At 45.7% G+C, this 70,824-nt stretch overlaps 1 protein-coding gene across 1 annotated transcript; it reads left to right on the forward strand.

Moving 5' to 3' along the window:
- Positions 1-29,812: 29,812 nt before the first annotated feature.
- On the forward strand, positions 29,813-57,095 carry slc37a2 (solute carrier family 37 member 2). Its single transcript, XM_056284881.1, has 18 exons — positions 29,813-30,390; positions 31,606-31,687; positions 32,167-32,257; positions 32,386-32,464; positions 32,570-32,705; positions 34,360-34,436; positions 36,086-36,252; positions 38,381-38,418; positions 38,639-38,791; positions 42,928-43,018; positions 43,219-43,281; positions 45,381-45,466; positions 49,278-49,326; positions 50,921-50,994; positions 53,611-53,689; positions 54,585-54,682; positions 55,668-55,732; positions 56,798-57,095. The coding sequence occupies exons 1-18, from the start codon at positions 30,332-30,334 to the stop codon at positions 56,805-56,807; spliced, it is 1,497 nt and encodes a 498-aa protein (XP_056140856.1). The 5' UTR covers positions 29,813-30,331; the 3' UTR covers positions 56,808-57,095.
- Positions 57,096-70,824: the final 13,729 nt, after the last annotated feature.

Genomic DNA, 70,824 nt, shown 5'->3' on the forward strand with positions numbered 1-70,824 from the left:
GCTACATTTGCACGTTTTGGTATCCCTGAAATTGTAGTTAGCGATAATGGGCCACAGCTAGTTTCAGAAGAGATGAAGAGGTTCAGTGAGGATTATGATTTCATCCATGTGACTTCAAGCCCACACTACCCCCAGAGTAATGGACAGGCAGAGAGGGCTGTTCAGATAGCCAAAAGCATATTAAGGCAGGAAGACCCTCTCCTCGCCCTGTTGACATACAGAGCTACACCCTCTTCTTCCACTGGAGCCAGTCCAGCGGAATTGCTCATGGGTAGGAGACTCAGAACCACCTTACCCACATTGCAGCATAACCTGAAACCGGCCTGGCCTAAAGAGGAACTGATCAAAACCGCTGACGCCGCAGCCAAATCGAGGCAGGCTTTCTACTACAACCGCAGGAACGGCGTGCGGACACTGCGCCCACTGAACTCGGGTGACGCAGTACTCACCAAACTTGATGGACAGAAAACATGGACAATGCCAGCAGTTGTTCACAGTCAGAGCTCCACTCCCAGATCCTACATAGTGGAGACAGCTCAAGGTGAACATTACAGAAGGAACAGGCGCCACCTGTTGGCCACACCTAAAACACTCACCTTTGTCAGCAGGGATCCTGACCATGTCACTCCAGGGGAGAGTGGAAACACGGATGAGTCCCGAGCAGCAGAAATTCCAACTTCCACACCATATGTTACTCGCTCTGGCAGGGTGAGCAAGCCTGCAATCCGGCTGGATTTGTGAGGCGTATGGACTTGTGTACTGTGGGGGATTTTTTATTTTTTTTGTGAAAAGGGGGGTGGTATACAGGTTAGAAAATCATCTTAGAGGGGGAGATGTAATGAATGAAAGGTCACGTGTTTAACTTGACCCACTCACGGATGTACGTGCAGTGCGTGTGACGTATACAGGAAGTTAGAAGCGCATGTTATGAAGGTTGTATGTCGGATGAACGCTAGTAAAAGCTACGCAGTTAAGAACCTACGAAGTCGGCTCGTTCTTGAATTATTCTTATGTCAGTAAGACAAGGCGTCTACGGACATTACAAGGACCTCGACGCGTCACCCGCTGAGCTGGTGCTTGGTCAGCCGCTCCGCGTCCCTGGGGAATTTTTGCCTGGGAGTTCCGCTCCTCGACCCCGTCCGGCCGTTTATCCTTTTTTGTCCGACAGCACTCGGGTTCCAGGCCCCGTTCACCACTGTTTTCCGCGGTCGTTCGTGCCTGCGGAGCTCATGTCGGCTCGTTTTGTCTTTGTACGGCATGATGCTCACCGCTCGCCCCTCCAACCCCCATACGATGGCCCATTTCGGGTTCTTGAGACGGGTCCTAAGGGTTTTGTGCTGGATATGGGTAGGCCCAGGTTCCCCGTCGGGGTCGTCCTCCTTCCAGGACCCCGGCAGTGTCTTCACGGGTTCAGCGTTCTGCTTCTCCGCCGGCATTGGACTGTGTTTCACCAACTGTTTCGGCTGAGGGACGGCACAGCCGTTATGGCAGGCTGCTTAAGCCTCCAGTGAGAAACTGATTTTCTTTCCAGGAGTCCCTTCTGGGTGTTCGGGGGGGGGGGGGGGGCTGTGTGGCGGACACTAGGGGCCATGCCTCTCACCCAGCAGGGCTGTGAGCTGGGGGCGTGGTTTACGTTCCCGCGCTCTTTGGAGCAAGGTTGTTCCTGTTTCAGTTTGGTTTTGGAGCTGCTGAGGAATAAAGTTCAAACTCGCCTTCGTCTCCTGTGTTTTTCCTCATCCTGCCACAAGTTCATATTTATGCCCCTGACTTTGATGACGGACAACTTTCCAAAAAGAGGTCAAGTTCCGTCCCTAATGTGGACAGTCATGTGATTCTGTCTAGTGAATTCAACCTTGTGATGGATTCTGTTTGGGATCGTTCCTCCCAGTCTGTCAAAGTCATCTAAAATAGACCCATGAAGGTTTAAAAATCCCACTAAAACGGAGTATTCCTTTTTCTCTAATATACACAAGTCATTTTCTAGGATAATTTTTTTCCTGGTCGACCCTTATTTACCAAGTACAGTCGCAGACTGTAAACATAACCCAACTGTGATCTCTGACTATGCCCCTGTAGGTATAAATTAGGGCTTTCAATCTATTGCAAATTTTAATCGAATTAATTTCATGATACGCTCATTAATTAATCGAATTAATCTCAATTAATCGAATATATCAATATTTGCTCCGAAAAGCCCCCAAATTAAGATATTTCAACTCACAAATATTACATTACTGTGCCACGAGTAAAGTGTTGGATAGAAAAGGAGGCATTAGAAATCCATAAATTGTTTTATTCCATCCATCCATCCATTATCCAAACTGCTTATCCTGCTCTCGGGGTCTATCCAGGCAGTCACTGGGCGGCAGGTGGGGAGACACCCTGGACAGGGTGCCAGACCATCATAGGGCACACACACACACACACACACACACACACACACACACACACACACACACACACACACACACACACACAAGCCTAGGTACAATATAGTACGGCCGACCTGACCTATGTGTCTTTGGACTGTGGGAGGAAACCGGAGCACCCGGAGGAAACCCACGCATTTTTCCAAATACGTGTCTTTTTATCATTGATTACAAGCCTATCACTTAGTCTAAAATGTTGTCATAACATTTCTTTTTTAATTATGTAACATAAGCGTATCACTTGAGCACCAATTTAACCATACCCATCTTAACTATTTAACTATTTACACACGCAACTAACGCACTGACCGGCTGGAAGTGTGCGACGCTCAGTGTCAGAAGGGGGCCTTCACGTCAGTGGTGACAGTGGCACCCGAACTGCTCGCTTGTGGTTTAGAAATGAAGGGCGCTGCTCGCAAAGGCTCAGAGCCATACCGACCGCTCCACTGGCTGGCCTGCTTAACTTAGCTAACTTGCTTAACTGGTTGGTCTGCTTAATTTAGCTAACTAGCTTAACTGGTTGGTCTGCTTTACTTAGCTAACTAGCTTACCTGGTTGGTTTGCTTAACTTAGCTAACTAGCTTGACTGGTTGGTCTGCTTAATTTAGCTAACTAGCTTAACTGGTTGGTCCGCTTAACTTAGCTAACTAGCTTACCTGGTTGGTTTGCTTAACTTAGCTAACTAGCTTGACTGGTTGGTCTGCTTAATTTAGCTAACTAACTTAACTGGTTGGTCCGCTTAACTTAGCTAACTAGCTTACCTGGTTGGTTTGCTTAACTTAGCTAGCTGGCTTGGTCTGCTTAACTTAACTAACTGGTTGGTCTGCTTAACTTAGCTAACTAGCTTAACTAGTTGATCTGCTTAACTGGTTGGTTGTCTGAACCCCACGATGGCTGACAGTGTGGCAAAATGCAACAGTTGGGTTATTTGGCAATATAGGTAGGGTTATTCAACACGCAGCAAGTTACAGTAACATCGGTACGTTCATTAATTAACATAAATATTAAATAATATTATGTGTTAATTTGCATTCTTTTTAACATTTTAATTTTTCTATAATTAATTAATTGAAATTAATACATTAATGTGTGTAACCCAGCCGCTGAGGATGCACAAGCCAGTGCATCCTTAGTGCCGGTCCCAAGCCCGGACAAATGGGGAGGGTTGCGTCAGGAAGGGCATCCGGCGTAAAATCTTTGCCAAATCAAATATGCGGATCATAAATAAGACTTACATACCGGATCGGTCGAGGCCCGGGTTAACAACGACCGCCACCGGTACTGATAACCAGCAGGGTGTCGGTGGAAACTATGCTACTGTTGGGCGAAGGAGAAGGAGAGGGGGAAAGCATGTCCAGAGGCAGCTAGAGAGGAGGAAGGGTAGGCATGTGGAGGTGAGAGTTGGAACTTTGAATGTTGGCACTATGACTGGTAAAGGGAGAGAGCTGGCTGACATGATGGAAAGAAGAAAGGTAGGCATACTGTGTGTGCAAGAGACCAGGTGGAAGGGGAGTAAGGCCAGGAGTATCGGAGGTGGCTTCAAACTCTTCTACCATGGTGTGAATGGGAGGAGTAAAGGGGTAGGGGTAATTCTGAAGGAAGAGTATGTCAAGAGCGTGCTGGAGGTGAAGAGAGTGTCAGACAGAGTGATGAGTATGAAGCTGGAAATTGAAGGTTTATTGCTGAATGTTATCAGCGCATATGCCCCGCAAGTTGGGTGTGAGATGGATGAAAAAGAAGAATTCTGGAATGAGTTGGACGACATGGTGGAGAGGGTACCCAAGGAGGAGAGAGTGGTGATTGGAGCCGACTTCAATGGACATGTTGGTGAAGGGAACAGAGGTGATGAGGAGGTGATGGGAAGGTATGGAGTCAAGAAGAGAAATGTGGAAGGACAGATGGTGGTGGATTTTGCGAAAAGGATGGAAATGGCTGTGGTGAATACATATTTCAAGAAGATGGAGGAACACAGGGTGACGTACAAGAGTGGAGGAAAGTGCACACAGGTGGACTATATCTTATGTAGAAGGCGCCATCTAAAAGGGATTGGAGACTGCAAGGTGGTGACAGGGGAGAACGTAGCTAGGCAGCATCGGATGGTGGTCTGTAGGATGACTTTAGAGACCAAGAAGAGAAAGCGAGTGAAGACACAGCCGAAGATCAAATGGTGGAAGTTGAAGAAGGAAGACTGTTGTGTGGAGTTCAGGCAGGAGTTAAGACAGGCACTGGGTGGTAGTGAAGAGTTGCCAGATGGCTGGAAAACCACTGCAGAAATAGTGAGGGAGACAGCTAGGAAGGTACTTGGTGTGTCATCAGGACAGAGGAAGGAAGACAAGGAGACTTGGTGGTGGAATGAGGAAGTACAGCAAATTATACAGAGGAAAAGGTTGGCAAAGAAGAAGTGGGATAGTAAGAGAGATGAAGAAAGTAGACAGGAGTACAAGGAGATGCAGCGTAAAGCAAAGAGAGAGGTGGCAAAGGCAAAGGAAAAGGCGTATGGTGAGTTGTATGACAGATTAGACACTAAGGAAGGAGAAAAGGACTTGTACCGATTGGCTAGACAGAGGGACCAAGCTGCAAAGGATGTGCAGCAAGTTAGGGCGATCAAGGATAGAGATGGAAATGTGCTGACAAGCGAGGAGAGTGTGCTAAGAAGGTGGAAGGAATACTTTGAGGGGCTGATGAATGAAGAAAATGAGAGAGAGAGAAGGTTGGATGATGTAGGGATAGTGAATCAGGAAGTTCAGCGGATTAGCAAGGAGGAAGTGAGGGCTGCTATGAAGAGGATGAAGAGTGGAAAGGCAGTTGGTCCTGATGACATACCTGTGGAGGCATGGAGATGTTTAGGAGAGATGGCAGTGGAGTTTTTAACTAGATTGTTTAACACAATCCTGGAAAGTGAGAGGATGCCAGAGGAGTGGAGAAGAAGCATGCTGGTACCGATTTTCAAGAACAAGGGAGATGTGCAGAACTGTAACAACTACAGAGGTATAAAGTTGATCAGCCACAGCATGAAGATTTGGGAAAGAGTAATAGAAGCTAGGTTAAGAGGAGAGGTGACGATCAGCGAGCAGCAGTATGGTTTCATGCCACGAAAGAGCACCACAGATGCGATGTTTGCTTTGAGAATGTTGATTGAGAAGTATAGAGAAGGCCAGAAAGAGTTGCATTGTGTCTTTGTAGATTTAGAGAAAGCTTATGACAGAGTGCCGAGAGAGGAGGTGTGGTATTGTATGAGGAAGTCAGGAGTTGCAGAGAAGTATGTAGGAGTGGTGCAGGATACGTATGAGGGAAGTGTGACAATGGTGAGGTGTGCGGTTGGAATGACAGATGGGTTCAAGGTGGAGGTGGGATTACATCAAGGATCGGCTCTTAGCCCTTTCTTGTTTGCAATGATGATGGACAGGTTGACGGACAAGATCAGGCAGGAGTCTCCATGGACGATGATGTTCGCGGATGACATTGTGATCTGTAGCGAGAGTAGGGTACAGGTTGAGGAGAGCCTGGAGAGGTGGAGGTATGCACTGGAGAGAAGAGGAATGAAAGTCAGTAGGAGCAAGACGGAATACCTATGCGTGAATGAGAGAGAGGACAGTGGAATGGTCATGATGCAAGGAGTGGAGGTGACAAAGACATCTGAGTTTAAATACTTGGGGTCAACTGTCCAAAGTAACGGGGAGTGCAGTAGAGAGGTGAAAAAGAGAGTGCAGGCAGGTTGGAGTGGGTGGAGAAGAGTGTCAGGAGTGATTTGCGACAGAAGGGTATCAGCAAGAGTTAAAGGGAAAGTTTACAAGATGGTTGTGAGACCAGCTATGTTATATGGTTTGGAGACAGTGGCACTGACGAAAAGACAGGAGGCGGAGCTGGAGGTGGCAGAGTTGAAGATGCTAAGATTTTCACTGGGAGTAACGAAGAAGGACAGGATTAGGAACGATTATATTAGAGGGACCGCTCAGGTTGGACGGTTTGGAGACAAAGCAAGAGAGGCAAGATTGAGATGGCTTGGACATGTGTGGAGGAGAGATGCTGAGTATATTGGGAGAAGGATGCTGAATATGGAGCTGCCAGGGAAGAGGAGAAGAGGAAGGCCAAAGAGGAGGTTTATGGATGTAGTGAGGGAAGACATGCAGGTGGCTGGTGTGACAGAGGAAGACGCAGAAGACAGGAAGAAATGGAAAGGGATGATCCGCTGTGGCGACCCCTAACGGGAGCAGCCGAAAGTAGTAGTAGTAGACATTAATGTGTGTGTGAATGGTGTGACTCACATCACACCATTCGCACACAGAGAAGAGGAGGAAGGAGAAGACATCATTCAGAGAGAGAAAAGACGTGAGAGAAGAGAACAGCTTGCAACAGTCAATCTATACGCTATACAAAACTGACATGGTGGCTTGATCCACTCTTGCTTGCTGAGTCTGAGTTTGTGCAGTTTATTTATATGAAGTTTATTTATGACTGATGGCATCTCAGCCGCAACCCTTTGGGAAACACTTAAAGCATATATTAGAGGACAGATTATCACTGGCAATGTGTTTATTAGGAAATATTGACGATATATCTTCAAAAATTAAGGCTTTGGACACACTCATGTCTGCTTCTCTGACTCCCAATTTGATCAAGAAGAGAGTAGGCTTAGAAACTGAAGGTGACCTCTTAACCACCACTCAAGCAGAAAGGCCGATCTTTACATCCTGTAGTGGATTTTACGAAAGGGGGGGGGGATAAACCTTACATATTGTTAGCAAATCAACTTTTTCAAAAAGCGGCATCTCATATTATCCAACTTGTAGAGGCTAAGCCAACACTTAAAGCCACTGAGGTGTTGCACCACAGATAACATCATTGACGCACGTATTCAAGGCTGAATTCTGGGCGAGTGCCCCAGGGCCCCAGACTACGAGGGGCCCCAAAAGGTCAGGGGTTTTTGTGTTCGCGTATAGCAGGGATCCCCAATCATACCCTACAAGGGACATTTATTCCAGCCCTGTGTCGCGATGTAGTGCCCAAGCTAGTCTCTATTGATGCGGGGGCCCCAAGCTACAGTCGCTACTGATACAGGGCCCCAAGCTACAAAGTCTCTATTGATGCTACAACGTCTCTATTGATGCGGGGCCCCAAGTTACAGTCTCTACTGATGCAGGGCTCCAAGCTGCAAAGTCTCTATTGACGTGGGGGCCCCAAGCTACAGTTTCTATTGATGCAGGATCCAAGCTACAAAGTCTCTACTGATGTGGGGCCCAAGCTACAGTCTCTACTGATGCAGGGCCCCAAGCTACAAAGTCTCTATTGATGCTTTAGTGGGTATTTGCATTAGTTTTACATTTAACAATGTTTAGTATTGTTTGTGTAGCCTATCTGATGGGGCGGGGGGGGGTAATGGACGTGTGTGCCCCAGGGCCCCCTGGTGGGTAATCCGGCCATGCAGATATTACCGTGTCTGATGGATCAAAGTCCGAGACAGACTTGCCAGTTGAACACTCCGTCCAATTATTGTTAGTGTCCATTAAACTCGAACGTATTTCCATGCCAAAAAACCCGTAATATCCAGAACCACAAGTAAGCACTGCAGCAACAAGTTGCCTCAGCATGTGTCTCTGGGTGTGTGTGTGTGGTCAAAAACTGTTAACTTTCCGGGCGGAACATCTGACCAAACAAAGACTGGTTCCAATTTATGCAATTGAGCGCCAATTGGCTCCTACACCACTGATTAGATAATCTGATGGCTCCTCAACAGAAGATCATCAAACTATTAACTAGCAGAATGCACTCAGTAGGATGCAAATCTCTGCCAGGCGTACGTATCTGCCCTTCTCCGGTGCTGAGACTTGGCAACAAATCACCCCTTTTTTCACCTAGGGAAAATACACACACACAAAGAAAGAAAAACCAGAGTATTTCCTGCCATTATAAGACTTTTCTGCAGTGCCCAAGTCAATTGAAAGGGAAATATTGAAAAAAGTCAGCAAAAATATCTACCTGATAAAAACGTTTTGCCTGTCAGTCTGTAGATGTACAGCCTCCTTTGCGGACCCTTGCATGAAAGCTACCAAGCCTAACATGAAATGACAGCGACCAGCTTATCATAATTTCAAAGACCTTATTAATAGACTTCAAATGTCTTTGACCATCGCGGTTTTCATGATATAAAATGAATGAAGGCGAGTGGCTGCTCTGCCGATGGACTTTCCTTCATCAAACTGTGACAAAATAGCTCAGCCACGGGAAATGTGTCATTGTAGCTACTAAGGTGATTTCCAGCTGTGACTGTGATTAATCCGACTCTTGAAATTGTATTTTTATAGCGGAGTTTTAGTATTGGAGACTATGTGAGGAACATCCACGTGGCAGAGAGGTGAATAATGTGAGTTACAGTGTTCCTCCTGTGTTCCTTAAACAGGCCCTGGGTTAGTGTGGTTATCCTAACTGAGCATTTGTCAAAGCCAGGTAGATGCCCGAACAGTGCACCAGCCGATCGAAGAGAGAAGGACAACCGCTGTCTAAGCAAAACCAGTGGTGATTACAATTGTGGCGGGAATGTTGGAACAGTTGAGATGCGCATTTTCCAAGCGCCGTGTCTTGGTTGCTTTCAAACACCAAAACACGCTGTGCCTGAACATGGTCCACCCCAGAATCCAGTTTCCGGGCACAAACAGAGCAATTTAGTGTACACTGTTAAGTCCTGGGGGGGATTGCCGTGACTTGTACATCGGGAAACCAAACAGACTCTGGTGAAGAGGATGGCACAACACCGGAGAGCTAACACGTCAGGCCAGGACTCTGCAGTCTACACTCATCTTACAGGCCAGTGGCCACTCTTTAAGGGATGAAGATGTGCACATCCTTGGTAGGGAGGAACGCTGGTTTGAACGGGCAGTCAAAGAGGCCATCTGTGTTAAGAGGGAACGACCATCCCTGAACCAAGGAGGGGGCTTAGAGTACAGCTGTCACCATCTTACAATGGCTTCATTGCAGTTATTTCTCAATCCTTTGTGAATGGTAAACGTGGCCATTGTAACTCAAATTAATGGTCATGGCAATTTGCATATGAAACCTGTGTTAGATTGTTGGTTTCGTTCGTTATGTAACTGTATTGTGTATAAGGGTGGGTATACCTGCAGTCAGCTGAGACAGGCAGGGGTCAATTCACCAGAAGCCAAGGTATGGCAACGTCAGACGACGTCACATCTGACATGACATGACATCAAATCAAGTCCCTCAAATTCTCGTTCCATCTCAACCATCTGGCTCTGTGTCGGTAGTTAGCTACAACCATTTATTTTATTTATACAATCGCGTCACCCTAATACAGTCACAGCCTTGACTGATTCACCTACCCGTGACCTTCAGGCCTTACCCGAACTTAGCCCAACGACTGGTACTGACAAATTTGAAGCCCGACCCGACCCGAACCTGAAATCAGAAACGTTTGGTTAGTTTGTGATAGATGGCTGCTTTGCGGCGCTGCCCCCCCCCTCTCTCTCTCAGCGACGGAGCGCGCATACACGTACACAGATTCTCGCAGTTATGCAATGCGTTGCTAGGCTGCTGTGCGCGTGAGCTGACGGATAGAAATGGTCTTATGCTGCTGAGCTAAACTGGTATATTTTACAAGAATCGGAATGCTTGGTACCAGTATTTGAATACAAGTGAAAAAATTATCAACATAAAAGGCGTAATCGATCTGACTGGAAGGAGATTTTATGTGACACTAACGGCACGAGTTGACTTACATCGTCAGGCAGGCTTAGCTAACAACACCCACAACCAGCATACAGAAATAAAAATAAATCACAGAAAACCAAACCAGCTAACAACACCCACAACCATCACACAGAAATAAAAATAAATCACAGAAAACCAAACCAAGTAATCAGGCTTCAGTATATCAGCTCCCTCACGCCTCTGGGCGCACGTGCTTCCGATGACCTCACGGTCTCACCATCCCAATTCTGATACCAATGTCGCAAATTCGGGGGGCATACACAGGAACTGCCGCGGCCGGGACGCGAACCCGTATCGCCCGCACCGCGGGAGACATCGCTAACCGCTCGACTGGTTGACGTTGTCGTTTTCGGAGTGGGCGATACGGGTTCGCGTCCCGGCTGTGGCGGTTCCCGCACTGCCCCCCGAATTATCTACAGTATCATGAAATGGTAATTCTTCAAGAAATTCAAATAGTTGGGTGTTGGGGTTCAGCCCCCTGCTCGGCCCTCTGGCTCCACCGTGAGGTCACGAAGCACATCTCCATCCTCTGTCTCTGAAACACAAGGCACGTTTGCGCGCGCTCATAGAGTATCGCGTCGCGTAGACACAATCAACAACAACGCACCTGTCTACAATCTACAACCACCACACCTGCGAGTGATCAGCTCATCACCAATCTACAAGACCCCAGCCAACCCGTTGTGTCGTGGCCAGAACGTGCCTAAGCGACAGTCCGTAACGTTGTCTAGCCCAGCGTTTCCCAACTCAGTCCTCAAGGAACACCTGTCCTGCAGATTTCCACTGTAACCCTGCATAGGTAGCCCTGCTTGTACTTACTCAACCAATCATTTCACAGCACTTAATTATGCAAGGTGTGCAACAGCTGACATAATTCATTGCTGATTGGTTGAATAACTACAAACAGGTACCTGTTCAGGGTTGCAAAGAAAATCTGCAGGATAGGTGTTCCTTGAGGACTGGGTTGGGAAACACTGGTCTAACCTACCTAGTTTACTCGTGCCATCTAGTCAAATTTTCAACCCAAGTTTTCCTTCGTGTCTTTTGGTGCCCTGTTTAATCCTGTTTTCCTTGTCTGCTCAAGAACCCCTTGAGCTCTGCCCTCCCCCACTGACCCTAACCACTCACTTGGAACTCCCGGCTTTTGGATTTGGACCTCTCAAGGACCCACTCCCTCTCTTGGATCAAGGACCACGAACACCTGCACGCACATTTCATACATTGGACACGCCATTTACTTGCACATAGCCTGGACACACAACCCGCTGGTCATCATACATAGTTTAGACACACATCCCACAAACAAGACGAACAACGCACCATACACAATACACTTTATTCTTGTGTTTTTTCTTGTTAATAAATCCGCTTTCCCGTCGGCTAAAGATTCCACTGCCCCTGAACGGCCTCTTTTGGTTCCGCTCCGGCCGTTGCCATAACAAAGGGTTTCCTCCTTCATCTTTCGGTGGTAAAAGAGGTTGCTCATATTTCCACCACGCAATGATGAATAACTGTTAATGCTTGAATATTAACACTCCCATTATGAAGCATTTGTATATAAGTATAACGATTATACACTACATATTTAGCATTACAAACTGTCCATAACCTGTTTATTCATGTCTTTTAAACAGTTTAGAAACACGTTGTTGACGACGAATTACTTATTTGTACTAGTATTTATAAGTTGTTTGATAATGGCATGTTAAAATTACGAAGCTTCAACAACTTTAATACATTTACTAACCCATTAATAAAATAGCAACATTGGCCCATAACACCATTTATAAATGATTTGTTAAGGATTAACACGTTATTTGTGTACATGTATTCATAAACATCATTAACTAAGACAGTACCATTGCTGTTGTTTATACCTCTACATGCACTTAGTAATACCATTCTGGGCACTATCAACGTTTATAAACATCATTAGAGGAGCTATTGATGTATATGTCCCAAAGGTTATCAGGAAAATAACTGATCGTCATACAACTTAAAAGCAATGGGATGCAATTTGTACAGCGGTACGGGGGGGGGGGGGGAACTAAAACACAACATGATCTAAGATATCTTAGACATCATTTTATTCCAGAAACACTAAAGGGGAAGTTTACAGTGGTGGAAATGAAATAGCCAAATCTCTAACAGTGCACAACATGTTGACAGTTGTACAGTATATACCGTCATACCACCCAGCCCTATCTGCATCACTAGGCACAGGACAACATGCTGTTGTCATGTCACCCGGCAGTCCGCTTCAGGTGTTTCTTCGGGTGTTTCTTCAGATATTTCTTCGGGTGTTTCTTCAGATATTTCTTCGGGTGTTTCTTCAGGTGTTTCTGGTGTCGTTTGTGCTCCTTCACTTGCTCTCTCAATGTCCATGAAAAAACGATGACACATTCCAAACTTAGATAGGCTCTGTGTAGCTACAAGGTTCTTTAAGACAATTTATTTCACATTATTGTCAATAGTTAAAAAGAAATTAAGTGGCCTTTAGTGTAGTAAGTTTACCCATCCTTTCAGCTCTCTTTGATCAATCTGAGGCCCAATGAACGAGTTGACTCTGGAGACCATCCTGAAGCCAGCATGAAAGCCTGCTACGATAGACTCCTGGCTATCCTGCTCACTCACCTGTAATATTCATTCATTCTTTGGGGTTGTGTTGTGGTGGCAGCAAGCTAAGTCTTGGTTTTTATATTTCAAACTTTTTTTATAGATATTTCAAACTTTGTACAGCTCTTAAAACATATGGGGCGCCCTGGGGCTCGTACCCACTTTCTCATCCACTTATGAATGCATTTTTGTCTGCCAAGTCATCTTGACTTGTTTCATTAACAAAATTATACTCACACAATGTCCAGACCTTGGACAGGCACAATATCCGCTCAAACCAGAGGCAGTAATAGGCATAACACCAGTGTTTAACAGTTTGCTGACAGCAGGAGTCATTATCCCATGTGCCCATTCACCAGTGAGGATACCTAACTTTCATTCATGTATTCATTCATTCATCTTCAGCCGCTTCTCCGGGGTCGGGTCGTGGTGGCAGCAAGCTACGTAGGGCATTCCAGACATCCATCTCCCCAGCAACACCCTCCAGCACCTCCTGCGGGGTCCCAAGGCGTTCCCAGGCCAGATTGGACATGTAGTCCCTCCAGAGAACTCTGGGTCTACCCCGGGGTCTCCTCCCAGTTGGCCATGCCCGGTAAACCTCCGGAGGAAGGCGCCCAGGAGGCACCCTAATCAGATGCCCGAACCACTACAACTGGCTCTTTTCGACGCGAAGGAGCAGTGGCTCTACTCCGAGCTCCCTCCGGATGTCCAAGCTCCTCACCCTATCTCTAAAGGCTGAGCCCAGACACCATGACCTACTCATTTCAGCCACTTGTATCTGCGATCTCACCCTTTTGGTCACTACCCAAAGCTCATGACCATAGGTGAGGGTTGGAACCTGCAATATGGATACACAAATAGAAATACATACAATCAAGAAAGTTGTCAGGAATATAAAGAGTATGCCTGCATGGGATGAGATGAGGCTAATTAACATGGGAATCTTAAGTCAAATTAGTATCTTACAATGAAGGAAACAATGGTTGACTGTGACTGATAGTGTAACTTACAATGACACATCTCGAGAAAAAAACCCACAAAAAACCCCAAAATATAGCATTGAAATGATTGAAACTGCTATTGGTTTCAAAGGAAAAGGGATTGGGCCATATTTCTAAATGTTAAAAAAAATGCTACACTTCACCAGTAAAACTAGCCTTTTTGTGCTCTGGGTATGCATTAACATTCTGCTAAACAAGAGGACAGTCATGTTGACTGTCTTCTCCCTCCTCCCTGTATTCATCTTCGAGGTCCTTCTTTTCTACTCTCACTTCTGCTTTTGGCATGAGCATTACACATTTCTGTTGATCACAGAGGAAAACTAATGACACCCCCCTAAGCAAAGAACTCCAAAGGTTAAACATCTGTTGTTGAAGGTCAAAGCGGACAAAACTCACTCACATCTCTGACTGAGGAAAACATCCATATGCCTCAAGGAAATTCTGATGCTATTTCTCCATCTGGAGCTGTCCATGTGACAGCCATTTGTTGTCTGACCCATCTCATGCCCTCACTGTCCTGGAAAAAAAAAGACTTCCCAATTCAGTGGTGTGACATTCTGTTAGTCATATATTAAAATAGCAGGAAAATAATTTGATAAAAATGATGCTTTAGCCAAGAGTTTTCCACTCACACACAATACTAAAGTAAATAGGTGTCAAATATAAAGGTACATGCATACTGCAAGACATGTTATAAACTGCAAACATTTTGTCCATTTACCCAGCCATAATAAGAGTTCAATGGCCTTTAACTTTTTAGAGCGTGGTGGGTGGTGTAGTGGACTTATACAAAAGTGTCACAACACCTAGGTTCTGGGTTTGAGATATGTGGGAGCCAGACTGGCTCCCCCATATGTATGATATATGAACATCACTGACTGCAGTATGCAAGTCCCTATCTGCTGACTCCTCTGTTGAGAACTACCACTATCCAAATCTTGGCCATCAACATTAGCACACTCTGTCTCTGACACTTGACAGTCACTTAACCCTGTCTCGGCTACCACCGGTGTATCACACAGTTCACTTTCAACAGGTACACTAAGTACTTCCTCTACCACCACAAAATCAGGTTCAAAAGACCCAGGTGTCTCCTCTGCTCTAGGCTGACTATCAGGGTGTAACATTGTTCTTGTCCTTGGTTTGGGAACAGGGTGAGGACAGGGATGCAACTCTGACCTATGGACTCTGTTTGAGCCTCTCCTGGTGCACAGACAACCAGTCATGTTTACCGTCTGACCCATTCTCATGCCCTAGTAGTGCATCTACTGGAAAATGTGGCGGTACTCCAAAGAGAAGGTAATAGGGTGAATACCCCGCGGTGGAATGTGGAGTCACATTATAGGCATGAACTAACTCGGGCAGGTACTCTTGCCACTATCTTTTCTTTTCCAACGGGAGAGTGTATAGTAGGTCATGAAGCATCCTATTATATCTCTCATGCTGTGGATTGCTTTTAGCCCTATAGGGAGTTGCGTGTGTTTTTCTTACACCATAGAGCTTGCACAGTTCAGCAATAACTTCACTCTCAAAGTTTCTACCTTGGTGTGAGTGCAATCTTTCTGGCACACCAAACTTCATAAACCATTCCCTGAGCATGACTTTAGCTGTTGTGTCAGCTTTCTGATCTTTGGTGGGGTAGGCTTGTGTGAATTTAATGAACACATCGGTGACAACTAGGATCACGGCCATCTGAAGCCGGCTCCAACACAGTAAAATCCACCTCTACCACCTCAAGTGGTCTAGATGCTAAAAATGCTTTCACAGGAGCATGGCTTTTTGGCTGAGGCATCTTTGTATGTATGCACCGCTGACACTTCTTGACCCAGTTTTCCACTTCTTCGTACATCCCTACCCAAAAACACCTCTGCCTTAGTAGGTTTACTGTACGTTCGATTCCTTGGTGCCCCATACTGTCATGGACATTTTCCAGGACCTGGTCTCTCAAGCAAACAGGTAAGAGTAACTACCAACACTGGCCATGACGTGGGTCGTCTATGACACGATACAGTAGCCCTTCTCACTGCTTTGTGTAACCCCACTGTTTCAGAAGGCGTTTGACAGAACTAGATAACCCTACTCTCTCTGTGTGACTTGCTTTCTTATCCCTGTCCCAAAACCTCATAAACTCTCTACGAGTTGGGTAATTTTTCTGGAATTCTGCCAACTGCGCTTGGATATACCCTGGAAGAGTATGTGTGTTCCCCTGTGACTCGTTCACTTCAGTGGAGCCTGACTCTAAAGCACGGATTTGCCATAACCTAATGCACTCCACACTGGCAGAGACAAGTTCCGGCTCTAAGACTGTTCCTCTTCTCATTAGGTTGCAAATTGCCACACAGTCATCATATTCTGAGTCAGAGTTTGGTTCAGGCTCCCCTGCAAACTCCTGCTGAAAAAGGGCATCTGCAGCAGCACTACTATGTCCAGGACGATACTAAACCTCAAAATCGAACATTGACTGCTGCGCAACCCACCTCTGCTCTATGGCACAGAGTTTAGCGGTCTTGAGGTGACATAAGGGGTTGTTGTCGGTAAATACGACAAACTTCGATCCAAGTAAGTATCCTCTGAACTTTTCAGCTATCGCTCATTTTAACACAAGTAGCTCCAGCTTCATGCTACTGTAGTTGCGGTCATTCCTCTCAGCCTTACGTAGTCTGCGGCTAGCATACGCTATGACTCTTTTTGTGTCACCTTGCTGCTGGTACAACACAGCCCCTAACCCATGCTGGTTTGCATCCGTCTCGACTATGAATGGCTGTGTGAAGTCAGCAAAATCCAAGATGGGAGCGGAGGTGAGTCTTTCTTTCCGCTGCTCAAAAGCGTTTTGACATTCAGTAGTCTACAGGGAACTAAACATTCGACTCATCTTAGCTGACTTCCCCTCACTTAGACAGTGATTTACCAAGTCATGCAGCGGTCCAGCTATCTGAGAGAAGCCCTGTATGAACGTCCTATAGTAGCTGCAAAATCCAAGAAAAGATCTAAGCTCCTTGACAGTGCTTGGGACCTCCCTTTTCTCACAGCTGAAACCTTGCTAGGATCTGTACCAACACTGTCTGTAGACACTTGATGACCTAGAAACCGTACACTCTCATGCAGAAAGTCACACTTCTGCAACTTCATCTCAAGGCCTGCCTCAGCTAGACGCCTCAACACAGTCTCTAGTCTATCTAGATGATCCTCAAATGTTTGTGAGTAGACCAAGATATCGTCTAGATAAACTAACATAATCTGAAAGATAAGGGCACTCATTGTAGCCTTCACGAGCCTTTGAAATGATGCAGGACCGTTGCAAACCCCGAACGGCATCCATGAGTACTCAAATAAACCAAACGGTGTGGTAAAGGCTGTCTCTGGTCTATCTCTCTCATGCATGGCCACCTGGTGATAGCCACTTGCCAGATCGATTGTCGAGAAGACTTGGCCCCCCTCAGTGCATCAAAGCTCTTGTCTATTCTAGGCAAGGGAAACAAATCGCGTTTTGTCTTAGAATTTAGTCTCCTGTAATCAACACATAACCTTAGACTACCATCAGACTTGCGCACAAGCACCACAGGTGAGGCGTATGCACTTGCACTCTCTTGAATGATACCCTTTTTCAACAGCTTGGCAATGAGCTCCTTAACCTCCTTATACTGCATTGGGGGAATTCGTCTGTAAGGTTGTGTCATTGGTACATCATCATTCAAGTGTATCTTATGTTGCACTTTGTCAGTGTGGCCCACATCCTAATCCTCAGAGGCAAAAACAGTAGAGTACTTCTCAAACAATGCTCTCAACTTGGCCTGCTGTTCTGGGCTACCTCCATCTTGACATTCTCAAAAATGGACTGTGTGTCTATCAGCTGGCCTATGTGGGTGTCAATAGTGACCTCCTCGGTGTCTGCTGAGATTCTCTGAAACTTAACCTCACAGAGCTCATCTGTGTCCACACTCTGTATGTGGGACAGCACACCTAGCCTAGGCCTAGGCTGTAACCAGACACCTTCCTGAGATAGATTCATGACTTGGACTGGGAATATATGACTGTCAGATGTCACCAAAGTAGGCACAACTACCTGGTAAAGAAGTGCTCACAGGCTCTAACAGCAGTAAGGGGCCAGCATCGTTCACAGTCCTCAGTCCCCTAGCCATAACTGTAGCCACAGATGAGGCTGGTACATGGACTACATCTCTCCCAGAGACTCGAGCGAAAGTAGCCTGCTCTGTCACCCTGGCTGATTGTATTTGCTGAAAGGCCTCTCTTCAACCTGAATCAAGCTGGCCACCTAAGGTTGTGTCAAACCCTGAGTGTGCTAGCTGCCTACACCTCTTGACAATGTTCATGCCCACCAGCCCAGGACCAGAGGAGGAGTTCAGTTCATCTTTGACTATGAGGAACCCGCACTCTGATATAGCCATCCCCATGGTCTCCACATCGAATTCTACATAGCCTAAGTAGGGTATATCCAAATTGTTGGCTGCTGTTATCTTTAACCACTCAGATGTGGAGAACATGTCATCATCTTCTCCAGACAGATGGGGTCTAAAGCAGCTCTGTGATTGTGCTGACATTACTACCATGGTCTAATATACACAATGCTGGTACACCTTTGATTTTCAGGTCTACAACTGGACATTTGCCAACTGCGTGTTCAAGTATCTTACTTCTGCTAGCACTGTCTGTATGAGCCACTAATCTCCTCTCGAATTGCTTGGCTCCTCGCATCAGAGGGAGTCAGTTTTCGTGGGCAGGAGATGGCTGGACCATCACCTTTTCCCGGCCACGAGTTTGAGTACACTTCCTGGCTATGTGTCCCACCCTCTTGCACTTGAAACATATGGGCTGCCTATCATCTGTATACTTTGTCTGTGCTCTAGTCCTACGGTCAAATTCTTGGGTTGCCTGCTGTGTCTTATGTACTGTGAGTTCCCTAATAGCTTTAGCTCTGAGATCATTCTGTCTTGCTCGGCTAGCTGTCTATCTTGTTGTGCTACCACCTTTAGGACATCATTTATAGTACCAGGCTGGTCATTGACAGATACAGCTGAACACTGTGGCTCACAGGTTACCTCGGACTGTACTTGTCTGCTCTTCACTACTTGTGGACTGTAAGACCTATTGTCCTCCATTTGACCACACTATTGCTTCATTACGAGCATCAATGTTGTGGTTACACCGCCCCAAGCTGCCTCCCCGGCACGTTCAAGCCACTCCCCCAGCTCGGACGTGCCGGAAACATCCGAGCGCTCGGCTCGCGGTCTGAGGAGACGAGCGCTGCACTGCACCAGGTGTTTGCCATCATCCATCAGGCACACCTGCGGCAATCAGGCAGCCCTCTACAAAAAGTCTCCCAGAACACGTACTGAACCCTGCGGTAAAGCTCTGACAAGCCCTCCAGCGGTCCTTGCCCTCTTGCAATTATGTTTATTCACCAGTGTCTTATATTCGTGTCTCTCTATTTCAGCGGTCGGGAACCTATGGCTCGCGAGCCATATATGGCTCTTCCGGTGACGGCATATGGCTCCCAGACAATTTTGAGTTGAAAAAAAATCAGTTTGGAACTGATTTTAAAATACTTGTGATATTTCTTAATAATACTGTGTCATTTTAAAGTAAACAGAAATTAGTTTTGAAGATAATTTTCACGGGTCACGGGTCACCCGTGGGTCGGGTCGGGAACCAATGGCTCGCGAGCATGTCCGGGTCATTGTAAAGGTGAAGAAATCAATTTTATCAGATAGCCAACTAGTTTATCCGCTTCAACCCTTGTAACGGAAAAGATGGCGAAAAGAAAAAAAGACGATGATTACCGTGCATTCCAGGCTGCGTGGACAGAGGAATTTGCATTTGTGGAGAGAGCAGGATCTGCGGTATGTCTAATATGCAATGATAAAATTGCATCGATGAAACGGTCAAATATAAAGCGGCACTTCGATACGCACCATGCTTCATTTGCGTCGAAATCTCCAGCGGGGGACAGCAGGAAAAGGGCATGCGAGGAGCTACAGCGGAGAGTGCAGACGAGTCAGCAGCAACTACGTGTGTGGACCAAGCAAGGTGACGGGAATTCCGCTAGCTTTGCGGGGGCTTTGGCAATAGTAAGGAATGGAAAGTCATTCACAGATGGCGAGTACGCCAAAACATCCATGCTTGATGTGGCCAATGAACTGTTTGATGACTTCCCAAATAAAGACAAGATAATCAAACGAATAAAAGACATGTCCCTGTCAGCAAGAACTGTGCACGATCGTAGCATCATGATGGCAAATCAAGTCGAGGAAACACAAATTAAGGACATAAACGCCGGGACATACTTTTCTCTCGCGTTAGATGAGTCAACAGACGTTAGCCATCTATCTCAGTGCAGTATCATTGCCAGGTATGCTGCAGGTGACACACTGCGTGAGGAAAGCTTGGCTGTTTTGCCAATGAAAGGGACAACAAGAGGAGAGGATTTATTCACGTCTTTCATGGAGTTTGCTAAAGAAAAAAAACTACCGATGGATAAACTTATTTCTGTCTGTACTGATGGTGCACCCTGTATGTTGGGGAAGAACAAAGGATTTGTAGCGCTTCTCCGTGAACATGAAAAGAGAGGCATCCTGCACCAGGAGGCGCTTTGCGCTCAGACGTGTGGCCAGGAGCTTGGTGAGGTGATGTCGCTGGTCATTCGAGTGGTCAACTTTATTGTTGCCCGAGCTTTAAGTGATCGCCAGTTTAAAGCTCTGTTAGAAGACGTTGGGAATCATTATCCCGGTCTGCTTTTACACAGCATTGTGCGTTGGTTGTCAAGGGGGAAGGTGCTCAGCCGTTTTGCAGCTTGCCTTAGTGAAATCCGGACTTTTCTTGAAATGAAAGGCGTCAAGCATCCTGAGCTAGACAACACTGACTGGCTCCTGCAGTTTCACTATCTCGTGGACATAACTGGCCATCTGAACCAGCTCAATGTGAAAATGCAAGGTATTGGAAATACAATCTCATCCCTTCAACAAGCAGTGTTTGCATTTGAAACCAAGCTGGAAGTCTTTCTCAGGGAGATTGAAACAGGTCGTCTTCTGCACTTTGAAAGACTGCAACAATTTAGAGATGCATGCTTAGCAAGTGACTCCACTCAACATCTGGATCTCCAGCAGCTAGCTGGCTTTACGTCCAATCTCCTGCAGTCATTCAAAGCACGTTTTGGGGAATTCGTGCGCGCACTGGTCTTTTCAAGTTCATCACTCATCCACATGAGTGTGCTGTGGATAAAATCGACCTGACATGCATCCCCGGGGTCTCTATCGCAGACTTTGAGCTGGAAGTTGCTGACCTGAAGGCATCAGACATGTGGATGAGTAAGTTCAAGTCAATTAATGGAGAGTTGGAAAGTCTTGCGCGACAGCGAGCAGAGCTGGCGAGGGAACACAAGTGGACAGAAATGAAAAATCTTCAACCTGAAGACCAGCTGATTCTTAAAACTTGGAACGAGCTTCCTGTGACATACCACACAATGCAGCGTGTGAGTATTGCCGTATTGACCATGTTTGGCTCTACATATGCATGTGAGCAGTCATTCTCGCATATGAGGAACATTAAGACCAACCTAAGCTCACGTTTAACTGATGGAAGCCTCAACGCCTGCATGAAGCTCAACCTCACCACGTATGAACCAGACTACAAGGCCATCAGCAAAACCATGCAGCACCAGAAGTCGCATTAAAAGTAAGACATATTTAATTTATTATACGTTAAAAATACTATATGGCTGTCAATGAAATATATTTAGAAATAGTTGGCTTTTATGGCTCTCCCAGTCAAAAAGGTTCCTGACCCCTGCTCTATTTCCTCCCAAAACTCTCCCTCCGCGACTTCCACGGCTCCCCGCGTCTCCCTCGTCCCCAGCGACCTTCACGTTTTCCCCCGGACCTCTCCAGCGATCTCCCCCCGTGTCCTTCTACCTGGACCCTTCCTTTAGGACTCGACTTCCCGGATCTCGGACCCGGACTTCCTCGGACAACCCCTTCTGGATCACGGACTGGACTTGCTTGCCAGGTGCACGCACATTATTCAACACTTCCTTGTCATTTACATACCGCACCACACATAGGCTAAAAACACTCACACATAGTTATACACGCAAACCACTGGACACCACACATAGTTAATTCACACATCCCACTAACAGAACGTTTTTTGCACCATACATTCCCCCCACTCTATTCCATTTATTATCTGGTGGCAGTATTTGTTATCTCCCCTCGTTGATTTTTCCCCTCCCCCAATAAAACCGCCTTTTTGGATTTTGAAGTCATCCTGTGTCTGTCTGCCTTGGGTTTCGCCACACGGGTCGGGTTCTGGTGCGCGAGCATAACCATCAAGTAGGTTTGACTGGGGCCTGTCCCTGACAAACTTGCGGAGTGCTCGCTTAAGATTTGCACCTCTCAGACCTTCAATGAACTGATCTCTAAGGATTACTTTCTCATTAGGTACGACATGTCTTGACTGTTTGGTTACAGAGCTCAGTATCTGGGACAGAGCATGGGAGTAATTGCGGAGGTTTTCAACCTTCTGCCTGCTTATGTTGGTAAAAGTTTTGCAAGAGCTGAGTAGTGCTGCGCTTCTCCCCAAATGCCTCACGTAAGAAAGTGAAAAGATCAGTGGGTGGACCTGACTGATCGCCCATACACAGCCATACCTCTTCCACAGCAGGTCCTCTTAAGAGAGTATGAAGTCATACTTCTCTTCCCTAAACCTGAGAACTCTTTCCACTTCCTCAATGAATTCCTCCACTGACCTCCCATCCTTATTGAAATCCCCAGTAAAAGCTTGGATCTGCCTTTCTCTTGATATACAGATGTAAGAACATGTGAAGTTATTGCTACTGTTGGCCCTACTAGCCATTGTTTCATCCCTCCATCTGTTACGCTCCTGAATCTGGTTCAGCAGTTCCTCCATAGTGTCCCTATCTATTACCACTAGCACCTCCCTCTGTGACCTGGTCACCCACATTAGCCCCAACCTCTCCTTCCCTTGATTCAACAGACATTCTTACATGTGACTACTAATATATTATACTCCGTCCAATATGTAGCAACAGTCTCAAGGATATTTATGTAGCAACAGTCTCTCAATGATGCAGACTCTGCCAGAACTTGCTTGGAGATGACTGAAGACTCGCCAACAGGAACCACTACCACAGTCAGAAAGAAGATCTCCCTCAACCGGAAAAGGACCAGAATCCCCTGAGCACACGAGGAAATTCGCCAATCTCGCCCTCTAGTGGCATCAGATTGTAACAGCTAAGAGTTAACCCTTTTTATGATCTCTGTTGTTCCCTTAGGTACAATCTTACTTTTTTAAATGGTTGGTACATATGGATTATATTTTAACATAACAATAACTGTAAATACCTCTTCCCTTGTACATAGTTAAATGAAAAAAAATATATTCTCTTTTTTACACTAAACATATTTACACAGGGTACATGGAATTTACTATATATATATATATATATATATATTGTAGCGAAGTTGCTACCACGTCAGAATTGTGCCAATTGTCCTGTTTTACCCATCAGGCACTGCGTGCAGATTGTCAGTTGTTATTAAATGTTTTGTAAGTGTTTTATGTGGTTTTATGTGTTTATGTGATTACTATTTGTTGTGGTGTAATTGCAGTTGTCATTCTGTTGTGCTGTGTAACCTTGTAACTGAAACCCTGAACAACTTTGTTGTTCGAGTTGATGACTGCATTGTGTCACATTTCGGTAAGTTCTTGTTTCTGTGTGAGGTCAATAAAGGGGCTGCAAAGTTACCTTTGTCGTTGCTTCTACGTTCGCCACACTGGTGTCAGAAGTGGGATTGCAGCCAATACCCACAAATCGAAGATGGCAACGTCAAGAAGAAGCTTCGATGTAGAACTCCGGCAGATTGAGGACTTCATCGAGTGTCTGGAAAAAGAGCTTTCCCGGGGACAGAGCATCGCCGCTCGGAAGAAGATGTCCCTCGGAGGAAGGGCGGACGGAGCCAGCGCCCCCAGTCCTTCAGGACCCGACACGGCCGGCCGTTTCAGCGATTCGGAGGCGGCCTACTCTGATTTCAACAGCCGTCATACCGCCGCCGACGGACGCCATCTCATCGCCGGCCACCGCCGCCTCATCGCCGGTGCCGGCCACGGCCCATCCACTATCAACAGCCGCCATGTCGCCGCCGGCCGCCGCCATTACGTCACCGGTCACCGTCACCACTTCGCTGACCAACGTCACTACAACCCCAGCACCCCCTGCTAATGTGATGCTGCCATCCCCAAGCATCTTCAAGCTCCCACGGTATGCGGGCATCACGGCCCTGGAGCCATACCCAGCTCAAGTGAAACTGGTAGCAAGTCACAACCAGTGGAGCACCCAAGACACTGCTGCCCATGTTGCCCTGGCGCTCGAAGGGAATGCGCTGCAGGTATTGCTCGACCTTATGCCGTCAGAACAGCAGGATTACGAGACACTGGCCGCTGCTTTAGACCGACGCTTTGGTCAACGGGTCTCTACTGACAGCATGCGAGACCGACTGGCCCGCCGGCGCCGCCAAGAGGGCGAGACCCTGGGAACCTATGCAGCAGACGTGCACTTCTTTGCACATCGTGGCTACCCCACCTTTGATCCAGCAGCTCGTGACGAGTTAGCCCTGAGTGCCTTCATCCAGGGGCTCACCCCAGAGAGGTCGAAGGAGCACCTCCGCATCACGGCACCTACAGCCTTCAAGACTGCATTGGAAGAGGCAGAGAGGGTGGAGGCTGTGATGGCCCCACACAACCAACCAAGACCCCGAGTGCGTCAGGCTGAGGTCCACGCAGATGAAGGAGACGTCGAAAGAGGGGTCGTCTGCCAGGCTTGTCCGTCACCACGCCGAAAGCAACCAGGACGACGCCAACCACCCTTCAGACCTTGGTCGCCTCGTGATCCATGCTACCGCTGTGGAGAAGCGGGGCACAAGGCCCGTGACTGCCCTGCCCCTGCACCACGACGCCGTAGCACTCCCCAGTCGGAAAACTAGAATGGGGTGGTACCGCGGGGAGACTGCTACCCAGCCAACCGACCATATCCCCCATTAAGAACTCTTCCCAGATCGGCAGAGTGGGCCACGCACACGGTCTCTATCTTTGTTGCTCCATTGGTGGACACCGCTGCTGTGCCCTTGTGGACACAGGGTCCACCATCTCCATTGTGCGTCCAGGGGTGCTGCCAGAGACAGAGTGGAGGCCCACCACCTGTAAAATAAGAACTGTGACTGGGGAACTAACCAGCATGCTGGGGAAGAGAGCACTGCAGGTACGGGCAGGGAAAGTTGCAGTCACCCACGAGTTTTGGTTGGCTGAAATACAAGACCCTTGCACCATCGGGCTAGATTTGCTGACTCGCTGGGGGGCTCTGGTCGATGTGTCGAGTAATGCCATTCACCTTGGCACAGAGACCCTGGCCCTCCGGCGCCGTCCAGAGAGGAAGGTGGGGCGTATCCACATCCAGCCAACTCCACCTGTCACCATGCCGCCGCCGCCGCCCCCACCTCCACTGCCAACCGAGGGGATGACGACACTGCCCAGCCCACCAACAATGACGACGACCCTCATTGAGGCTACCATTCCTCAGACACCCTCGCCGGACACTGTTGCCGCCATCCAGGAGCTGTATCAGCGGAGCAGTGAAGGGCTGGACCCTCAGCAGAGTCAACAGCTGAAAGACCTGCTCCAACAGTTTGCTGACATTTTCGCTGCACGTGAAGAGGAGTGCACCCAGACCAACCTGGTGCAGCACACAATCGACACTGGTACAACCCCACCCATTAGACTGCGACCCTACCGGTTAGCGCTTGCCAAGCGTGAAGCTGCAGAGTGGATGATTCTAGAGATGGCTGCGGCCGGGGTGATAGAGTCATCCAATAGCCCTTGGGCCGCCCCTGCCATCCTGGTCAAAAAGAAAGATGACACCTGGAGGTTCTGTGTGGACTTTCGTCGGCTGAACAATGCAACTCGCAAGGACTCCTACCCCTTGCCCCGCATTGACGACGCTCTGGACCACATCGCAGGGTCACAGTGGTTCAGCTCACTTGACCTACGGAGCGGTTACTGGCAGGTGGAGCTGGCACCAGAAGCCAGACCCAAGACGGCCTTCACCATCGGTCAGGGACTCTGGCAGTTTCGTGTGATGCCCTTTGGTCTCTGCAATGCCCCCGCCACGTTCGAGAGACTAATGGAGAGGGTGCTGGTTCACATTCCCCGCAACCGGTGCGTGGTTTACCTTGATGACCTTCTGGTTCATGCCGCTGACTTCGAGCTGGCCCTAGAGAACCTCTGTCAGGTCTTCCAAGCCATTCGGGGGGCGGGCCTGCGCCTGCACCCCAAGAAATGCAACCTCTTTCGACGTGAGACCAAGTTCTTGGGCCATGTGGTGGGGGCAGAGGGCGTGGCTTCTGATCCTACTAAGGTGGAGGCGGTCGAGAAATGGCCAGTTCCGCGAAACGTCAGCGAGGTGCGCAGCTTCACGGGGCTCGTCTCCTACTACCGACGTTTTGTCCGCAACTTTGCCTCCATTGCCAGTCCCCTACACCGTCTCACCGAGAAGGGACGGGAGTTCCACTGGGACGACAACTGTGCAGCCGCCTTTGCCCGGCTCCGCACTGCCTTGATCACTGCACCCATCCTGGCCCTTCCTGATCCTAAGTGCCGCTTCATCGTGGACACAGACGCCAGCAATGTGGGGCTGGGGGCCGTCCTGTCTCAGGAAGTTGCTGGGCTTACTACAGTCGTGTCTTGAGCCGCCCTGAACGCAATTACTGCGTTACACGACGCGAGCTCCTGGCGGTGGTCGCGGCGTTCAATCATTTTCGCCCCTATCTCTATGGCCAGACCTTTCTCCAACGGACGGATCATGCGGCCCCGATCTGGCTGCTCAGCTTTAAGGAGCCCGAAGGCCAAGTGGCTAGGTGGATTGAGGAGCTGCAGAGCTACGACTTCGAGACCCAGCACCGAGCTGGGCGCCTGCACAGCAATGCAGATGCCCTCTCCCGTCGTCCCTGCAAGGATTGTAGACATTGTGAGCGCCAAGAGGAGCGAGACAGAGCAATCCTCCAAGTGTCCACCACGCGGCAGGTTGAGCCAGAGGAGGCGTGGCTGATGGCAATGGACAAGCAGGAGTGGCTAACAGCGCAGGATAGTGATCCCACCCTGGCCAGGGTGGGACAGTGGGTCGACGCCAAGGCACGCCCCCACTGGCAAGCTGTCTCTGCCATGTCGGTGGAGACCAAGGCCTACTTTTCCCAGTGGGCCACCTTGGCCCGGCGTGATGGACTGTTGTACCGGGTCTGGCAAGCGCCGGGCCGGGGAAGAAGTGTGTGGCAGTTACTGGTGCCCAAGGACTGGCGCCAACGAGTGCTACGGGCAGCCCACGGCTCGGTGGGGGCAGGTCACTATGGGGTGGCAAAGACGTTGAACAAACTGCGCCAACGGTTCTACTGGGCCGGATGCAGGCATGACACTGAACTTTTTGTGCACTGTTGTGATGCCTGCACTGCCAAGAAAGGACCAACCAGACGCTCCCATGCCCCTCTACAACAATATCAGGTGGGGGCCCCCATGGAACGGGTCGGTGTGGACGTTCTTGGCCCATTTCCCACCACAGACAACGGAAACCGGTACGTCCTTGTGGCCATGGACTACTTTACCAAATGGCCTGAGGCGTCTGCGGTCCCAGACCAGAGCGCTGCCACTACAGCCGAGCGGCTGGTGTGTGAGATGTTCTGTCGGTTCGGTGCGCCCGAAGAAATACACAGCGATCAGGGGCGGAACTTCGAGGCACAGGTATTCGCTGAGGTGTGTCAACGCATGGGGGTGAAGAAGACCAGGACAACGCCCCTCCACCCCCAGAGCGACGGACTGGTGGAGAGGTTCAATCGAACGCTCACCACACAACTCGCTATTGTCACCTCACGGCACCAGCGAGACTGGGACTGTCATCTACCCCTGGTCCTGTGGGCGTACCGGTCGGCAGTGCAAGAAAGTACTGGGTGTACACCGGCCGCGCTCATGTTCGGGAGAGAACTGCGGACCCCTGTGGACTTAGCCTTTGGCACGCCCCCGGGTACTGACCTTCCCAAGATACCCGGTTTCGAGTACCTGCGGGACCTCCAACAACGTCTGGCCGAGGCACATGAGTTTGCTCGGCAGCATCAGCAACAGGCAGGTGCGAAACAAAAGCGGGCATATGACACTCGTTGTCAGGGCCGCTCCTTCACCCCAGGAGCAAAGGTGTGGGTCTTCAACCCAACCCGGAAGAAAGGAATCTCCCCCAAGCTCGCCAGCCAGTGGGTGGGGCCCTGTGAGGTGTTGGAGCAGCTTTCGGATGTTGTGTACCGGGTGAAACTGTGTGTCCGGGGGCGGGTGGTAGTTCTGCACCGGGACCGTTTGGCACCTTACCGCCCCTTGGCTGAAGAACCTGTAGATCAGTTTAGCCCACCCGGGACGGCCCCTCCTACACCCACAGGCCCTACCAACCGGACAGACAGTGGGGAACAGGGACCCGTGCCCCCGCGGCGGCGGAGACGGCTTCCCCTTCGCTATAGGGACTTTGTTGTCGGCTGAGGACAGGCGACACGCTGGAGGGGGTACTGTAGCGAAGTCGCTACCACGTCAGAATTGTGCCAATTGTCCTGTTTTATCCATCAGGCACTGCGTACAGATTGTCAGTTGTTATTAAATGTTTTGTAAGTCTTTTATGTGGTTTTATGTGTTTATGTGATTACTATTTGTTTTGGTGTAGTTGCAGTTGTCATTGTGTTGTGTAACCTTAGAACTGAAACCCTGAACAACTTTGTTGTTCGAGTTGATGACCCCCATGTATTGTGTCACATCTCGGTAAGTTCTTGTTTCTGTGCGAGTTCAATAAAGGGGCTGCAAAGTTACCTTTGTCGTTGCTTCTACGCTCGCCACAATATATATATGCCGGGTCAAGGGTTAGTGGGTCGGGACTCGGGTAAAAGAGGCGACCCGTGAGGTGGATTTAATGGCGGTGTGTACGGCGTGGCTCCCGACAACAACCGTGAAAAAAGCAATGCTCAGTTGTAAGTTTCGAAGTGTGTGTGTGTGTGTGTGTGTGTGTGTGTGTGTGTGTGTGTGTGTGTGTGTGTGTGTGTGTGTGTGTGTGTGTGTGTCACTATATTTACCCATTACATATATGACATGGTTACATTTTAATCTTTGTGAATACTGGTGGAACAGATTTATATTTTGAGTATATTCGACATCTGTGAAAATAAACGTGAATATACACACATTTAGAGGGATTACAGAATTCAGAAATTTAAAAAAAAGTTGAAAATTAGAAGACATAGTAAACTTTTTTCTATCAAGGAAGTGAATTCCCCCTCTGCTTTGATATGTAATTTAGCAGAGAGCCGAGGCCAACAAATCTCACATTGGACCATGTAAACAAACAATACAAGTTATTTTTTCCTTCTTTATAGTGTGACAGTATTTGATTGTAGTAATTTTCACAATTATTTGTCACAGATGAGAGCGTGCTAGTTGTACGTTTTTCGATTAAGCGATGGTTAAAGTAAGAACTGCTGTAAAAGGAGTATTTGGGTTCGTATTAAGTGAATACTCGTGTAAGCGCTGCGCAGGTTATAATAAAGATACATTTTTAATAAAGAATGGCTTTACTCACAATGAATTTAAGTTGATTTGCTCAGTCTCGTGCAGGGGAATTCTAATGTGCGTTCGACAGGATCATCAATATTCAGTGGCTTGACATTTATGATAAATTCAGACATGTAGCCAGAACAAAATCCAGCGGCTAACTGACCCCTGTGCGGGAGAATGTGGTTTACATGTCTTGATAATGGCGTCCGTCTAAACATCTGGTTTCGGTCAAAGACGAATCCGTCAGTGGTTATTTAAAGCGAATTAAGTCGGACTTCCCTTTTGCGATAGAGTCGAGGCAATGCTTGTCTGGTGGGTTTATTTTCATAAGGGAACAGACTGGACCGGCGTCTCTCTGCCGTGACGTCATGAAGGAAAGTCACATGGCTGTAGACCCGAGGGACACCGGTCTGGGTCGCCACCTTCAAATCAGAATGGATCCAAATTTACACACGAGCGCTAATAATCATGTGGCGACCGAGACGCGGGTGGGATATTCATAGGATCCGGAACAGCCTCTTAAGGACCGGCTCTCGGTGTCAGCAGTCTAGACTGGAGAGAGCATGGATATCTTCAGGAATTCCCTGTTCACGCACCACTTCCCAACCAGGAAGTTGTAGGACAATACGTACGGCGGCCGCTCTTTTTTTGATGTTGTACACTTTTTAGTGTTATTCTGTAAAGCATATAGATTTTATTTTTTTAATGAATGACTGTGAGAACAGCAGGCCATGTGTTAACCTACAAGTTAACTCTACAGTTTTGACATTTCAAAGTTTGACGTCTGTTTCGGGGAGTATTTGTGTTAATACGCGGTAATCACGTTAAACATGCTTTTGGAGCGGTTTGATCCACCGAGGCCAGGTTTCTGAGATTCCTTATCAAGTTTCCGCGCTCTTCCCGTTCAAGATGAGGTCGTCTTTGGCCCCTGGCATACAAGTTATCACGTCTTTCTCTCGAGACAGTTGGTAAGTTGACATTCATTGACGATTTGCACACTGTTATAAGCAGGGTTATAAGCAGGGTTATAAGCAGGGGTTTGGCAGAAGAGCAGTCAAAGTGAGGCTACATGTGCGGTATGGAGAGCAGACCGCTCCTCCTCCCGGTCTCCTATCACCCCGCTCCCGGTCTCCTCTATCACCCCGCCCGTAATGATCGACCTGCTGCGGCGTATCGCTAAAGAAACACTCGATGAAGTTCGATTAGGCTGATAGATAAGCCGAGGTATGTCCCACTGTTCCCCAAACGTCCTGTCGAGGCGGACCACGCCACGCCAGAGCCGGAGCCGGAGCCGGAGCCGGAGCTCTCCGTGTTTAAACCCGGGGAACCGGCTGCGTCTGAGCGCCGGTGAGTCCGCGGTGGACATACTATATAGTACGTTAGAAGTTGCTGTAGTGAAATGATACTTTTAAGTGTCAGTACTTTCCTGTCCCACCGCGAGCAGAGGCTACATTACACTCCGTCGGTTCGGACCCGTGTCACGAACTTCGGGTCTACAGAAAGCAGGAAACAAAAGCTGGAATTGTGAATTAATAATTAAACCACGGCGGCGTATCAGCAAATCACAGCCTCGCTCGCATGTTGCTTAAGCGCGCAGGTAGCGGCGCCGTTTCCAAGCCCCGCCCCCGCAGCTGTAATGAGCCGCTGTTAATGAGGCGCTGTTAATGAGCCGCTGTTAATGAGCCGCTTTGTCGATGGAAATGTGAACGAGTTCTCTCGTGACGCGACAGCGTGGACGGGGATATTGTGGGTTTGCGGTTTAGAGGGACCAGAACCCTGGAACACAGGGGCTCGGTACCGCTATGGTCGCTGTTTTGCTGCTAATAATTTAAACACGAAGACAGTTTGGATCTTATAATCCATCCTCCCACGTGTCGTCGAATTTCGGCGTACAACAACAGAAGCACCAGGGCATTACACTCTTGTACACACTCTGTTACAACAGACACCTCTGGCCACTGAGCACACGTCAAATGGATATTGTAGCGAATTCGGGGGACGACGCAACCACAGGAACTGCCGCGGCCGGGACGCGAACCCGTGTCGCCCGCACCGCAGGAGGCATCGCTAACCGCTAGACTAAAGGGTCAGACCCGCGAGCCAGCGGCCAGCGTGTCTTCTTATCCATGCACGTTACAATATTAATATGGGCCTGAAAATGTTTATTTAAATCTCATCTACAGGTATAGAAGCTTCACCCTTTTGCTCACCTTCCTCTTCTACACTGCCTACCATCTTTCGCGAAAGCCCATCAGCATCGTGAAGGTAAGACCCCCTCGGCTGACTGGCATCAGATCAGATGATGTTGTGAGGCGGCCAGGAGCGTCACCAGGACTCCCCTCCTGGCTGGCTAGTGTGGTAAAAACAAATCAACACAAGTAAAAGACACGGGAGTGAAAATGTTGCATCTTGAATAAAATCTCCAGTGGGCATTTCAGCTTCCAGTTGAAGTGATCAGCCAAAGCACCAGCGTAGTCAGACAGAGGAGGTCCTGTCCCGCGTTTACATCCCCACAGACAGACAGATGTGGCCGGGCTCCTGTCTGACACTGCAGTAATAAGAAGGTTATATATAGGTCACGCCACGGACAGAGCTGCATTTGATGCTTTGGGAAATAAACAGTAGTTTCTGCAGTAAGTTATCAGGAGCCTGCAGTACATCTATTGCAGGTAGGGCTTTGTTTGGGTTTGTTGGAGTGGAAGATCAACTCATGCATTCGTATGTGGTATGTTCTCTGTTTTCAGAGTCAGCTGCACCGAAATTGTTCGACAGTCATTCGACCGGTACAACTTAACGTGACTGACAATGACACGTGGTGTGACTGGGCGCCTTTCGGTGAGTCCTGTACTTGCTCTGGTTCTTTTCAAAGGGAAGACATGCATGTAACGTTTCTGCATCCGAACTTAGCTATTGAAAAGCTATCAGATTGTAACTGAAATGTGACATATCCCCCCTGGCTGTAGACCAGGACAACTACAAGACACTGTTTGGGGCCTTGGATAACTCCTTCCTGGTGGCTTATGCGATTGGCATGTTCTTCAGGTGTGTGAGTTTGTGTATTTTTGAATGAGCATTTTATGTGCATTTGTATAAATGACTTTTGATTTTAAACTTTATGCATTTACGTACCTATGTGTGCACTTCCAGTGGGATATTCGGTGAGCGTCTGCCACTGCGGTACTACCTGAGCGTTGGTATGATCCTGAGCGGTCTGTTCACGTCTCTATTTGGACTAGGTTATTACTGGAACATCCACTCAATATGGTACTATGTCTTCGTTCAGGTAAACACACTTCTACCAACAGGCCACGCCTCAGTCTGTATACACTGTATAACCCTCAGCTTGCACTCCTTTTGACAGATTTGAACAGACTTGAAATTATAGATACTGAACTTCACATGATGAGTTCCCTTTCCCTATATGATATGATATGATATGATATGATATGATATGATATGATATGATATGATATGATATGATATGATATGGTATGGTATTGTATTGTATTGTATTCTGGGCTAGGCTCCAGCATCCCCGCGACCCTGAGAGCAGGTTAAGCAGTTCGGAATATATTATATTATATTATATTATATTATATTATATTATATTATATTATATTATATATCATATCATATCATATCATATCATATCATATCATATCATATCATATTGTATTATCCATCCATCCATTATCCGAACCGCTTATCCTGCTCTCAGGGTCGCGGGGATGCTGGAGCCTAGCCCAGCAGTCAATGGGCGGCAGGGGATGAGACACCCTGGACAGGCCGCCAGTTATTAAATTGTATTATGTTATGTTATATTATACTATATTATGTTATATCACATCATGCTATGTTATATTATATTACATTATATTGTTATATTATAGATTATATTATATTGTTATATTATAGATTATATTATATTGTGTTATATTATATTATATTGTTATATTATAGATTATATTATATTGTGTTATATTATATTATATTATTTGAGACCCTAAAGTAGATCATTTTGCAGCAGGTTAGTGCAGACAATGGCCATTCATGCAGCACGTTCTCAAATTGTGTGCAATGAATAAAGTAATTATAAACTTTTACAGTGCATGTTGAAATAATACACTGCAGTGTTTTGAATGCTGACAATGAGTGAACTTGACTAATGTGGTGGCAAAAGGTCATTGTTTATATGCTGAAATACGCCAGTAAAGAGGACTGCAGCTGAGTTCATTTAGTGTATCATACTATGTGATGGAGAAGATTCAGTTTTAGTCTCATCCCAATAAGAAGGAATTGGGCATGAATAGGGTACTCGTGGCGATCCCGTGTCTTCTTACCGACTCGGTCTTGATTCTCTTTTGATTCCAACATTTCCTAATCTAATAGAGGGACTGCTGAGCATTCTGCAGCCCAGCGGACAGAAGATAGAGCTGAAGGATGGATGCTAACAGGTAGCGTTCAGCTCAGGGTGACGTGTTCTCCAAAAGAAAACTTGACTGGCTGCATTATTCAAAAAGCAACAGATTGAGAAAAAAGGTTCCTGAGAGAACCAAGGTCACATGGTTCTGTAACACCACAGTCACAGCTTCAATTACAGGCTGTACGTAGGACTGCTGAAGATGCAGGTTGGTAAATGCCGCTGAGGGAAAACACGGAGGTGTAGTGAGGCCCCGCGGGTGTGTATCAGCTGACAGCAGTCACATCACATGGCTGCAGGAATGCTCTTGTTGTTCCACAGCTCACTCATGGCTGGGTGTGATAATTACAGCAGAACTCGTACCCTCTTGTCACCACCATCCCACCCTGATACGGTCCTCAGTGCTTGGTGTTAGTTCCATGGAATTATACTCCTGGTTCTACTGGCTTCTAATTAAGATGATAACTTCTTTCTTCTCACACAACTCTCCTCTCTGTCTTCTCCTTTTGTTCCACAGGCCATGAATGGACTGGCTCAGACCACCGGCTGGCCTGCAGTGGTGGCCTGTGTGGGAAACTGGTTTGGAAAGGGGAAGTGAGTGATGCAGCGCCCTTGCATGAGGCTTATTATTCGTGACTAAGCAGTATCAGTTACTTATTTTTTCAGCTGACGTACACAAAACATGGCCACCTGCTGCATGCAAAAGTGAATACACGAATCTATGATTGATTAGGTTTTACTACTCTTATATGTAGGTTTTACTACTCATTTGTAGGTTTCACTACTCTTATATGTAGATTTTACTATTATATGTAGGTTTTACTACTCTTATATGTAGGTTTTACTACTCTTATATGTAGGTTTTACTACTCTTATATGTAGATTTTACTATTATATGTAGGTTTTACTACTCTAATATGTAGGTTTTGCTACTCATTTTTAGGTTTCACTACTCTTATATGTAGGTTTTGCTACTCATTTGTAGGTTTTACTACTCTTATATGTAGGTTTTACTACTCTAATATGTAGGGGTACAGTGTAGACATGTGACAAGTCTTGGTTGTGCAGGTAAAACATGTATGAAGAACCTGCTGACAGTAGACTTGATGACACCTTGTGTTAAGTTGAGACTTACTGACTGGATAACTGGTTAAACAGTTGTGCAAAAATGCAACATTTGGGAATGTAAAGCCTTGTTCAAAGAAAACATCAAGGTTCTCTCTATCTCTGTCTGACAAACTCAGAAATGCACAAGTGCAAACATACGCTTGGATTAATTGGTCAAAGTTAAAAGCTGCAGCAACCAAGTGCATTTTGACCCATTTAGCTGAGGTTGTTCAAGATAGAAATGGAAAACTAGTACAACACAAATCACACTTTTGTGTGTCTGTGTTAACATACAGTTATGCAGGAAGCATTATAACTGCAAAGCCCCTTGTTCCTCTTTTTACATATAGTAGTTTTACATAAACGCTGTGCTTAGAAACACACGTCATGTGATTCATGTCCTAACTGGCTGTGATTTTAAACTGTTTTTCAAGCCTCATATTTTGAGAAATGCTCCTAGCAAACACTGATATGAGGTTACTTCATGTTAAGACAGCACAGTGGCCCAGTGGTTAGCACTGTTGCTTCACAGCAAGGAGGTCCTGGGTTCGACCCCCAGGCCATCCCAGGTCCTTTCTGTGTGGAGTTTGCATGTTCCCCCCGTGTCTGCGTGGGTTTCCTCCGGGTGCTCCGGTTTCCTCTCACCATCAAAACGACCTGCATGTTAGGGTTAAAACTCCTGCCTGTGGCCCTGAGCAAGACAATGTAAAGAAGAACTGGAGTTAGTCCCCGGGCGCTGGCTGCAGCTGCCCACTGCTCCTATACAATAGGATGGGTAACATGCAGAGAACACATTCATTGTAACAATACAAGGACAAAATGAAGTGGCTTCCTTTCTTTCCACTTCTTGCTATCTTAGCTTAGCATTTAAACAGTAAGCAGGCTTTTATTGAGTAAACTATTACATCCATTGGAGTATGTAACAATATAGGTTAAGTAGACTCGCTAGCCCTTGGCTAATGGGGCGGACCCTTCAGTCGACGGGTTAATGCAGTCGCCCGTGGTGCGGGAGACCCGGGTTTGCGTCCCGGCTGTGGAACAAAACCAGTGAATCTATGTTGTGATGATAAAAATATGTAGCTCTGTAATTTGATGGATTGTTGTTATTCTAATTTGCTGTTGTGTGTCCATCACAGGCGTGGGTTCATCATGGGCATCTGGAACTCCCACACCTCAGTGGGGAACATTTTGGGCTCCCTCATAGCGGGGGTCTTTGTCTCCACGTCCTGGGGAATGTCTTTCATCGTCCCGGGGCTCATCATCACCTCCACTGGGATCCTGTGCTTCTTCTTCCTCGTTGAAAGTCAGTTTCTTTTTATTGTGGCTCGATTCAATGAATGCACATCTTCACACTGGCACAATCTTTAAAGTAAGCTCTTCCACCTCAGCATGAATATTTATAAGATGCTGGTACTATATGATGATGGTGGCCTTCAGGTTGCGGTGGGAATTTGGTGTTAAGTCAGAATGTTCTCTGGAGTGTGGCACAAAGATGTTCTTCTTGCACTGACTCAGACAAATATATATATAAAATACAAACCCCTATTCCAATGAAGTTGGGGCGTTGTGTAAAACGTAAATAAAAACAACACAATGATTTGCAAATCCTTTTCCACCTATATTCAAGTGAATACACTACATAGACAAGATATTTAATGTTCAAACTGATAAACTTTATTGTTTTTTTGCAAATATTCCCTCATTTTGAATTTGATGCCTGCAACGCGTTCCAAAGAAGCTGGGACAGGGTCATGTTCACCACTGTGTTACATCACCTTTCCTTTTAACAACCCTCATTTAGCGTTTGGGAACTGAGGACACTACTTGTTGAAGCTTTGTAGGTGGAATTCTTTCCCATTCTTGCTGATGTGCGACTTCAGTTGCTCAACAGTCCGGGGTCTCCAGGTTGTCGTATTCTGCGCTTCATAATGCGCCACACATTTTCAATGGGAGACAGGTCTGGACTGCAGGCAGGTCTGGACTGCAGGCAGGCCAGTCCAGTACCTGCACTCTTTTACTACGAAGCCCTGCTGTTGTAACACGTGCAGAATGTGGCTTGGCATTGTCTTGCTGAAATAAGCAGGGACGTCCCTGAAAAAGACGTCGCTTGGATGGCAGCATATGTTGCTCCAAAACCTGTATGTACCTTTCAGCATTAATGGTGCCTTCACAGATGTGCAAGTTACCCATGATGCCATGGGCACTAACACCCCCCCATACCATCACAGATGCTGGCTTTTGGACTTTGCTCTGATAACAATCTGGATGGTCCTTTTCCTCTTTAGCCCGGAGGACACGACGTCCATGATTTCCAAAAACAATGTGAAATGTGGACTCGTCAGACCACAGCACACTTTTCCACTTTGGGTCAGTCCATCTCAGATGAGCTCGGGCCAGAGAAGCCGGCGGCGTTTCTGGGTGGTGTTGATATCTGGCTTTGGCTTTGCATGGTAGAGTTTTAACTTGCACTTGTAGATGTAGCGACCAACTGTGTTAACTGACCATGGTTTTCCCAAGTGCTCCTGAGCCCAGGTGGTAATATCCTTTACACTATGATGTCGGTTTTTAATGCAGTGCTGCCTGAGGGGTCGAAGGTCACGGGCATTCAATGTTGGTTTTCGGCCTTGCCGCTTACGTGCAGAGATTTCTCCGGATTCTCTGGATCTTGTGATGATATTATGGAGTGTAGATGATGAAATCCCTAAATTCCTTGCAGTTGTACGTTGAGAAACGTTGTTCTTAAACTGTTGGACTATTTGCTCACGCAGTTGTTCACAAAGTGGTGAACCTCGCCCCATCCTTGCTTGTGAACGACTGAGCCTTTCAGGGATGCTCCTTTTATACCCAATCATGACACTCACCTGTTTCCAGTTCACCTGTGGAATGTTCCAGACAGGTGTTTTTTGAGCATTCCTCAACTTTCCCAGTCTTTTGTTGCCCCTGTCCCAGCTTCTTTGGAACCTGTTGCAGGCATCAAATTCAAAATGAGTGAATATTTGCAAAAGACAGTAAAGTTTATCCGTTTGAACATTAAATATCTTGTCTTTGTAGTGTCACTTGAATACAGGTCGAAAAGGATTTGCAAATCATTGTATTCTGTTTTTATTCACGTTTTACACAACGTCCCAACTTCATTGGAATTAGGGTTTGTATATTGAGGAGAGTCTGGACTGACCAGTACTCACACCCTGCCCTACACACAGGACTTGGATGTGTGGCTAGTACTGGCTACACAAGCTGTATAATCAAAACAGACCATGACAGTTCAGCTTTAGTGTGCAAGAATGAGCACATTCAATCACTGCCTGTTGTTGCTTGAGCTGTTGATGTCCACTTTTGTTCCTGTCGGTCCACTTTCTGCTCCAGGTCAGTCCTGCTAGTTCTGACTTGTACATATGTAAGCCTTACCTTTACCTTGTTCCCCTCTACAGAACCCGAGGACGTAAAATGTACCTCACCTCAGCACCATGTGAGTTAACATTACAACAACAACAATAATAACAACAACAACAGACCACCACTCACACTTTGTGCACATGGTTCTATGTCTGCACACATATGATTTATATGACGTGTGTGTGTGTGTGTGTGTGTGTGTGTGTGTGTGTGTGTGTGTGTGTGTGTGTGTGTGTGTGTGTGTGTGTGTGTGTGTGTGTGTGTGTGTGTGTGTTATTGGTTATTGTGATCAGGGGAGTCAGAACCCTGAGAGGGAACCTCTCTTGCAGAACTCCTGCAGCAGTGCAGGAGTCCTCGGCAGTCCTGCAGCTGTCCCCAGTCTACCTGCAGAGGAGTCCGAGGAGCCCACGGAGGCCATCAGTTTTGTTGGAGCACTTTGTATACCTGTGAGTGGATAAACTTTCAGTTCTATTAAGACTGTGCAAATGTATCCCTGATTAACCCTAAATACAATCTCAGTGTGATTTGTTTAACAGATAAATGTGCATGATAACGACAGAACTGTAAAGTCCATTTTCTGGAGGAAACATGTGGGCTAGTGGACGTTACTGGCAAGCTTTACATTCTGCCATTCAGTTCTATGGCAATAAATGAAACACAATAAATAGTTAAACATCATAAAAAAGTATTGAAAACAATCTTAATGTTTAATATATACCTACATCATCTAATGTAGGAATATATTCAGGAATATATAGCTTTACGGTTTAAAGTTTAAATGACATTTCTTGCTTAAAGTGTAGACTACAGCAGGGATGTGAGTTTTGCCGTATGTATGAGTTCTGCAGTATGACTACCTAAAATTAGACCTAACTGCTCAGTCCAGTCCCTCATTAAGCTGCTGCGGGCCTCGTGCCTCCACGGCAGCATGCACACATTCATCCCCGTCACCCGCGAGACCTCCTGTACCTGTAACTTGACTGTTTCTCTTCATCGCTAGCAGCGCCGGGTAACATGAACCTGCGTTCAGCAGACATAAGATAAGATAAGATAAGATAAGATAAGATAAGATACTTTATTGTTATTGTGTGCACACAATGAAATTTCGTTTGGTGACTCTCAGACCAGCAACACTAGACAAGGTAGATGATTAAAAAACACAAGATAAAAACAAGAACAAACAACATTTAGTATAACAAGTGAGGTAGTAAAATAAGTGAGCTAGCAAAAATGATAATGAGACAATAAAAGATAGCAGCAGCGTTTAAAACTCAAAATAGTGCATGAGATTATTGCACATAGTTGTTTCTATTGCAGGAACAACTATGTATTGCACGTAGTTGTTCCTTTAGTAGTAGTTAGCAGGGCTGGATTAAATGGATAGGTTACACTAGACAGAGCTTTTTTTTTTGGCCACTTTTTTTTTTCATGTCACACGTAGAGGAGGCTGCACCGCTTAAAAACTACAATAACGTTGTAGATTGATTTTTTTTTAATCCGAAATTACTTTAAAATATTTTATATAAGATATTTTTAATGTAGACCTAAAGTTGATGTTTTTATCCGTCTGTCTGGGCCCCCCTGTGGCAATTAGACCCTAGGCAGCTGCCTAGTTTGCCTATGCCTAGAACCGGCCCTGCCACTTAGCCCTCAGCAGCTATAGGCAGATGTGTGTGTGTGTGTGTGTGTGGGGGCGGGGTGGGGGTGGGGGTGGGGGTGGTGGAGGCTACAGCTCCGGGGAAAAAGCTGTTTCTCAGCCTGTTAGTCCGGGTTTTGATGGTGCGGTATTTTTTCCCCGATGGCAAGGGAACACACAGGCAGTGACCTGGGCGTGTTGTGTCTTTGCTGATGTTGCTGGCTTTGCTCTGTAGGCGGCCAGCATACACAGCATCCAGGTCCGGGAGCACAGCTCCCACAATCCTCTGTGCTGTCTTTACCACCCGGGCCAAGTCCTTCCTGTTGTCTGCTGTGCAGCTGGCGTACCACACTGTGACACGTTGACAGAGGAGGCTTTCTATTGTGCTTCTGTAAAAGTTGGCCAGCAGCTGAGAGGGGAGACCGGCTTGTTTAAGTTTCCTGAGGAAGAAACGCCTCTGTTGTGCTTTCTTCCCCAGGTGGGAGGTGTTGAGTGACCATGTGAGTTCTTTGGTTATGTGGATTCCCAAGAATTTGATGTTATCCACAATATGCACCTCTTCACCATTTATGTGCGGGGGGGTGTCTTCCTGGATCTCCTAAAGTCCGCATGATCTCCTTTGTTTTACTGGTGTTCAGGACCAGGTTATTGTCTGAACACCACCCGGCCAGATGTTGGACCTCCTCTCTGTAGTGTGTCTCCTCGTTGTTGGTTATGAGTCCCACTATAGTGGTGTCATCAGCAAACTTCACTATAGTGTTGGAGGAGTGAATGGAGGTTCAATCGTGGGTGAAGAGGGCTGGACTGAGCACACAGCCCTGCGGCACACCTGTGTTCAGGATGAGGGTTGAAGATGTATGGTTGCCCATCCTGACATTTTGTGGTCTGTGAGTGAGAAAGTCCATGATCCATGAACAGAGTGAGGTGGTTAATCCTAGGTTGCTGAGTTTGTGTACCAGTTTATGGGGGATTATCGTATTGAAAGCAGAGCTGAAGTCAATTAAAAGCATCCTGACATATGTGCTTGGATGCTCCAGGTGGGACAGGGCTGTATGAAGTGTAATTAAGACTGCGTCCTCCATAGATCTGTTCCCCCGGTAGGCAAATTGGTGGCTGTCCAGATCTGTGGGGATGATGTCCTTGATGTGAGAGAGTATAATCCTCTCAAAGCACTTCATAATAATTGGGGTCAGGGCAACTGGGCGATAGCCATTGAGGGAGTTGGTTGCTGTCTTCTTGGGTATAGGTACAGTCGTGGTGGATTTAAGGCAGGTGGTCACTACAGCCTGTAGTAAGGAGAGGTTGAAGATGTCGGTGAACCCCCTGTTAGTTTGTCAACGCACTTCTTCAGTGTGCGGCCCAACACTGTCTTGTCCTGCCGCTTTGGAGATATTGATTCTGCTCAGAGTGGATTTCACCTGATGGTGCTGTAGGACGAGCGCATGCTCCTCCTTGGGCGGGGTCGGTTGGGCCCTCACCCCGCTGTTCTGTGTTTCAAAGTGTGCAAAGAACTGGTTAAGTGTGTCGGAGAGTGCGCTGTCACAGGTGATGTGTGGGGTGCTGCATTTGTAATCTGTTATGTTTTTAATACCTCTGCACATACGACAGGGTTGTTGTTGGGTGTGAAGTGCCCCTCAATGTGCTGCTTGTACCTGCGGTTAGCCTCTCTAATGCCCCTTTTCAAGTTCCTCCAGGCATTTTTGTAGGCCAGCATGTCACCTGTCCCAAAGGCAGCATCTCGAGCCCTGAGCAGAGACCACGCATTCCTGTCCAGCCATGGCTTCTGGTTCAGAAATACCTTGATGGTTTTTGGTGGTTAGTACTGTCTCAGTACAGAAGTGAATGTAGGCCAGGACGGCTGAAGTGTATTCCTCCAAGTCTGCTCCCTGTGCAAGCACTTCCCAGTCTGTGCTTCCAAATCAGTCCTGCAGTTGTGAGGTGGCTTCCTCACTCCAGACTTGGGCAGTTTTAACAGCTGGTCTTGTTCTGCAGATTAGAAGTTTGTAGGATGGAGTCATTTCCAGCTCATTATTGTAAAGTATTTTAAACTTCTTAAGCATAATGACATTCTTCAGTAAGTGAGCACTGCTATGACTGCTGTTTGTTTCCTTCCCCTACAGCTACAGTCAGGGTCGTAGCCACAAATTGTTCAGGAAGTGATTATATGGTACAGCTATATGATAGGGCATCTGCATATGGATATGATGATTCTGCAGGGCGGTGGTGAGGGTGTTCATGTTTCCCTGCAGTGGAAGCTGATTCATTATTTACGCTGACATGACCACTCAGCTCAGTGTTGTGTGCCAGTTTGGTGAATCAAACCTGTGGTTGTTTCTACCGAAGATGGATGAATAATTTTAATGGCAGATTGTCGGTCAACATTTTTATCTGTTCGGGGTGCAAAATGTGCACGCGGTTGAAATAACATTTCTGTGTTAAGTGGCCTTTCAGCTAGTCAACATTCCCACTCCCTCCATGTTTTTCCAGTGGAAAAGTCACTGTTGAATTTGCTTTACAGTGAAATGTGCACATAAACCTGCTAGCTCCACGATTCGGTAAGAGAAAATGTCACCATCCTATCCGATTTCCACTGTAAGAAAACGTGAACTAGTGGTTTCACTAACAGTTGATGAGGGAGTGTTGGTTCGTCCATGTGCGGCGTCACAGAATGGACTGCTGGAGACTTGACATGTGCAGCTGCCGAGCACTAACACGCCCAAGCAGGAGGACGCCTGCAGAGACATTTTGATTCAGACAGACGTTGTTTTCACTTTCCTCTTCCAAAAGTCGTACATGACCGCTGCTGTTGAGTATTTTATTATATTCAGATGCTGTCAGACAGACACCACCTGTACTCATCACAAGAAACCTGTCCTGCACCTGCTGCAACATGCTACGCTGATGACACCGCTCCCTTAACAACACTTACATGTGTGTCATGTGCAGGGCGTGGTGGAGTTCTCCCTCTGTTTGCTGTTTGCCAAGCTGGTCAGCTACACCTTTCTGTACTGGCTTCCCCTCTACATCTCCAACGTTGGTGAGTATCTACACATGTTATCTGCTCCACTTATTTTGGGAACCCAAATTAGTGTATCTGTCCATCGCTCTCTCTCTCTTGTGTGTGTGTGTGTGTGTGTGTGTGTGTGTGTGTGTGTTTGTGTGTGGCTATACATAGATAAATAGATGGATATTGATATTTAATTATATAAACTGATAATGAATACTTTTTATGAACAGCTCATTTTGAAGCGAAGGAAGCCGGGGACATGTCAACACTGTTTGATGTAGGAGGAATCGTGGGTAAGGCTCAACACTTTCTTTTCCCACCATTATCTTTATGGGTTTTGTAACATAATAGCTGAATAATGAGCTGAATAATGCAACAATGTACAAAGCTATAATTGCATAAATGCCAGATCATTGCACCCTCCCACCACCACCCTCCCCTCACCCCCCAACACCCACACACCCAACCGCCCGTCAGGTCCGACCACTAATTTATTCACAGCATGCACCTATACAAAGGAAAAGGAATAGATCAAAACATTACAGAAATTATCCAAAGGAGTTGAATCAAGTGCAACTGGACTTGGTATATATCCGTGAAGACGTTTCGCCTCTCATCCAAGAGGCTTCCTCAGTTCGTGCCTTTCTGACTAGACCAAGCTAGTCCAGTGGCACTTGATTCAACTCCGTTGGATAACCATGACCTGGATGAATGAGACCATTCACAGACATTACACAAATTACATTAAGACAAGATAGTTGCAGAGAGGTCTGTTCCCTCTCTGCAACTATCTTGTTGAGACAAAAGGCAACAGGCCTGTCTGGTGCGGCTTGATAGAATGAACCTGGCCGAGATGTCCTTATCAGTTTGTATTTGTGCCGTAGGTTGTCTACAGAGTAATTTGACCTAGTTGGAACATTTTGGGCGGCACGGTGGCACAGTGGTTAGCGCGGTCACCTCACAGCAAGAAGGTCCTGGGTTCGAGCCACATAAACAAATCAGTTCTATCTTCTACCATTTCAAAATTGATTCACCAATTCCAAAAATCGATTCATGTTCAAGTTTTTTTTTTCTGACCTGAGAACTATAAATAGTTTAGCTCGCTAAATCGTACAGATGGCTATGTCACCATGCCAGGCCGGTTTCCACCCAGATAAACCTCATTGGTGTGAGCAAGAAGTGCAGCAACAGTGGAGTATCTGCGAGCAATGGAGGAGGGAAAACAAATTCAATCATACATTAACAATCAATATCTGTTAATGTATTTGAAGTGAGAAATTATGCACAAAACGCTGCCATCAGTTTTATCTTTGCAAAAGTTTTTAATATCGTATGAACAACTTTTACCATTTATCAGGGCTGCCTTGCTTTATTATTGCAGATTGCAGAAGACTGTCAGTAACATGTTTCAAATTATTCCAGTCAGCTTAACTGACATTTATGTTTCATGTTATTGAGTGAACTAAACTGGGAAGCAATGCGACAGGCTTGGTCCATGAATACTGGGCTGGCATCCAGCGTTTTACCTGTACCCCCGTCCATTGGGTTAGTGGGTGGTGTCAAGGAAGGGTATCCGACATAAAACTTTGCTAAATCAGTATGCGGATTGACAAGACCATACCGGATCGGTCGATGCCCGGGTTAACAACGGCCGCCATAGGTGCTGTGCCCTCACATGGTACCAATGGAAACTATAAATTCCACTGTGGGCGACCCCTGAAAAACAGGGAGCAAGCCGAAAGAAGAAAACAAGACTAAACTGGGAAGCATAAGCAAATAAATGTCACTCAAGGTTTACATTTGATTAGGTGTGATTTCTCTCTTTGAGACCTATTAAAGTAACTCAGAACAGCAATCTAGAATCAAATCGATGCATCTATTGAACCGGGAATTGTTATGAATCGAGAATAGATTTTGAATCGTGAACCCAAGAACCGAAATCGAATTGAATTGTGAGATTCCCAAATATTCCCACCCCTAATGCCAGCGGATTTGTAAACTGTGCCTTCGGATTTGCAATCTGCTGCGCTGTGGGCCCTGGGACAGCCTGCACCCGAGGAGGTGACACCAAGGGCGGTCGGAAGCGGGGCAGGCTAAGCTGATTGCTAGCCCATGCAGACCGGCGGTTCCGACAGTCATCCTGGCTGGCGTTTGTTCCCTTGGACAGTGACTTTTTTGTTTGGTTTGGATATATGTGTAGTTTGAATATGTGTGTTGTTGTAGTTCTTGGATGTGTTTTTGTCTGTATGTTGCACTGCTGTGGGCTGGGGGAAACAGCATTTCGTTTCACTTCATGTGCACAAGTACATGAGGTGAAACGACAAATAAAGTGTGTATTCCTGATTCCTGGTCTTGTTAAAGGAAACCTTGTTGCTGTGTTGTGCGTCTGCAGGAGGCATCGTGGCAGGGTTGGTGTCTGACTACTCAGGAGGCCGAGCCACCACCTGCTGCTTCATGTTACTGGCTGCTGCCCCCATGGTAAGAACACCTCCAACACTGTCACTACATAATGGAGATAGCCACAACATCAACCTCTCACATATTATTAATGACCAGCTTAGTAAAGTGCTAAATTAATGAGTGCATCAACACCGAAACCAATACCCCAGTTAGAATAATGAGTTAAAGGCAATATTTTGATTCAAGAGTTTACATGGTTTGAAATAACATGAATTTTCTAAACCCCAGGCACAGATTAACTTGTTTAACAGTTGATCTAATGTGTCCTGACAGTCTGGTCAGAGTTTTGACAGCCCACAAGGTAGTGTGTTGATCTGATTCCTGTTTGTAGTAACAGTGAAAATAAGGTCCTTCACTTGTTGACTGTTTGGATTGCTGACACTGCCAGCATACACGGCATACACTGATGTACAGCATTTAATTATTTTAATGTAATTAAATATATTTAAGATTTAATTTAATATTTCATTACAACTGTTTCACACAGTATGCCCTCTTCTTGAACGTACACTGAACTAACTGCTAATTGCAGTTTCCTGTTTCACATGTGAAACAGGAATACATCAACCAGGAATACAACAAACAATACAAACCTCACAAAACAATAACACAGTGTTTTGTGAGGTTTGTATTGTTCATACAATTTCCCATCTGCTGCTTCTGCTGACCTTCCACTTTCCGCTGACCTTTCACCTGCCCAGTTTCAACCAGCTGAGAGAAGCTGAATTAGCTGTACATGTGCTAATTGATCAGAAGATTTAGTAAATATCTCACACTGCGGTGTTGACTTTCCCTGATAAAGATGTCACTATAATGTTATTGTGTTCAGATATACATGACCGTTTCCACATGTAGTGTAGTGGCATCGTGGTGTATGACCATAGGATGATGATGACTATTCGACTGGTGAACATGTTGTCTGGCAATGTACATTAAAGTCATGGTCCTGCATGACTAGACAGAGTAGATAGATAGATAGACTAGACAGACTAGACAGACTACATAGAGTAGACAGACTAGACAGACTAGACTAGACAGAGTAGACAGACTAGACAGAAGTAGACAGACTAGACAGACTACACAGAGTAGACAGACTAGACTAGACAGACTAGACAGGCTAGACAGAGTAGATAGACTAGACAGACTAGACAGGATGGACAGAGTAGACAGACTAGACAGAGTAGATAGACTAGACAGAGTAGATAGCGTAGACAGGCTAGACAGAGTAGATATACTAGACAGAGCAGATAGATGAGACAGAGTAGATAGACTAGACAGGCTAAACTGACTAGGCAGACTACACAGAGTAGACAGACTAGACTAGACAGAGTAGACAGACTAGACAGAGTAGTCAGAGTAGATAGTCTAGACAGAGTAGACAGACTAGACCAAAGTTGACAGACTAGACAGACTTCACAGAGTAGAAAGACTAGACTAGACAGACTAAACAGGCTAGACAGACTAGACTAGACAGACTAGACAGAGTAGATAGACTAGATAGAGTAGACAGACTAGACAGAGTAGTTAGACAGACTAGACAGAGTAGATAGACTAGACAGACTAGACAGAGTAGATAGACAGACTAGACAGAGTAGTTAGACAGACTAGACAGAGTAGATAGAGTAGACAGACTAGACAGATGAGACTAGACAGACTAGACAGGCTAGACAGACTAGACAGGAAGAAAATCATCAGTTTCAGTGTTATCGTATTCCACCACATGCACACCTGCTATCAACAGCTTGGCAATTTCCCTCCTTAACATTCTTTTAACTTAACACAAACAAAAACAAACATGCTCTTCACAGGTTAATAGTGCTACTGATACAGTTCACTCACAGCACTGTGCCGCTAGAGTCTCATTTTCACTGTGGTTCCAGCTAAAGTCCTGTTGAGACTCAGCTTCAACACCACAGTGTGATATCTGTGCCACTTATTTCCTAGTTCCACAAAAACATTTCCATCTACCTTTCTCCATTATGTATGATTATGGTTATGATTATCACTATGGACTATCCCAGGAGACTACTGACACCTCTAAATCATATCGCTGGGCTACATTTATATTTATTTATCTGTTGCACAGCTTCATATAAAAACACTGATTTCATTTTTACACCAATATATATACACTACCGTTCAAAAGTTTGGGATCACCCAAAAAATTTTGTGTTTTCCATGAAAAGTCACACTTATTCACCACCATATGTTGTGAAATGAATAGAAAATAGAGTCAAGACATTGACAAGGTTAGAAATAATGATTTGTATTTGAAATAAGATTTTTTTTACATCAAATTTTGCTTTCGTCAAAGAATCCTCCATTTGCAGCAATTACAGCATTGCAGACCTTTGGCATTCTAGCTGTTAATTTGTTGAGGTAATCTGGAGAAATTGCAACCCACGCTTCCAGAAGCAGCTCCCACAAGTTGGATTGGTTGGATGGGCACTTCTTGCGTACCATACGGTCAAGCTGCTCCCACAACAGCTCAATGGGGTTCAGATCTGGTGACTGCGCTGGCCACTCCATTACCGATAGAATACCAGCTGCCTGCTTCTGCTCTAAATAGTTCTTGCACAATTTGGAGGTGTGTTTAGGGTCATTGTCCTGTTGTAGGATGAAATTGGCTCCAATCAAGCGCTGTCCACTGGGTATGGCATGGCGTTGCAAAATGGAGTGATAGCCTTCCCTATTCAGAATCCCTTTTACCCTGTACAAATCTCCCACCTTACCAGCACCAAAGCAACCCATGACCATCACATTACCTCCACCATGCTTAACAGATGGCGTCAGGCATTCTTCCAGCATCTTTTCATTTGTTCTGCGTCTCACAAACGTTCTTCTTTGTGATCCAAACACCTCAAACTTGGATTCATCCGTCCACAACACTTTTTTCCAGTCTTCCTCTGTCCAATGTCTGTGTTCTTTTGCCCATCTTAATCTTTTTCTTTTATTGGTCAGTCTCAGATATGGCTTTTTCTTTGCCACTCTGCCCTGAAGCCCAGAATCCCGCAGCCGCCTCTTCACTGTAGATGTTGACACTGGTGTTTTGCGGGTACTATTTAATGAAGATGCCAGTTGGGGACCTGTGAGGCGTCTGTTTCTCAAACTAGAGACTCTAATGTACTTATCTTCTTGCTCAGTTGTGCAACGCGGCCTCCCACTTCTTTTTCTACTCTGGTTAGAGCCTGTTTGTGCTGTCCTCTGAAGGGAGTAGTACACACCGGTGTAGGAAATCTTCAATTTCTCGCATGGAATAGCCTTCATTTCTAAGAACAAGAATAGACTGTCGAGTTTCAGATGAAAGTTCTCTTTTTCTGGCCATTTTGAGCGTTTAATTGACCCCACAAATGTGATGCTCCAGAAACTGAATCTGCTCAAAGGAAGGTCAGTTTTGTAGCTTCTGTAACGAGCTAAACTGTTTTCAGATGTGTGAACATGATTGCACAAGGGTTTTCTAATCATCAATTAGCCTTCTGAGCCAATGAGCAAACACATTGTACCATTAGAACACTGGAGTGATAGTTGCTTGAAATGGGCCTCTATACACCTATGTAGATATTGCACCAAAAACCAGACATTTGCAGCTAGAATAGTCATTTACCACATTAGCAATGTATAGAGTGTATTTCTTTAAAGTTAAGACTAGTTTAAAGTTATCTTCATTGAAAAGTACAGTGCTTTTCCTTCAAAAATATGGACATTTCAATGTGATCCCAAACTTTTGAACGGTAGTGTATATATATATATATATATATATATGTGTGTGTGTGTGTGTGTGTGTGTGTGTGTGTGTGTATATATACTGAATGCGTTCTTTACATTCTAGCTGTTCCTTTACAATTCTATTGGACAAAGGAACCTTGGAACTACAATTGGTAAGTTCTCCGATTTTGGTTGCAAGTTTCAGCCTTTTGTTTTCTTAAATTTGCTCTTTTGAGTGGCATCTAAAAAAATCCACCGGTGATTCTATTGAAAAGACCATTATCGATTAATTATTGAGACCTTGGTATTGAATTTATTTAAAAGACATTTTTGAATGGGTGACTGAGTCAGTGTTGACTGAGTTAGTACATCAGTGATGGTTTAAAATGTAGAATACTTATGTCACATGTTTGGCTCTATCAAGGACACAGTTTGATCCTCATGCTACTTATATTTATATGTTTGGTTTGTTCATGTCAGGTGTGTCTTACTGACAGCGTGTGCAGCAAAAGGGAAGCATCTGATAATGAGTCCATGGTAGTTGTCATGTAAAATGTTTATATATGTAATGAAGCTGTTTCCCCCTTATTGATAAGAAAACAGGGAGAGTGTCTGCTTAAATAAAGACACACAGTACATGTTCAGTACATGTTCAGTAGATATTCAGGAGATGATCAGTACATGTTCAGTACATGTTCAGTAGATGTTCAGTGCATGTTCAGTAGATATTCAGGAGATGATCAGTAGCTGTTCAGTACATGTTCAGTGCACGTTCAGTAGATATTCAGGAGATGATCAGAACATGTTCAGTAGATATTCAGTAGATGTTCAGTGCATGTTCAGTAGATATTCAGTACATGTTCAGTAGGTGTTCAGCAGATATTCAGTGCATGTTCAGTACATGTTCAGTAGATATTCAGGAGATGATCAGTACATGTTCAGTATAAGTTCAGTATGTGTTCAGTAAATGTTCAGTGCATGTTCAGTAGATAGTCAGGAGATGATCAGTACATGTTCAGTATAAGTTCAGTATGTGTTCAGTAAATGTTCAGTGTGTGTTCAGTAGATGTTCAGTATGCGTTCAGTAAATGTTCAGTACATGTTCAGGCCAGGGTGGCTGCTGAAACAACTAAAACCTCAACTTAACACAAGACACTATTGAAAGAAATCCTAAAGATTTGTTAAAAGCTCATCAAGATACATGTCTATTAAAATAGAGAGTTAACCATCTTTCCACTCATTTCAGAAATGGCTTTATAAAACAGATTTATTCAGAACATAGATTTTAATTGAATAGATATTAATTTAACATTGCTATAACTCAATGCTTTCTCTTTAGATGACAAAAGTGGTTGTAGTCTGTTGTTGTTGTCGGCATGGTGGCCCAGTGGTTACACTGTTCCTCACAGCAAGAAGGTCCTGGGTTCAAACCCCAGGCCATCCCAGGTCCTTTCTGCGTGGAGTTTGCATGTTCTCCCCGTGTATGCCTGGGTGTCCTCCCACCATCAAAAAGACATGCATGTTAGGGTTAATACTCCTGCCTGTGTTCCTGAGCAGGGCAATGGAAAGAAGAACTGGAGTTGGTCCCCGGGTGCTGCAGCTGCCCACTGCTCCTATACAACAAGATTGGATAAATGCAGAGAACACATTCATTGTAACCTGTACAATGACAAAATAATGTGTCTTTCTTTCTTTCTTTTCTTGGTACTGTTAAGTGAAAGTGTGTTTGTTATGTGAACGTGTGTTTGTTCTCCTCATATCCTGCAGGCATGCTGTTAGTGTGTGGAGCCCTTGTTAATGGGCCATATGCCCTCATCACTACTGCAGTATCTGCTGACCTGGTGAGTACTGTAACACCACATGCCTTTCTCATGACATCCTCCCCTCCTTCTGGCCTTCCTTCCGTATAATCACATGCACAGTATATATATATATACATATATATATATATATATATATACACACACACACACACACACACACACACACACACACATATAGTCCACATGCACAGTGTGTATATGTATATGTGTATACATATATATATATTAGTGGTGGGACTTGATTAAAAAAATTAATCGAATTAATTATGGGCTTTGTAATTAATTAATCGTAATTAATCGCATTTAATCGCATATCGATATTTGACACCAGAAGCAACATTTTTCAATTCAAACAGGTCTTGCTAGATGACTAAATCAATGAATAGACACATACATAAGTTTAAACAACAAAATCCTGTTTATTTTGTTCAAAACAAGTTTGTTTTGTAAACCCTGATCTTCTACCACTGAAAGGGGTCTACAGTCCACAGCAATCCATCTCGCCAGTGAGTTTGTTAATTTATCAGACGTGGACTTACTCATCTTGGCTTTGAACCCCGTCACCTGGTGGAGAGTCGGTTGGCGACTCTGCTTGGTTGTACTAGGAGCACTAGCGTTAGCATTAGCGTTAGCTCCGGTGTTCGTACTAGCTGCAACGTGTTTCGCATGTAGGTGGTACCGGAGGCTTGAATAACTGCGGTGGAATGCAAACTCTCTGTTGCAGAGTCTGCACACGACAGTGCTCTTATCTGGGCTTCCATCCGACCGGTTTTTAATCGTAAATTTCCCATCCACAGAGCTAAGCAACGCGGTGTCGTCCATCACATCTGTCGTTAGCGTACTAACTCGTTAGCCTGACCTACTCCGCCTTCCGCTTGACTGACGTCACTCGGTGCATCGGTATAATCCGTATGCCAGAAACGAGTGCACTGAGAAGCGTTCCGTGCGTTAATTTTTTTTAACGCCGTTATTTTTCCTATAATTAATTATCGAATTAACGCGCTTAAGTCTCAGCCCTAATATATATATATATTCATTGCACACTGACTGTGCCTTACTTCCCCCATTTCCACTTTCCATAACAGTTCTACTGTCACTTATCACATACATTTTACTAGTAATTCTCTTAAAGAAGATGGTCGTGTCACCACAGTTTTACTCTCCTTCATGTTGGACGCTGAACAGTGTGGTGAGTTATATTGAACAGTGTGGTGAGTTATATTGAAGAGTGTGATGAGTTATATTGAACAGTGTAGTGAGTTATATTGAACAGTGTGGTGAGTTATATTGAACAGTGTGGTGAGTTATATTGAACAGTGTGATGATTTATATTGAACAGTGTGTTGAGTTATATTCAACAGTGTGGTGAGTTATAGTGAACAGTGTGATGAGTTATATTGAAGAGTGTGATGAGTTATATTGAACAGTGTAGTGAGTTATATTGAACAGTGTGGTGAGTTATATTGAACAGTGTGTTGAGTTATATTGAACAGTGTGGTGATTTATATTGAACAGTGTGATGATTTATATTGAACAGTGTGATGAGTTATATTGAACAGTGTGATGAGTTATATTGAACAGCATGGTGAGTTATATTGAACAGTGTGTTGAGTTATATTGAAAAGTGTAGTGAGTTATATTGAACAGTGTGATGAGTTATATTGAACAGTGTAGTGAGTTATATTGAACAGTGTGGTGAGTTATATTGAACAGTGTGGTGAGTTATATTGAACAGTGTGATGAGTTATATTGAACAGTGTGTTGAGTTATATTGAACAGTGTGGTGAGTTATATTGAACAGTGTGATGAGTTACATTGAACAGTGTGATGATTTATATTGAACAGTGTGATGAGTTATATTGAACAGTGTGATGATTTATATTGAACAGCATGGTGAGTTATATTGAACAGTGTGTTGAGTTATATTGAACAGTGTGGTGAGTTATATTGAACAGTGTGATGAGTTATATTGAACAGTGTGATGAGTTATATTGAACAGTGTGATGAGTTATATTGAACAGTGTGATGAGTTATATTGAACAGTGTAATGAGTTATATTGAACATTGTGATGAGTCATATTGAACAGCGTGTTGAGTTATATTGAACAGTGTGATGAGTTATATTGAACAGTGTGGTAAGTTATATTGAACAGTGTGATGAGTTATATTGAACAGTGTAGTGAGTTATATTGAACAGTGTGATGAGTTATATTGAACAGCGTGGTGAGTTATATTGAACAGCGTGGTGAGTTATATTGAACAGCGTGTTGAGTTATATTGAACAGTGTGATGAATTATATTGAACAGCGTGGTGAGTTATATTGAACAGTGTGTTGAGTTATATTGAACAGTGTGATGAGTTATGTTGAACAGTGTGTTGCGTTATATTGAACAGCGTGTTGAGTTATATTGAACAGTGTGATGCATTATATTGAACAGTGTGATGAGTTATATTGAACAGCGTGTTGAGTTATATTGAACAGTGTGATGAGTTATATTAAACAGTGTGGTGAGTTATATTGAACAGCGTGGTGAGTTATTTTGAACAGCGTGGTGAGCTATATTGAACAGCGTGGTGAGTTATATTGAACAGTGTGATGGGTGTAATACTGTATAATGTATGTGTAACAACAGGGAACACACGAGAGTCTGAGAGGGAACTCCAGAGCTTTGTCTACAGTCACAGCAATTATAGACGGCACCGGCTCAATTGGTATGTATGAAGTGTTTGTATGGATTTATCATCTTGATATTTTTGCAGCCCGTTTCACAAGTGGTTGATCTGGATACAGCATTATATGGAGCATGGTATTGATACTGATATAATTATAGATATAGATATAGCTCAGTATATTTCTAGCTCAGTGTAGGACAGCTGTATACATGAATGAGTACCTCAGTTTTGTTGTGTAAATGAGCTTCAGACCATGCCCAAAAATATTTGTCCTTGAATCCAGTTGTCCAATTATTTTTTCCATGGTAACATGTTCAGAGATCATATATTCGTTTAAATTGTAGGAACCAAAAGACATGAGCTCTCTGACTAGTGTATTACACCGACTTTACTGGTGAACCAATTTACTGGAAATCCTCTGCATTTTTGCTGTAATTAGACCTTAAAGCATTTTTTTTCTTTCACGGTAGACATGCTGGTATGTCTTCTACATAATGAGATCTGTCAATACCGGACATAAATTCAGCACTGGCAAAGATAACTGTACTAAATGTACTCACTCCTTCATGTTTTAGACTGTCATCAATGCTGCTCTATCCGCTCCACCCCAGCTGGTGATGTAGTGATGTAGCACCAGATATATTGAGATACTCTGACAAAGTTAATCTGGCAAAGTTCAGCCAGCAAGGTTGGAGTGTTTATAGATTTGTTGCAGGAAATGTGGATATTATCACATTTGCATACATGGCATTTCATCTAGTACTGATGTCTTTTATAGAAACAAAGCCATATATTTGAGTTTTTCACTCAAAAAGCTTTTTTCAGGACTACATTTCATTTTGGTGTCATGTTCTGAGTCATCATGATTTCAGCTCAGAATCATCTGAGTCTTCCAGGTGGAACCTAATACACAGTTGTGATCTTTGTCTTCTAGGAGCTGCCCTTGGTCCTCTGTTGGCAGGCCTGATCTCTCCCACAGGCTGGAACAATGTCTTCTATATGCTGATTTCTGCCGATGTCTTTGCCTGCTTTGTAAGTTTTTAAATCCATTCTTTCTTACAATGGTATCGTAGAGTTGTAAAAATACATCTAAGATACTTTTTTTCCCTTACTTTTCTTGGTCCTCTATACTCCATTCAGAATGCACAAGTGAAATATTGTTAAATCCTGGAGTTGTGTTTTCAAAAACTACTTGCTCCCTGAAAATTGTCATTGAAAAGCCATATGGGAAAGTTCTGCTTCTGGCTACCTCATTACCCATACATTGCCATATATTACCCATACGCTACCATATATTACACATACATTATCATATATTACCCATACATTATCATACATCATCATACATTACACATACATTACCTATACATAATCATACATTACCCATACATTACCTATACATAATCATACATTACCTATACATAATCATACATTACCCACATTAGCCTTTGCATTACCATACATTACCCATACATTGCCCATACATTACCCTAACATTACCATGCATTTCCGCACATTAACTATACATGTGTTCAGACACCTGGTCGCTTGCCTCTTGCCCGTTTTGCCTCTTAGTTTGCTAATTCCAAAAGGCTAAGGCCAAAGGCATCGGCTATGTTTAAATGTTTTAGTACTTTAATATCTAGTTTTATCAAAGTATTTATATATAGGAGAATATTTTCCTAAAATGTGTAATTTTATCTAGTTTAATGTCTCTAAAATTATTTTGTGACAAGATGTAGGTCCTCTCTATGTAGGCACTCAGTGAGAGAGGCAACCTCTCATTCAGACACACAATACAGTGGTCTGACAATGTCAGTATTCTGCCTATCAAACCTAAAACCTAACAAACTGTAAGCCGAGAACTGAGGCCTGAATTTTATGGAAATTAACCGTAATAAGGTTGAAGAGGGTGTTTGTCATTTCACCAATAACATGTTTTTGTTCAATTTTACTTCCTTTAACCAAGGACCGTGTATCTTTATTGCAAGCAGCTGACATGAGTGTGTGTTTTCAGTTTTTGTCCAGGTTGGTTTATAAGGAAGTGCAAGGCTGCTGTGGACACACGCCAAGATTAAGAGGGTGAGTAACATGGCACAACATAGCCAACAGTATGGTCATTTTGGTTTTGGCAACATGTCAGCTAAATAGATAAACAAAGTTGTAGCTTGGTTCCTTTACTTTTCAATTGACCTGTTCTTGATTTAAATTGATATGCATGAATTAATGCATTAATTGGTATGCAGTTCATATGTCTGTCTCCCAAAAATAGATTTCCATAGCGTCATTTGCACATGGCTCTCATGTGGACAAATTTCTCACACCATTGGAGTTATTCCACACAGTACCACACTTTGCCATCCTCTGTAACTCGGATTTAATTCTTCAACACATTCACATAAGAATATGTGCTAATTCAATGTATTTTCATTAAAAACAATGTGTTGGCACATGTGTAAACATGAAATGAGGGACAGTTGTGCCTCATTACCATCTCTAAACCTCATGTTAGCAACGTTTAGAATAGTCCCCTCCCAATCTGAAACATTACAAGGCTCATTTTAAGAATAGCAGTAAAACATCTTCTCGGGTCATTGTGTAATCAGTAACTGATTGAAGTGTCCAAAAAATGTACAGCTTCATAACTGACAATTATCAGCTCTATCAAACTTTACTGTTAGGTCAAGTCACGTATTAAGTAGAAAAACATGAATACAAAATCCTCGGGGGACTTGTGAGACAAGGAGATTTGAGTACTTAAAACCACTCAAGATTCGCTCAACAGTAGGGTTGATTATTCCATATGGCTACTAACGCCTTTAGCACTTAATTGGGCAATGGTGCGAGGATACCAGTTTCAGGTGTAAGATTAAGTTCCTCATTAAGGTTGGGGATGAAGAAATGAGACTGAAAGAAACGGAGAATTCTCTGGGGTCAGGGTTCTTGTTTTGTTGGTAGTAAGCAGGTAAAAATTCCCTTGGAGAGTACGCACTTTTATTTGTGTAAAGCACACTGAATTGCCCTGTGTATGAAATGTGCTGTATAAATAAACTTGCTTGCTTACTATTGACACTTAGAGAGAGATGAACTATTGCAACAGTTAAATGTTGATCCCATTTTGGAACTAACTTTGATTCCGTATTACAGGGTCAAATGAATCTAAAACCCACACACTGAAGAGGGAAGTTTCTTTTTCAACATTCGCCTAAGATCATATAAGGTGAAAATACAGACTTCTTGGAAACCCTGCCATCACCAGGAGATTCCAGAAGCTACACCGGGGAACAGCATTTTATTTATATAATAGAACAAGGTGAAACATAACATCTCTATTCTTTATTTTGAACAGAAATGAGATTTTACTGACCAATAAGATTTTTACTATCAGATAATCATTTACCCATACTTTTGTAAGTCTTATTATTCTGCTATCATTAAATTGCATTTTCTCAGTTTTGCCTCTGTCTCCCCGACTACTGCATCTTTTTACACCAGTTCCAACCATGTCTTAAGGTCATTATTTCAAATGTTACTTACCGGTGTCAACTGTCTTGCTTTGTGTTGTTAGACCCCATCATATGCCCACATTTCAAATGTCTCAGTGGTGTTTAGCTAGAATCGATATAATGGGTGTTCATCAAAATAACAAAGTAAAAATTCAAACTCGTGAACTCTGGTGTAGCTATCACATATGCTATATGGAGTTGATCTCTATGGGGAATGCTAGCTCTGATGATAGAGGGAAGGTGGTTGTTAAAGACGTTGTCAGTTGGGCATTTCGTTTCACAGATGTTTCATTGAATGAGGCCTTAAACATTAAGTTCTGGTGTCCCTCAATCAATTCCTGTACACACCAACTCTAACCGCTGAGCAGGTCTGCGCTACCCTCATACGGCACTTTGGATTACACCATGACCATGATGACACACTCATATAATTTTATGCCATATTGTGAAATTAATTTCTTTTCATGGTGTAACACTTACTAAGGGCTGAATGTAGCACAGGAAAGAATATGCACAATTTCTACACTATAATATCAATCAAGGTAAATCTCAATGTACAGGCTGCATCTGATAATAATAATAATAAATCAATCTTATATAGCGCTTTTCAAGTACTCAAAGTCGCTTTACAATAGATGGAGTGAAACAAGATGACAGATGAACATAACACGGACATACAGGGGTGGATGGGAAGGGGAAAAACAAACATCTGAAATCACATAAATCACAGATGCAGGTCAAGCGCTCAGTCCCCAGCCTGCCCCAGACCAGGGGTGTATGAGCGGACGGGGGGGCATGAGAAGGCAATGGAGAAAAGGTGTGTCTTGAGACGGGATTGGAAGAGTGAGAGCGATTCTGAGTCTCTAATGATTTGGGGAAGTGAGTTCCAGAGCCTGGGAGCTGCTCTGGAGAAGGCTCGGTTACCAAAGCCGCGGAGGTTGGACCTGGGGGTAGAGAGAAGGGAGGCTGAGGTGGATCTTAGGAACCGAGAGGGTTGGTAGGGGGAGAGGAGATCGGTGAGGTATGGGGGAGCCAATTTGTGAAGGGATTTATAAGTAAGAACCAGGAGTTTGTAGTTGATCCGGTGGGAGATGGGTAGCCAGTGGAGGTCTTTTAGGACTGGGGTGATGTGGTGCCAGGATTTGGTGAAAGTTAAAAGTCGGGCGGATGCGTTCTGGACAAATTGGAGTCTCTTGATAGAGCTAGCACTGATGCCATAGAGGAGTGAGTTGCAGTAATCAAGGCGGGAGGAGATGAAAGCATGGATCAGTATCTCAGCAGCAGGGTGTGTGAGAGAGGATCTTATTTTTGCAATGTTGCGAAGGTGGTAGAAGGAGGATTTGACCATTTGGAGGATATGTGGCTCAAGGGAGAGGGTGGGATCAAGGATCACACCAAGGTTGCGTGCCTGGGGGGAAGGGGAGGCAGTAGTGCCATCGATGGTGAGTGCAAGGTTGTTGATTTGGCTTAGAGTGGACTTGGAGCCAATGAAGAGGAGTTCAGTTTTGTCACTGTTGAGTTTGAGGAGGTTTTGCTGCATCCAGACTTTAACTGCAGACAGACAGGAGTCGGTGTGAGAGAGGGGTGGATTGTGAGGGGATTTGGTGCTGAGGTATATCTGGGTGTCATCAGCATAACAGTGGAAGTCCAAGTTGAAATGGCGGAGAATCTGACCAAGAGGGAGGATGTAGATGATGAAAAGGAGTGGGCCGAGTACAGAACCTTGGGGAACACCTTGTTTGACTGTGGATGGAACAGAGGAGTGGTTGAGAAGTGAGATGAAGTGTGACCTGTTGGAGAGGTAAGACTGGAGCCAGCTGAGTGCGGTGCCTTCAATACCGACATCTTACAATCTGGTGAGCAGGATGTTTTGGCTCACAGCATCGAAGGCTGAACTCAGGTCTAGGAGGATGAGGATGTTAAGGGCTCCAGTATCAGCAGAGATGAGGAGGTCATTAAGTACTTTAAGGAGTGCAGTTTCAGTGCTGTGGAGTGGGCGAAAACCAGACTGGAGGGGTTCAAGTAGGTTGTTGGAGTGTAGGTAGGTTTGGAGTTGTGTGGTGACAATGCGTTCCAGGGTTTTAGAGAGGAAGGGGAGATTGGAAATTGGCCGGTAGTGGTTGAGGCAGGATGGATCAAGACCAGGTTTCTTGAGAATTGGGGTGGAAGCTGCAGTTTTGTAGGAAGAGGGGACAATTCCATGGGACACTAAGGAATTGAAAAGTTTGGTGAGGTAGGGGCATAGGGCAGGGAGGCATTTCTTCAGTAGGGGGGTGGGGAGGGGATCAAGGGAGCAGAATTTCGGATTTTGATGAGCTGATGAGTTCAGAGATAGTGGTAGGGGCAACTGAAACAAACCGGGAGAGGCGGCGATCAGGGGGAGAGGTATGGAGGTCAAGAGGAATGGGGAGAAGAGGGGCTGGAGTAGGTGCTGCTAAGTCAGATGCAGGGGACATTGATTTGTTGATAGCGGCGATTTTGTCTGCAAAAAATTGGAGATATGAGTTGCATTGTTCAGCAGTAGAGTTGGAGAGGGCATCGGCATGGGGCTTGAGGAGGTTATTTACAGTGGCGAAGAGGGTGCGGGGGTTGTGGTTGGAATCATTAATGATGGTAGAAAATAGGCAGACTTGGCAGCGGTGACGGCATCTTTGTAGGCAGAGAGGTGGAGGTTGTGGGCTTCTTGATGTACAGTGAGAGATTTTTTCTTGGCAAGTTGTTCCAGTTGGTGGGCAGTCTGTTTCATTGTGCGGCGCTCAGGTGTGAACCAGGGTGCAGAGGTGTTGAAGGAGACTGTTTTTTGTTTTTAGAAGGGCCAGTGTGTTGAGGGAGGCAGACAGGGTAGCGTTGAGGTGATTGGTGAGATTATCAGGTAAGGTAGAGGCTGGTTCCAGGGGTAGAGCATAGGAGAGCAGATCGGAGAGTTGGAGGGGGTCAATAGATTTAGTATTGCGGGATGTTATTTCTCTGAAGAGGTGTGGCCGAGGAGTTGGGATGGAATAGTGAACTGGATGAGATTATGGTCTGACAGAGGAAATGGGGATGGATGGATGTTGTGTATCGGTAGATTGACAGAGCAGACCAGGTCAAGGATATGGCCTTTGACATGGGTGGGGAAAGTGACGTGCTGGGTGAGGTTGAAATTGTCCAATAGAGTGATGAATTCTGATGCAAATTTACAGGTGGGTAAATCAATGTGGATGTTAAAATCACCAAGCAGTAGTAAGTGTGAGGAGAGAGATGAGGCTATTGTGAGGAGTTCAGAGTGGTCAGACAGGAAAGATGGATTTGGTGTGGGTGGCCGGTAGATGAGAATGAGGTTTGAAAGGCGAGGAATTCAAATGATGAGACGGTGGGGAGTGAGAGCTCAGTGGTCCTGAAGTTCTGATTGAATAAAACAGCAAGACCACCTCCACGACGGGAGGGACGGGGTCTGCAGATGTAGCCAAAACCAGGGGGGGGATGCTTCGTTGAGGGAGACAAAGTCGCCATGTTGTTGCCAGGTTTCAGTGAGCAGGAGAAAGTCAAATGAATTATCAGTGATTGTTTCATGTAGGATAAGGGCTTTGTTATTTAGTGATCGGGTGTTAAGGAGGGCAAGGTTGATGGAATGAGAGGGCAACGTAATGGGGGCATGCTGGAGAGGTCTGAGGTTGTCCAGGTTAGTAGTGCGGGGGGGAGGGGTGGTGGGAGCATACGGTTTGGATGTGGGATATTGTATCGGGGTTAGTGGAAGGATGTAGATGACGGGAGTGTCTGGGGCCGCAATGAAGATAACGGCTGCAGCGGAGGATGCCAGCAGACAGAGCGGAGGTGCGTGCAACAGAGGATAGCCGGTAGGTTTTGTTGAGGGACAGGAGTTCATCAGGAGAGTAGTGTAAGGGAGGAGCAGGGAAACTAAACGGGAGAAAATAAAAAGGGAAACCAGGGTATTCTATGTAGTCGTAATAAGGGGGGTAACGTAAGTAAAAACAGAAGAGGGCAGAGTGTTGGTTCCATGAGACGGGTGAGTTAATAACGTTGGAAACGTAAGAGAGATAGCGCAGAGCACGGATGGGATGGGGCTAGCTACTCACCATATGAAGCGGAGCGCCGCCAGGGATGGTGATGTCCACATAACGCTAGTCCCAGTTGATGATGGTCCAAAGAAGGATAGTGTCCACTGCCGACGGAAAATAAAATAAATACTCCAGCGGGGGTTGGGAGGACGGAGCCAGATCCGCAAACTAGCGTGGAGAGCCAGGAGGTCAGAGCTCACGTAAAGCTAACGTTAGCCAAGTGGTGGTTAGCCAGTTAGCTAGTTAGGCCGCTAGCACGGATCGCCGAAAAAACGGGGACAGAGAGGGGAAAGACAAGGCGGTGGGAGAAGCGGCAGCCACACACGACGCCAGCGGTACTCTCCGATTTAAACAACACACACACACTGTGGCAGGATGAGGAAAAAGCACAGGAGACGAAGGCGAGTTTGCTGTTTATTCCTCAGCTCCAAAACCAAACTACAGCAGGAACAACCCTGCACCAGCAAGCCCGGGAACGTAAACCACGCCCCCAGCTCACAGTCCTGCTGGGTGAGAGGCACAGCCCCTAGTGTCCGCCACAATACATACAAAAGGCGACGAAGACAAAAAAGAATGGTAACATTAGGCACTAAGTACTAAGATTTAGTGTCAAGAGCACTTGTATAGAAATAACAAAATAAACTGGCCAATAAAAGGAAAAGGAAAAGAAGTTTGTCTTTGTTCAGTCAGTGTCCACCTACCTGGGTAGTGTGATTCTGTTTTGCAAAGAGCTTATCTGAGCAGAAGAGACGAGTGTGCTCCTTTCCCTGGACACACGATGGGGCAAAAGCTGAAAAGTCACACCCTCCACCCGTGCAGGCCTGCACTGTGCTCCATGAGGCTCACTGGTTTGGACCCTGGCTCGCCATCTTGTTTCAGAATCCACTTTTGGTAACTGGTACTATAAAAGAAAAAAAACAACAACAACATGCATACAGCAGTTGTTTTTTTGTTTTTGTTTTTTAAATTAACAGCTTGTTTTTTTTTAAATTAGAGTCTGTATCTCTACACTGTACAGTATGATACTTTTTTCTCTGCCTATGAAAATAACGCCCTCATGTCATCTGTAGTGCCGCCTAATGACTCTGACACGGCCTCCTCTCCATTTGAGGATGTGGTCTGTAGTGTCATCCTGGACCACAGTTACCTGCCAACTCACTTCAGAGGTCTGACAGAGAATGCACTGGTGTACATAGTAGGAGAGTTTGTTGTACGACAGGGGATGAGGCAGCTTCCATGCGATGTGTGCTGAAACAGTTTAGTGTCTGATGCTGTACCAGCATCATTTTCAGAAAGCTACCACCTGTTGACCTTGAAGAACAATGGAGGCTTGATGATTCCATCTGTAGACACTGTCAAGGTGATCCGCTAAGCAGTGTGCTGCATTCGACAAACCACCAACATTACATCAGCTGCTCATCAATGCTGTCAACCACACGGTCCGGTCCGACGATGTGTTCAGTCTTGGCGACCATATAGGTGAAACTCAGGACGGCATTGACAATCACCACTTTTCCATCCTGTCATTAGTTGTCAGCACATTCCACAAATTGAGGCAGTACCACATTGCCAAACTCCACACTCTGCAATTGTAAAGTGGTAGCTTCCAAAAGAAGCTCTCTAAATCGATACTGTTTCAGGGATACTAATCAACAAAAAGTTCAAAGGTCACATGTTACTGTACATCAAAGCATAAAATTAAATAAGAATCACAGAGGCCTCACAAGATAAAACAAATCAAAATACAATAGTGATAGTGATGATAATACATGCAATAAATAAATGCAAAACAGCATAAAAAGAAGTGTAAATGACGACACGTATAAAACAAAGAAATCTAAATAAAATAGATAGTGATAGTGATGATGATAAATGCAATAGACATTGGAACAGAGCATAAAAAGAAAAGTGTAAATGATGAAGTATATGTGCGTGTGTGTATATGTAATATAACAAAGTGAGGACAGGTTATGTGGGCTATGTTGTAGGGTAATGTTATGCAGCCAACAGCTCCCCCTGGGGGCACTGATTGATGTATACTTGCCCTGTGTAACATGCCTCAGTTGCGTTATGGGCACAGCCGGTGAATACACGTTACTAAGCAACACAGCCCGACTCTGTCTATTATTTATATGCACCTACACTTGCAACATGGTGTCAGAAGCTGTATTGGAACCCAACGTGAGTCTCACGTTGCCTGTTGCTTGAACAGCGAGCGTTTATTTTTTTACTAAGCGTAGCTAGAAGTTTCCGTTAGCCTGCTAGCATTAGCATCGAGCCAAGGCGATGGCTTCCACGGAGCCCATGAAGATGACTGGGGCTCTTCACAGCAACTGGGCTAGCTTTCGATCAGAGTTTGAGGATTATTTGCTTGCGACCGGGATCGACAAGGCAGAGAAGCCGGTGCAGGCAGCGACGCTCCGGAGGCTAATGGGGAAGGAAGCCTCCATGTTTACCTGCACAACCTGGAACTCACAGCGGAAGAGCAGAAAGACGCCGGAGCGATACTCGACAAGCTGGGGGAATACTACTTCACACCTACCAAAAACGTCATCTTTGAGAGGTATGTTTTTGGCAACCTTAAACAAGAGGAAGGAGAACCTGTGGATGCTTTTGTCACGAGACTGAGAGAAAAGGCGGCCACATGTGAATATGGAGCTATAAGAGACGAGCTTATAAGGGACAGGCTCGTTCTGGGAACCCATGATGAGGGCGCCAGACGACGCATGCTAAGAGAAAAGGAGGTGAAGTTGGAGGGAGCTATTGACATTTGCCATGCAGCGGAGGTGTTGGACAATAAGTTAAAATCCATGTCACTTAGCAGCTCTGTGCCTGGGGAGAGCATCAATGTAGCACATGGACAGCGACCAGGACGGAGACCTACCAGCAGGCCGTCCGAGCCCACCAACACATCTGCACAGCCACAGAGAGGCACAGGTGAATGCAAGTACTGTGGCACACCGCACAGACGGGGGCGAGACCTGTGCCCCGCATTTGGAAAGTCATGTCGCTTGTGTGGCACTGCTAATCACTTTGCCAAATTGTGCATGAAAAGAGGCCAGCAAGCACGTCAGTTGAACGCTGTGGATGACCCACCGCTAGGGGACCCGGAGGACAGCGACCGCGATGAGAGGGGTGTGTACACGGCTGAGAACGTGGGGGCTGTGAACACTCAAAGGAAAAAGTGGTTTGTAAACCTGCCACTGCACAGAGGGGTCCAGAGGTGCCAGCTTGACTCTGGAGCCACCTGCAACGTGATGAGCTTGAAAGACAAGATGAGACTGGCGCCTAGAGTGCCTCTTCAGAAAAGTCTCACCAGGCTGAGACTCTACAACAGTGAGTGGATGAGCTCAATGGGCGTGTACAATCACACAGTGTGTCATCAGGGGCAAGACGCACAGACTGGACTTTGAGGTCGTGCGCACCAGCCAGAAGCCCTTGCTTTCAGGGGAGACATGCGAGAGACTTGGCTTGATACGCTTCACCATTCCCGAAGAGCTGAATAAAGTGGAGCACTGCAAGACAGGTGAGCTAACCAAAGGCTGTCTCATTAACACTTACAATGATGTGTTCACCAGCCCAGTCGAGTCACTGCCGGGTGATGTTCACTTCGAGTTGGATAGCACTGTGGCCCCTGTCCAGTGCGCACCAAGAAATGTCCCGGTGGCCCTCAAGGCAGCTGTTAAGGCGCAGCTGGACCAATATGAAAAGGATGGACACTTAACCACAGTCACTCAGCCCACAGACTGGATTAGCAATCTGGTCATAGTGAAGAAGCCGGACAAATTGAGGCTTTGCATCGACCCCAAGCCACTTAACCGAGCCCTGAAAAGGTCCCATTACCTCATGCCCACTTTAGATGACGTGCTGTGCAAGCTGCCTAAGGCACGTATCTTCACCCTGGTGGATGCGCGCGACGCATTCTTGCAGTGTCACCTTGATGAGGAGAGCAGCCTGATGACAATGTTCTGGACGCCGTGGGGTAGAAAGCGATGGCTGAAGCTTCCTTTCGGCGTGTCAGTCGCACCAGAGCTGTACCAGAGGAAACAACATGAGCTGCTGGCCGGTTTGAAAGGAATTGAGCCCATAGCTGATGACATCCTCATAGTCGGCTGTGGGGACACGGAGGAGGAGGCCGTTCGCAACCACGATGCAAACCTCATTGCTCTGATGGACAGATGCAGGGAAGTGAAGCTGAGGCTGAGCATAAAAAAGCTACAGTTTCGTGTGAGGGAGGTCCGCTTCCACGGCCACATACTGTCGGCGGAGGGCCTCAAAGCTGATCCCGAGAAGGTCAGGGCAGTCCTGGACATGCCAAACCCCACGGATGCAAAAGGCGTTCAGCGGTGTGTCGGCTTCATTAACTATTTATCGAGGTTCATGCCCCGCTTGTCAGAGGTGTGTGAACCGCTGAGAAGGTTGCTAGACAAAGGTGTGCTGTGGCACTGGTTGCCCAAACATGATGCTGCTATGAAAGAAATCAAGACGCTGGTCACGGCGGTGCCAGTACTACGTTACTATGATGTCAGCAAGCCAGTCACCATACAGAGCGACTCCAGTCAGACCGGTTTGGGCTGCTGCCTGTTTCAGGGGGGACAGCCAGTCGCGTTCGCCTCCCGCGCGCTGAACCAGACGGAGCAAAACTACGCACAGATTGAGAAGGAGTGCCTGAGCATCGTATTCGCTTGTCAACGCTTCCACTACTACCTATATGGGAGGGGTGATGTGACTGCAGAGACCGACCACCGCCCGCTGGTGTCAATCTTCACTAAGCCCCTTCTCAGTGCACCAAAGCGCCTTCAAAGCATGCTCCTCACACTTCAGAACTACTGCCTCACGGTGATGTACAAGCCAGGCCCTGAAATGTACATCAGTGACACGCTCAGCAGAGCCACAACCCCGCCACAGAGAACGGACACTCAGTACAGACGTAAAACGGTCTGCAGCATGCAGCAGGTGCAGTACGACACGGCAGCCATTCAGCAGGCAGACTATCTAAACGTCTCCAGCCAACGCCTCGCACAGATTCGAAAACACACAGAGGAGGATGTGTGTCTTCAAACTGAGAACAGACATTGTGAGAGCCAGCAGCTACAAAGGGAGCGCCAGTGCGCGCGGAAACGCGGCACACGACATGAAAAAGGGCGCCAGGGACACGGCGTGCTACCGGTGCCTCGGAGAGGGACATCAAGCAGCGACATGCAGGTACAAAGAGTTCCAGTGCAGAGCCTGCAACCGGAAGGGCCATCTGGAGAGGGCGTGCAGGTCCACTGCATCATCGGAGTCGGAGACGGCCAACCAAGGCAGCAGCTCCAGACGGGGACCTAGGACGAGCAGGAGGGCCAATCCTGCAGAGAGGCAGACTCGCTACATCACCAGGGAGGAATCTGCCCACGAGCAGCAAAGTGCATCGGAGGAAGAGACTGATGATGAGGACTACAGGGCCTCCAACAAAACCCACAAGCTGACCATCATCGAGGTAACAGGGACTGAAAAAGACTTGGGGTTGTTTTCCGTTACCGGTAGGCCTAAAAATGATAATGCATATGTCAGACCATATATGGTCATGGTGAAATGTAATGGTGTAAAGATCAAAATGGAGGTAGATACAGGCACAGCCATGAGTATCATAAATGAGAAACTGTACAGACAGAGGTTTAGCAAGTGTCAACTAATGCCATGTGATGTAAGTTTAAAAACTTGTTCTTCAGAGCCGATTCCATTGTTGGGTAAATTCCAAGTGAAAGTACAGTGTGGGGAGCAAACAGAACAGCTATCTTTGTTAGTGTGTAAGGGACATGGGCCAACACTGATGGGTAGAAACTGGATCCAGTTCTTAAAGTTAGACTGGTCTAGAGTGAACCATGTACCGGTGGTAGTAGATCCACTGACTGAGATGTATCAGAAATACTTCCAGGTGTTCGAGAGAGACAGGGGGGTCATTTCAGGAGTAAAAGCAAGGTTACAGGTGGTTAGCGACGCCACGCCCAAGTTTTGCAAAGCAAGATCAGTGCCTTATGCACTGACTACAGCAGTAGAACAGCAGCTAGACAGACTGCAAGAAAAAGGAGTATGGACCCCGGTAGAATATAGTGAATGGGCTACTCCCATAGTATGTATCCCCAAAACAAATGGACAAGTCAGAATATGTGGGGATTATAAAGTGACAATAAACCCATGGCTAGAGGTAGACAAATATCCTCTGCCAAAGACACAAGACCTGTTTGCTAAACTAGCAGGTGGCAGGTATTTCACCAAGTTAGACCTCACACAAGCATATCAGCAAGTAGAGCTGGATGATGAATCCAAGCAGTACCTAACTATAAACACCCCTAAGGGGCTGTATCGTCTAAACAGGTTGCAATATGGAGTAGCAAGCTCCCCAGCAATATTCCAACGCATCATGGATCAGGTATTACAGGGGCTGCCAAGGGTGGTGTGCTATTTCGATGATATACTCATCACAGGGACAACAAAAGCCGAACACTGGAAAAATGTAGAACGAGTGCTGGGGCGATTACAAGACAGAGGTGTAAGGGTGAACAAAGACAAGTGTGCCTTCTGCCAGCCAAGTGTTACATATTTAGGGCACAAAATAGACAAGGAAGGGTTACACCCCATAGAAGAGAAGGTAACAGCCATAGCAAATGCTCCCACCCCAAAGAATGTCACAGAACTGAGAGCATTCTTAGCCCTACTGACATATTATGGGAAGTTTATGGACAACTTATCCACTATCATAAAGCCTATGACTGAGTTGTTACAGAAAGACAAGCCATGGGTATGGTCTACTAAGTGCCAGGAAGCCTTTGAGTAGGCCAAGAGCCAGTTAACATCAGACACAGTGCTGACTCACTTTGACCCCCAGCTACCACTATTACTAGCGTGTGATGCAAGTGCCTATGGGTTAGGAGCAGTGATAGCACATAGAATGGCAGATGGTAGTGAACGTCCAATCGCATATGCCTCACGCACGCTTAGCAAGACTGAGATCAACTACTCTCAAATTGAGAAAGAAGCACTAGGCATCATTTTTGCAATACAAAAATTTAGGGACTACTTATATGGAAGGAAATTCATATTAGTGACGGATCATAAGCCTTTAGTAAAGATTCTAGGGCCAATAACAGGGGTGCCAGCGTTAGCCGCTGCCCGCCTGCAGAGATGGGCATTACTCCTCTCTGCCTATCAGTATGACATAGTCTACAAACCCTCCTTACAGCATGCAAATGCAGATGGTCTGTCCAGGCTCCCAGTACAGGGAGAAGCACCAACGAGTAACCCAGAGTACAGAGTGTCTTGGTTAGAAGCAATGCTAGTCCCAGCCAAAGATATTAAAATCCAAACAGATAAAGACAGGGTGCTCACAAAAGTTAGGCATTTTATACAGACAGGATGGCCTAAACATGTATCAGATGAAGAATTAAAGCCATACTGGAACAGTCGTGACGAGCTCACAGTGGAAGCCGACTGTGTGTTATGGGGTTTACGGGTAATCATACCCATGACACTGAGACCTACACTCTTGAAAGAGTTGCATGCAGAGCATTTGGGCATTGTGAAGACAGTAGCCAGAAGCCATTTTTGGTGGCCACGCTTAGATCAGGAAATAGAAAATATGGTAAACAACTGTATTTTATGCCAAGCAAACAGACACCTGCCCACCAAAGCACCCGTACACCCATGGAAATGGCCAGAGCAGCCATGGGAACGAATCCACATCGATTTTGCAGAAAAAGGGAAACAGCAGTTTCTTTTGGTCAGTGATGCATACTCGCGCTGGCCAGAGGTCAAGCTTATGACCAGTACTACAGCTACAGCCCTAGTAGATGCAATGAGGGGCCTCTTTGCAGTGTGGGGGCTCCCCCATTGGTCGTTTCAGATAATGGCCCACAGCTAGTGTCAAGGGAGTTTGAAACCTTCTTAGAACAAAATGGTGTCAAACACATCAAGTCCGCTCCTTACAATCCAGCTTCCAATGGGCAGGCAGAAAGGTTGGTCCAGACTTTTAAACAGTCTTTAGAGAAGCAGAAGGAATATGGGTATCCAGTGCAACAGTGCATTGATAGTTTTTTGTTTAGTTATAGGAACACTCCATTAACAACCACAGGGAAAACCCCAGCTGAGCTCTTACTGAAAAGACAGGTTCGAACCAGGTTGTCGCTGATAAAGCCAAAATTCTCAGCACAGATGCAAGAGAAACACACAAGGGTTACGGGCAGTCCTAGAACCATCCAGCCCAATCAAAAGGTGAAGGTTAGGAATTTTCGGGGAGGGGATGGGAAGAAATGGAAACCAGGGGTGATAGAGCGAGCTCTAGGGCCAGTGACTTACTTAGTCAAGGTAGAGGGGCAAACCCTCAAGAAACACATTGACCAGTTGATCACAGATAAGACCACAGACAACACAGGAGACCCAGAATTTGACATTGCAGAACATGTGTTTGTCAGGGCTCCAGAAACAGAGGTTGTAATGTCCGTAGACGCCTTGTCTTACTGACATAAGAATAATTCAAGAATGAGCCGACTTCGTAGGTTCTTAACTGTGTAGCTTTTACTAGCGTTTCGTTCATCATACAACCTTCATAACATGCGCGTCTAACTTCCTGTATATGTCACACGCACTGCACGTACACCCGTGAGTAGGTCAAGTTAAACACGTGACAGGACCTTCAAAATAATAACATCTTTCATTCATTACATCTCCCCCTCTAAGATGATTTTCTAACCTGTATATCACCCCCCTTTTCACAAAAAAAATAAAAAATCCCCCACAGTACACAAGTCCATACGCCTCACAAATCCAGCCGGATTGCTGGCTTGCTCACCCTGCCAGAGCGAGTAACATATGGTGTGGAAGTTGGCATTTCTGCTGCTCGGGACTCATCCGTGTTTCCATTCTCCCCTGGAATGACATGGTCAGGATCCCTGCTGACAAAGGTGAGTGTTTTGGGTGTGGCCAACAGGTGGCGCCTGTTCCTTCTGTAATGTTCACCTTGAGCTGTCTCCACTATGTAGGATCTGGGAGTGGAGCTCTGACTGTGAACAACTGCTGGCATTGTCCATGTTTTCTGTCCATCAAGTTTGGTGAGTACTGCGTCACCCGAGTTCAGTGGGCGCAGTGACCGCACGCCGTTCCTGTGGTTGTAGTAGAAAGCCTGCCTCGATTTGGCTGCGGCGCCAGCAGTTTTGATCAGTTCCTCTTTAGGCCAGGCCGGTTTCAGGTTATGCTGCAATGTGGGTAAGGTGGTTCTGATTCTCCTACCCATGAGCAATTCCGCTGGACTGGCTCCAGTGGAAGAAGAGGGTGTAGCTCTGTATGTCAACAGGGCGAGGAGAGGGTCTTCCTGCCTTAATATGCTTTTGGCTATCTGAACAGCCCTCTCTGCCTGTCCATTACTCTGGGGGTAGTGTGGGCTTGAAGTCACATGGATGAAATCATAATCCTCACTGAACCTCCTCATCTCTTCTGAAACTAGCTGTGGCCCATTATCGCTAACTACAATTTCAGGGATACCAAAATGTGCAAATGTAGCCTTCAGCCTAGCTACAACCTGACTGCTAGTAGTTGTTGGTAGATTTAGGATCTCCAAAAACCTGGAATAATAGTC

Source organism: Lampris incognitus, chromosome 8 (assembly GCF_029633865.1).
Source record: "Lampris incognitus isolate fLamInc1 chromosome 8, fLamInc1.hap2, whole genome shotgun sequence".
NCBI lineage: Eukaryota > Metazoa > Chordata > Actinopteri > Lampriformes > Lampridae > Lampris > Lampris incognitus.

Coding starts and splice junctions, on each gene's coding strand:
- slc37a2 (XM_056284881.1), top strand. CDS start 30,332: ATGAGGTCGTCTTTGGCCCCTGGCATACAAGTTATCACGTCTTTCTCT. Junction 32,258..32,385: donor GTGTGACTGGGCGCCTTTCG/GTGAGTCCTGTA, acceptor CCCTGGCTGTAG/ACCAGGACAACTACAAGACA. Junction 32,465..32,569: donor GCGATTGGCATGTTCTTCAG/GTGTGTGAGTTT, acceptor GTGCACTTCCAG/TGGGATATTCGGTGAGCGTC.